This window comes from Solanum verrucosum, unplaced genomic scaffold (assembly GCF_900185275.1).
Source record: "Solanum verrucosum unplaced genomic scaffold, falcon-dt-bn FXZP01000230.1, whole genome shotgun sequence".
In the NCBI taxonomy this organism is placed as follows: Eukaryota; Viridiplantae; Streptophyta; class Magnoliopsida; order Solanales; family Solanaceae; genus Solanum; species Solanum verrucosum.
The window spans coordinates 1,244,052-1,296,158 of NW_026019954.1; the positions used below are offsets into that span (position 1 = coordinate 1,244,052).

Sequence of the window (52,107 nt, forward strand, 5' to 3'; positions counted from 1 at the left end):
TAAAGCCTTAATTTCACATTACAGAATACAAATATCTGATTTTTTTCATCTTTCATTCCATTCATATCTTATGTGCAAAATTGGAATCCAAGGCTCTGTTGTTTTGACTAGTTTGTGAGCATAGCTTCATCTATGAATACACATGGTTTTCTCTTCTACAAAATAATAGAATTCCTCAGCATAATACCTGCATCGATCAAATTCTTGCAAATAGAAGAACCACCTGCAAGTGAAACAAGAGGAAATAAGTGCCAAGATCCGACTTCTAAACAGGAAAAATTCTGCAAGGACACTATTTGCATACTGAACCATAATGATACATATATCCTATCTTCGATCCATTTCAAAATTAAGGAAAACAAGGTTCTACTGTTTTAACACCTACCAACCATATAAGGTACATCAGCTAGAGAATTGTGTTATTGTATTACATCCAAATCAAAACAGCTACTTACAAGAAAAAACAGACCATCCATTCAGTAAACCCCATCCAATTGATACAACGAGAAGTCAGATCCTAGTTTTGAGACATTAGGAAAGAGTCAATGGAATGTAACCAGCAGACGTACTTCCAACAAATTGATGAATCATAATCATGAAAGAAAAAGTGATGCAAATAAGGAACATAAAAATAACCTCCAGATTCATCTCAAAAAGAGCATAAATACTTCTCAGGGTTTGAACTCCTCTGAGAAGGGGTACCTCAAAAATTGTGAGGGGAGGTTCTCTTTTTTATTTTACTTTTTGGGTAAGACGGCTCTCTGCCCTGGTAAGACTGGCTCAGTAAGCCTAGAGTGACAAGTGAGCATCTGCAGGCAACTTTCAGCTTCACACTAGTCTCACCAGCAATGACACTAAAGCTTCTATACATTTATTTTAGAAAGATAACAGTTACTAAAGTTTCTATACACGATAAAAAAAATTAGGTTTATGAAAATCAAAAACTTCCAACATGGAAGCACCTCAAAATTCTTGAAGAGTTCATGAAAACTTATGCATGTTAGAGAAGGCAAGATGAGGGAAAGAGAAAGAGGACAAAGAAGAAAACAAGTAAAACGGGAATGCTAAGCTTAGCAATATGCAGAATTTGGCCTCATATCCCAAACACATTTACTTCCTTGACAGGAGGCTTATATGTTGCAAACTGAGACAATACATGACTTAAAGCAACTTGTAGCTTTAAGATATGATACAAGTAACTGGCAGCTTCACTTTCCAAAAAGCTTTCGAGCTTTTTTGCTTCATTTGACTTAAAAGTCCCTATTCAGCACCGTCTATGAATATATGCACCAGACTGTTGCTTGACAGCTTAGTAAGAAGTAACAGAAAAGCGCCTCATCTGACACAAATTCTAGTAGGTCATGAAGATCAAAAGATTCAACAAGGAAACAAAACAGATTACTGCAGTTCATATAAAGTGAGAAATAGGCTTCAGTATAACAAGGATATTGAGTTTACATGTTTTTGGACCTATAATACTTGATTCAGAAGTAGCTGGCACCTCAGGACAATCAAGATTCACTTTGTAGTAAAACAAAAGTTAAAACAGAAGAAATTCACAAATTTCCTTTGTTACCTCAATAACTTCCCATGTTGTCATCAAATCAATGCAAGGACAGACACTCTACCCAACGAACCAGTAGCAGCAAAGCACGTCCGGTAGCCAATGATACTCTCAAAAATTGGTCATTAGAGCACTTCTTTCTTACATGAACATTGACTATATCCCTGAACACTATTGGACTGAAAAAATAGCAGATGTTGCAGACGCTTCTGCAATTAAAGACACAGGTTGACGAGCCTGCAAACAAGCACCTATCTCGAATGGGCGCAGCTCAGATCCATCAAATAGAAGGTTTACACCAGGATATATCTCCTCTTTATTCTCAGCATCATCCTTTTCAACCTTTGCAGTAGTAACTGTGGGAGATTCCTCAATTGGCCTGGTGGCAGCCTCGTAAACAGGAGTCAGAGCATATGATCTGCAAATTCATATGAAAAGCATGATTACAGAAACTTAGAAAGAGGAAACTAAATGAGCCATTCGGAATTTCCAGCAATGCTTTTCTGCTTTGCTTCAGAAACAAAGTTACACAAGCGTCTAAGATGGTTCACAACAGCACATTATCCTCTATAGATTGGTTTTACTACTGTTCTTGTTAAAGAGCCTTTATTGTCCATCCTCTTCTTTTTTTCAGGTGCAGTGAGTTATCCAGATTCTATAGAGGCCTATCTGGCAGAGTTAGATTTCCATGAAGTATCAATAGAGAAAAGGATCCTAATTGAGAGATGTTAGACTAACTCAATATTCTAAAAATCAAGCAGTCATTTATAAATGTTCAAGCAACACAAGCCAAGTCTCGAGTTTAAAAACAAAATAAACTTTGCATGCAATCAGGTAAAGGACATCTAATTAGCTTCACCAGCTGCTTGGCATCCTTGAAAGTTAAATGCCGGAAGCAGGTTAAAAAGTTTGAATTCTTCTTCGCCGTCAAACTGGAAAGACTATATTGCATACCATTATGTGACATGGTCAGAGACCAAAAATGTCAAAGGCTTCCAGAGACCTACTAAGAAAGAAAAAGAGACTCGGATATGCCATGACATCAACGATTAGCGAACTATGTACATATCATGTCTCAACTCAATGAAAGTGCATATCCCGCAAGTGAACTGTTCCATATTTATTGTGTTTTAAGTGACAAACTTCCAGAGCTGGTCAAGAAACTGCTGCATGCTTCAATTGCAACATCAGAAGCCTTTTACCATAGGTTACTTCGAAATGAGTTATGTCCCAAGTTTCTTGTCCCTCTCTAAGCATGTTGAACACAAAAGGTAGCAGTTAGCATCTTATATATATATATCAGGAAAACATGTTCCCCACAATACACCGGCTCTGCAAGCTTCCCAAGAAACGTGTTCTATACCAAGAAACTTTACATCTCAAGACACCAATTACTCAATAATGATCATCAATGACTGTTTCTCCATCAGTCAGCAAGAGAAATGAATTTAACAAGGAACTCTAAGTAAAATACCCCTCCTTTATTTCATCCTACTGACAAGCAGCAAGAAAACATACTTGTATTTCCACAATGCCTACCTCTAAACCAGGAACATAAATTTATCCCAGCCACCCTTTCCCTAATTAGTTTCTGTCCTGATGAGATGAAATCCACAGGAAAGTGCTTGTAGAACAATAAGAAACCACCAGTAAGTTGACATCTTATGTCTCAGATGGGCAAATCAGTGTAGTTATCAGTTTCATAAGCGAATGATTTTCCAGATATCATGCTAATTACAAAAATTTCCACCTCTAAACTCATGAAATCAAATTACTGAAACATGGAAAGGGACCAGCAATCTGGATCAAAGTAAAATAAGTCCTTGACAATCTCCTGCGGCTTTTGGTCAAGGTATAAGAGGTCCGGTTGGCAACAACTATGTCTTCTGCTCCTAGTTTTAGTCTCACTCATTGCAGCACACAAGCAAACAAAATATTGTTCAGATAATTCATTTCCTATTTCAATAGTCAAATGGTTATTCAGAAAAATCTAATTTCATTCACATTATTATGTTTGTTAAAATGTTTTATTTAATAAATTATGTTTGTTAAAGTATTTCACCAAATAAGAGCCTCTTGTTACTTGTAAGCAATTTTATACAACTGTTTTTGCCTTTCCAGTTGCACTGTGGTTGCAAATAAAACTGTTTTTGCCTTTCCAGTTGCACTTTGGTTGCAATTTATACAGCTGTTTTTGCCTTTCCAGTTGCACTTTGGTTTTGTACAGAAGGTTAGAAAAGAATATGATTCCCTAACAATTTTGTGCTACAACTATCCTTCCACTGAGCTTCAGTGCGACATGCAATGCAAAAGTGATAAACTAGCTTCACAATCCCTTACTTAGACTCAAGACAGATGCATAAACTAGTAACAAGCCCTTTGAGGACAGCACTTAATTAGTCCACTATATATTACACATATCAAAGCTTAAGTGTAATATATCGGAAATTCTAAATATGAGAATATAGAAAGAAATGTATAACCAATCTAAAAAATGTGAGAGATTTATCAAATGCACCTCAGAATATTGCCATCAAAACTCAGAACTTCTGTTCGAGATCGCTGTCGATGAGCAAGTTTTAGTCTGTGGTGTTCGCTAGAGACACCAGAAATAGGAGAAGAGGGATCAACATTGGGGTTCCACCTTCCACTCGCATAGTTCATAAAATGCCGGGGTGATTCCTTTGGCTGTTCTTTCTGGTAAAGGAACTTCGCTGTTGGACCTGTGGCCTGATACTCAGCACAAACATCTCGCAATTTCTTTCTTAACTCTTGCATTGCATCATGGTGCTCTCCAAATAAATCTGTTTGGAGTAGTTGTGAGGAAACTAATCTCTTACATATACGATTGCACAATTTTGGACTAAACAGTGGAATACCGAATTCTACACTTAGTGGAACCCATTCATACGTATCATCATCAGGTGCAATATTTTCTTGGACTCTATCTTTGTAAAGTCTTAACAGGCGAATAAAACCAATAGTCCAAAAATTAAGTTTGTTAGACAGACTAGCTAATAGCGAATTCAGATTGAAAGTTTCTTTGGCAGACAGTCCTAGTTCCTCCCCTACTTGAGCTGTTGAACCATCAGAGTTCTTCAAGGGCAAGGGAATATCCAATGTAACAGTTTTTCCAGCCTCATCAAGATCATATCTGCTGAGGGGAAGCACAAGGACAGCAGACTGCTTGAGTAATGAGTTTATACAATGTAAAAGTATACTTCCTTTAACCAAATTCCCTTCAGGCTTCCCCCCCAAACCTCCAACGGAAGATCCATCCCATGACCATAGAAGTGCTTTATCACAGCCAGCTAATGGGGCAGGAAGCATTCTTAACAAGTGACCTTTCATCAGAACAACTGATAGAGGTCCAAAAGCTGTAGCAGAATATAGCACCAATTTCATCCAGGGTGTCATAGATGAATGGGAGGGAGGTCCAAAATGAACAGGGCCTTTTGGTCCTGGCAAAACTGAAGAAGGGGGGAGGGGAACCATGGATACAACAATGTCATAGTCACGCATAAACAGACGATCTAAAGTAGCCGGTGAGAGAGCAGCCAAGCTTTCACAGCGGAGTATATCCACACGGTATTTTATCTGTTTCCTCACCTCTTTATCAGCATCTAAGTTATCAGCAGATACTTTTTCATCAGTCTCAGAACTGATCTCCTGTTTTAACTCCCAGTCTGATTGATCTGTTTCTTCAGATTTTTTTCCTGATAGAGTTTCTTCATCCTCAGGCAATTTGGGTGTTTCAGAATTTAGCAAACATTCATTATTTAGCTCAGATATATCTTTAGGGGCATCTCCTGATTTTTCAGAAAATGAAATATCCTTTGTCAATGAATTAGCATCCTCACTTCTTGAAGACATAATGCCAGTCTTTTCTATTTCTTCAGCTGGAACCCCACCTGATGTGAGACATTCCAGGATGCACCGAAGACTAAACGCATGATTGGCAAACTCTTGCAGTTCACCTTCAAATTTGGCCCCCTCAAGTGTGCCCAAATCTTTACAAAGATCTGCAATACTAGCATGACCTAGTTTTCCCGCTTCATACAAAGTCACAGCATGAGATTTTAGACCTGCAAAACAGTTACTACAGACTTCAAAATGCATTGCAGAAGATATTGTGGAGTAAAACACTGATACTATGATACTGCAAATACAGAAATGCATCTGATAAAAACCAATGAACTTGAGATCCATCCATGAAACATGTCAACAGCATCAAAAGATGAAAACACAAATGAAAGATTTGGCGTACAATATATTTAGCAAATGGAAACAGTTGCACAACTTCAAGAATTTACAGTAGGGAAAACATCAAACAATAAGGTCCCTACAACCTAATCAGGAGAAAGATATTTGAGCTGCATAAGAAAAGTGCTCTAAACCCAGAACAAACAATCTTGAGCTGCGGCAGAAAGATGCTAATATCTAATTACATACAAACTTTTTTGGGAACATCTGTCATGTTTCCCAAGAATAAACCAAGCTTTCTCCTAGCACTTGCAGAAAAACTGGCTTTTACATATAACTATACTGTTCATTGGCAGTAACTCAGTAGCAATTCATTAGGAACTTCGACAAACATGAGTAGTTTCAGCTCACATAACACCAGCCATAACATCCACAACAGAAACTTCAATAGGTATACCGTAAAATTATCAGAAAACTCCACTTCGCTTACAAACACCAGTAGAAAATTGCCATTTATGATGCATTATGGAATTGAAACACCAATCCAGGACCAATTTAATTTATGGGGCTTGTCAAAGTTGTGTGAGAATACGGAACAGGAAAATACAGCTGAGAGAAGAGAAACCTGGTGATACAGATCCCATCATAAGATAAGACGTTATATTAGCATCAACAAGAAAAGCAACCCGAGCATAACCAGAACTCCTGCTATTATTTTCTGTCCATGGAATTTCTACTTGCTGAAAAGCACTGCCATCAGCAGACACGTTTGCAGAGCCCAAGCTGGCATGAGAACCATCTTCCTCGTCACTCAGAAGGCTCTTAGGTGACCCTGGGACATTAGGTTCTTGCAGAATAGATGCAGGGTCTATTAATTTCACAGCCCATCCCAATCTGCAAGCAAAAGATGCAGCTGCTTGAAGTTGAGAAAGATCAGCCTGTAATGTTGCAGCTAATTCAGCAACAGTTGAATTCTCACTTGAAACCACAAAAACAGCATACAGCAACCTGGATAATGAAGGTGACATATTATATATAGACCACTGTGTAAACCACATGGAAATATGATATGAGATTCCTGAGTTAATGGAAAGTGCCTTACTCCTCAATTGGATCTTCATAGGACTGCTCTCGGTTAGAAACAAATCCTTCAAGCCTTGAAACTGCAATGTTTTGTATATGAGCAACCTAAGATCTCAGGTAACAGAATTCGATAGATAGTACAAAAGTTGGAGAGATATTCAGAAGTTAGACGCAAGCTTTTGTTTGGTTACAATTGGAATGTTTAAGTAGACCCAACCGTAGACTAATTTAGGAATTTTTATGTAAATTTGGGTTCAGGGGTCAGAATTAAGTTAAATGAATATGATATATGCATGACATCATGTTGAAGAGAAAGCAATTGAACTCAAATATAAATGGACCACATAAGATGTTTGCTTGCATGGGATTTGAGGATAGGACCAACCAGATCCAAACAATGTTAAAGAATACCAACTTCTTATTCTGCATTCAGCAGGTGGTTGGAATTCGGAAAGAGGTCAGATGAAAGTAAATTTTAGGTGCAATATTCATTACCCCCATGTAATTTACTAGATGATCGTACAAAAATAAAATGAAGAAAGATTAACCAAGAGTAGTAAATATTGATGGATCTATTTCAAATATTACAAAAAGAAACATAAATGGTGTCTAAATGTTCGAATTACCTTTAAAACGATCATCAGGATAGACAGGAACATCAAAATAGACTAGTCCTCGCAGATGAAGACCCTTTATAATTTCAGGATTGAAAAGAATGAAAGAGTTTGCTTCTTCCTTGCAGATTTTATCTATTGTTGCTGTTTCTTCTTCAGTCAGTTTCTGTGAAAACAAAACTCATATGTCAATTGCAAAGTCAATAAGTCAAATAATTTATCTGTTTTATGATGGTGGAGTTCAGGCCAACTTGCGTACACCTCATTCACCTGGGTACATGCTATCTCCTACCAGCACAGGTACCAGGTAACTCTGCCTACCAAGGCTTAGGCTGATGGAAAGAAATCACCCAGTATTTTTTTTCTCTGGTGAATGTTTTCTCCACACCCTTGGGTGCAAGTCAAATGATTTACTTTTTCACTAATAAAAGTTTAGAAGCTTCAGAAATGTGAATGATTGAATGAGATGACAACTTGCCTTGAATTCTTCTAGCGTAAAGTTGACAAGACAAACTCCCCACCATGGCTCAATAACAAAGTCCACTGGCTGTGTAGGCAATAGTTCTTTCGCTATTGATTTATTAAGCTTCCACATAATTTTCTGCCAAGATCCAAAATAACTGAAATTAATTAGACGAACAAGAAGAAAAACCTTAGACTAGCCACAGAGCTCATAAGGGTGATATTTTAAATAAATCTTCCCTGAATACCAACAATTTGAGCAAAGGGACTAAGGTATCCGAATAGCACTCTTCATTTGTCTTTCTAGACAAAACATGTATTATTTTCTTTCAGTAGTAAATACTTTCCTCTTTTGATTTACCTCATAAAGAGGGGACATTAACAAGCAGGAGGATATACAAAACTTCTGGAAGGGCTGGAATGCTGCCAGGAGAACTATACCATAAACCATTATGTCTTCTTTTTTTGACAGTTTGTAATGAATGAACATTGTTTCATAAAAGTGAAATAGATATAGCTAACTTTAAAAAAAAATTGTTTCATGCTTCTTTTCGATGTAAAGAGAATATTCCCACATGTATAGATGACTGAAACAATTTGTTAGCTAAGAGTAGTTGAGCAAATTTTCATCTCTATACATATTTTTTTATGACCAAAAAATCTGTCGGGCCCAACCCTTAGGACCAACCGCAGCCTTTGAAACTCAGAGATAATGGGTACGTCCCTCTATGCTTCTCCACTTAAATACCAAGCTTAATTTGCATGGCACAAGGCTCAAATCTGTGGCCTAATTCACAAATCCCTAAACCTTTGCCACTTGAAGCCCAGAGGGCATCTTGATACATAGGTTTAACACCATCATGGATTCATGGTGTGGTGTCAATAAGATTCTGATTTATCACAAAGAGATCATGAAAGTGGGCATCCTTGTGTATGGGATTAGCAGAAATGAAACTCAAGAATGATTACTACTGGTAACTTTCTAATGTTGGTGAGTCCACCATGGATGATCACCTTATTCAGTTAAAGGGCAACATTGGAGGGTTTCACTAGCTAGTTAGGCCATTTAAGCCAGTACAAAGGGAAGAAATTCGTGATTCAGAAGCAGTGAAATAAAAATGGGAAAAAAATTTCTTTTCCAACAGCAAGTGAATTGATCTCCTGGCCAAAAAAGCCCGTGCCATGGATAATGTATTCGCTAGTGCAAATTGCAAGCATAGTAGTTGACTTGGTGCAGCAAATAGTGGAGAAAACTAACAGCAAAAGGAAATTGAGAAACGACGATGGATTCTATTTTCCAAATGAGATAAATTAAGCAGCAATGAAAACATCTATAATCTGCAAAATGGCAGTTTTTTTGTAAAGAGAAAAAGAATACATAAAATAATGAGTCAAAACTGTTCCGTAAAGACCCTAATATCATGACCAAGTAAGACATCACAAAATAACCCTAATTCTAAACACAATAAAACAGTTTTAAACCTAATATAAATCTTACAAAACCCTCCCAAAAAAGAACTACTTCCAGAAGTACTCTGACTTTCTAAATCCTACAAAACCGTCCCATAAAACACAACTTCCAGCAGTACTTTGACTTTCTATTCTACTCCTTGAATATTATAAGTTTAAAAAAGCCTGCTTTCATGGAACATCATAACCTTTATGAAAATCTGTCACGGTAAATTAGAACACTGGTAAGTTTTATTTGACAATACCTTAGATCTGCACTTGTTCATGATGTCAATAAATTCATTTCTTCCAATTCCAGTAAGCCGTAAGGCATCTGCAGCACTAAAATTTGGGATGCTATCATAGGGTTGCTCTGCAATCATCATAACAGAGAGTCAGAACCCCATTAGACTGGTAATTGCAAAGAACCTGAATTTCTGTGGAGAATCTAAGTGTCTGGAGCAAGAAGTACTTGTTAACACTTCTAATCCATAGAATTATGACATTGAGGAACAGTCAAATGCAGGAAACTGTGCAGAAATCTTGGTATAAGCATTTGACAGTAAACACCAAATAATTCTTCGACGGCACATGCTAAGTAGTATTTATTAAAGAGACCATATAGGGCAACATAGTGCATAAGACACAAGTAGAAATGTAGAATAGCTTATTAAAGATGAGTAAATGCTCCCTCCATATCAATTTAAATCACATCCTATCTGTTTTGAGATGTCCAAAAATGTTAACTTACTCGACTAACAATATTATCTCAAGAGTCTAGATATTTAACTATCCAGTCGTTTAAACTGATGTATTTCTCCATCTAACTGACTTGTTAACCATCGCTTCAATATTGTTATCCATTACTACTAATATAATACACAAGTCAAACTAATAAGAACTAATATCTTAAACTCCATGCCTAATCTAATGGTGTCAAAATGAGATGTACAACCAGCTCTTACAACGATTGCGCAAAAATGTGTACAAGAGGAACACAGACTTTAATGACGAGCATTCCTGACAAGAATGCTCATACTGCAGTAATCAGAAAAGGGGGAGCAGTTGATCCTGGATCATAAGCACAATAGAACTATTAAGCCCTTTCAAAGAGTTCTTTTCCAGAATACTAGTCTCAAACAAGTAATTAAACGTGCAAGCATTCCAGCTGCATATAAACTTGCACAAATGCCCAGAGGGAAGATATAATTTTTTTTGTTGAAAAGTGCAATCATCTTGAGCAAAGAGAATTTAGGACATAATCCAAGTACGCTATACACCGTCAATAGTCAATTCTGAACTAACATGATAGGAGGCTATACCGTTTTTCATGACTTCAAAAATCATGTCGCAGTAGTATCTGAAAGGAGACACCCTCATGACACGGCAAACATACTCCGCTAGGTGATACGGAAAAAGCTGCAAATAGAACACAATGACATCAAATTATTCTGCATTAGTCCTAAGGTGCATATATAAGGTATAACTTTCACAGGTCTTGAAGGAAACAAAGAATCAACATTTGACTAAAAGCTCTCCTTATCTTTAGCTGGACATCTCTTACTCTAATTCTTTCTCTTCTACTAATAACTTCTCTAACCGATGACATGTCATCTTTAATATCAGGAGATTAATAAGAACTAATTTAGCAGAGAGTGCACCAACTCGGTATAGGATTGTATGCTTCTTAAGCATTAAGGCATTAAGAACAAAATAGAGAACAAATAAAAAAACTAAAAGAACCAAGATCAAAGGATGAACGAGTCTATATAGGTTCGTATGTACTTATGTCCACAAGCAAGAGTCCTACCTAGGCCCAAAAGTTCCAACACACAATTCTTTTTAGTTCTTCCCAACCCCCACACAGAAAAAACGAAAGAAACAAGCAAAGAGACTAAATGAAACAGTTTTTGTAAGTCTTTCTTGTTCAGTAAATGATGTTAAATATTGTTTTTGTTACATCTTTTGATTCCCATCTCTCACAACCAAAACAAGTTTACTTTATGACTTGCAATTTGTATCTGTGAAACCAATACATTGTAAAATTTAAAAGATAATTCACGATTAAAACGACATACATTTTCAATATTTGCTAAGTAAGAACTTATGGAGCTACACACACTCTTGAGTCACAAAAAGCAGATGATTATCTAAGTTGAAGATATATCACATGAATACTGATTCCAAAATGTAAGACATGTCATGTAAGAAATAAACTGATTGAAACACTGAAAAGTGCATAGCTTCTTTAGTTGGAACTCTATCCACTTATTAATCAGAATAGGAAACCAAAAAAAATGTCTTCTTCTTGATTAGAACAAGAACTTTTTAAGGAGAAAAACTATATTAATAGTTAAAAACAACTTTTCTTCTTCTCTTTTGCCACTAAATTCTCAAAGTATGACTTATTTTTGAGTAGTATCTAAATCAACAACTTCATGGTACAAGGGATGAGAAACAATTTCCATGCAATACACACCGCCAAGTTCCTTCGGAGATACCGCAACATTTCTTCATAGTATTCAGCTTCTTTACACACTTTACGAGCAAAGCAAGTATTCCACATGAGTCTCTTTTTTATGCAATGTTCAATTATCCTGCATAAAGCCCATTCAGTAAAAAATAAGCAAAGTAAATTACTAAATGCAAGAATAGCAGGTGATGGTCCCTAAGCAAATAAATATTTATAATGAAACATTTACAAGTATTATGCTTAGCCCTGAATCAGTTTATGTATTCTAAATTCTAATAAATAGAAAAATGATCATTCTTATTGATCTTCGTACACAACAAAAATACTAAACCTGATTCAAAACTTAATGAAGCAAGATATTAGAGTGGTGTCTCTTATCTCGCTTTAACCTAATTCAAAGCCTCATGAACCAAGATATTGTTGTATCATATCTTATCTTGTCACAATGTAAATCCTATTAAGTAATTGATAAGCTAATCCCCAATCCCGAACTAGTTGGGACTGGCCGTATGAATCCTCTATATATCACCCTCTATTTGGACCCATTTAGGGGTTCTCTGTATGAATTCACTTGTGTGAGTGGTGGCATAGCCGGTCCAAGTCAGAATAAAGGAAGAGGATTGCGGAAGATCCAGCGAACAAATAGTCAACTTATAGTGAGTCCGCGATATTAAACAACAATAAAATAAAACAGAAGTGAATTACTATCACAAAATGCACATTATTGGGATCAAACTCTATCCTTAAAGTTCAAATAGAGTGTTCATGAAATGTTATAGCAGGTGGACCTCCTAAAACTCACACCAGACCTCAAAACATTCATGTCAAGAAAATGAACCATCTCACCACTCACAATTGTTTAGCATTTCACTTTCAAATAAACCTAGACGGTCATAGTAAACACAATTATTCCAAACTCATTACACATCATAACAAGTTCGCTCAAGAGTGATAGCCTCATGTACACTTGTTAACTTCAAACTTAATTGCAGACAGCCATACAAAAAGTTTTACCTGAATTCAATATATCCTACAAAAGTTCTAATAGATTGCTAGAAAGTTGACTGCATTGCATCATCCTAAAGTCCCCGACTGAACATATTTTCTTTCATTGAAATTGTTGAACAGCAAAACACCTCATTTTAAAGCTTAATCGGTTAGAGTTGACACACTTTAATTTAATCAATTAGATCTTCAACTCACGCCATCATGTGCCAGCCGGCATTATTCTTTCTCATCGGTCAAGCACGTGATTTATTTTAAATTTTGACGAAGGATGGTGATGAGATTTGAAACCATAAACTCCTATGTTGAAGTGTAAAGGCTTAAACTATTAGATTCCACACTTCTATTTACTTAATTATGTCTTCAACATAAACGTATTTGAAATCTTTCGCCCTTTGCTTTGATACGAGACACAAGAGTGAATCAAAGTGTCATAACTCGCGGAGTAACATAAACATGCTTACTTGAATTAATGTAATTATTAATAATAACTTCCAGCAATATAATTGGACAAAAGCAGTGGCTCCACTATAAACATGTTTTTGGAAAAATGAAAACCAACCTTTTGTGCCAATCTTCTTTGGAATTTAACGTGGACTGAAGCCGCTTCGGAAGATTCTCCCAGGGACATTCTTCTCTAATTGCTTTAAGTACCAACTGTTCCTCAATTGTAGCCGGTATACGCAGCATTTTTAGTTTTCCTCACTCACTCTCCAACTGCCTAGTCCCTGGAATTGATGATCTTCACATTTTCAACAAAGCAATTACAACAAACACAATGCTCGATCAGCCATTTAAACCAATGACTCTTCAATTTCACTTTGAACTAAAAGCAGTGAGCGAAAGTAACTGACCTGAATTCGGATCAAGCAAAGCTAAGGTACGGTCGAGGAAGCTTGACTGCTATCGGATCGGATCCTTCCGGCGAAGAGTGGCTGAGCTGAATTGGAAGAAGAAAAGAAGGAGCATGTAAAGATCTGAGAATGGTGACCGATTAATTGCAGACAGAGAGAAACTTCACAGCTGGAAAGTGGGACCCACTAACTCTTTCATAATTTCTTGTTCGCCGGCAAGCCGTTAGTCGCCGTTCAAATTAACCTGTAATTATATGACCATTCGTTTCATGATCCTGTAATTTTCAAAAAGAAAAAGGGTAAAACTTTTAAAAAGTAATCTTATTTTGGAAATCTATTTGCTTTAGATCAATTCATTCGAAAAGTATTATTTATTTATTTTTAATATTTGATAAATAAATTGCGTTTAAAAAAATGTTCTTTAGAGTGTGAATATATGAGAAGATATAGTATTAAGAATTTAAAATTCATTATGCAATCAGTATTAGTTAAATAGAAAAATAACTTTAAATAGTTTTTATGAAAATTTAAGTTTTTTTTGTTTTTGTTTAGTTAAACTTTAAAATATGCACTTATGTATATATTGATTTTAGTTAATATAAAATAGTTAAATAAAAAAGGAAAGAGGTGAAGTTGTATTTAAATATTTAATTGCCGCGTAGGTTAATTATATAATGAGTAATTAAGTAAGTATAATTTTTTTGATAAAGAAGATTTCCTAAGAAAAAATAATTTTTTTAAGTATAATTTCTTTCCAATAGCTAAAAAATATTTTTCTTGCTATTAAAAATACTTCTTCTTTTTTGTCTTTTGTCAAATTTCGCATTCCTCGTATCTCTACAATGTCTACATATACAAACAAGTTTAAAATTTTGACCAAACAAACTAAAAATGTAATCATAATAAATTATAGGAAGGTTTTCCTCGTAACAAATTTTTAACCAAGTTTCTTAAAAATAAAAGACTTTTTTTTCTAAAAAATATTATTTTTCTTTATAAAGGTGTTTGGCCAACAAGCATTAAACAACAACGGTATATAATAACATTCTCAACGAAATCCCATAAAATTGGGTCTAAGAAGGTTAGAGTATATGCAGACCTTATCATTACTTTATAGAGGTAGAGAGATTGTTTATGAAAGACCATCAACTCAAGTGCATCAAACTCAAGTAAAAAAAGAAAAATAAAACCATGGAGAAAGCAAAACAATGTCTATAAGAAAGAAATAATAACAACAAATAGTGTGATAATTGAAATACAATAAGCAATGTATGACAAGAACTACAAAGGCACAACTAGTCTTACAATATGCACTAAACCTTTGCAAGGGAAAACAACATTATATCCTTACTAACATAGACCCTAATACATGACATTCAATCTTTTTATATCTAAAGTCATGTCTTCAGTAAAATGAAATTGTATCATGGCCTGTTTGATCACCTCTCTCCAATACTTTTTCGATCTACCCATAGTCTTCCGTGTACCCCCACAATAAGCCTTGCGCGCTTCCTTATTGGGTGTCGACGCTCCTTCCCTACACATGCTCAAATCATCTCAATGTCACTTTCCTCAACTTGCCTCTTACAGAGGTTACTCCCAGTACCTTTTCCCGGATAACCTCATTCTTGATTGTGTCACTCATAATATGCTCACACATCCATCTCTTAAATATGCATCTTCTGAATATATGAGCTCTTGACTGACCAACACTCCATCTCTACAACAAAGACAGTCTAACCATCACTCACACAAGAATGTATATCCAAACCTCCAACCTATCAGTAACTATGTCCCGTATCTCATCAATCAATATTATGTCGTTTGCAAATAACATATACCATGGAACCTCATCTTGAAAAGACCGGGTCAGCTCATCCATCATCAAGAAAAATAAGAAAGGGCTCAGAACTGGTCCTGATATGACCCCCACCTCAACTGAAAAATGCTCTGAGTCACCTCCCACCATTCTAACCTGGGTCTTGGCTCCATCATACATGTCCTTTATCACCTAATATAAATCATATGGACATATTTATCCTTCAAACTAAATGACATCTCCCGGTACTTTTTCATAGGCCATTTCAAGATCAATGAACACCATATGTAGGTCATTCTTCTTTTCCTACGTTTCTTCACTAGTTTTCATACAAGATGGATGACTTTAGTAGTTGATTAACCCAACATGAATCTAGATTGATTCTTGAAAATGGACCCATCACCCCCTCATCTTCACCATTGTGTCTTAGCAATTTAATACTCATGTAATTGTTATAGTTTTAAATATCCCTTTGTTCTTGTAAAATGGAATCATTGTACTCCACCTTCATTCGTCGAGCATTTTAACCGTCTTAAAAATAACATTAAACAATTTAGTCAATCACTCCACATTTGCCTTGTTAGTGTTTTTTCAAAGTTCCAGCGAAATCTCATTGTGTCCGGTCATTTTTCTCCTTCTCATCCAACTAATAGCACGTATAACCTCTTCAATCCTAAGAAACATACAATACCCAAAGTCCTTTAGAGTGCGCCAATTTATCGGACATAATAACTTTGTCCCTTTTTTGTTTAAGAGTTTGTGAAAGTATTTTGCCACATTTGCTTAATGAAGGTCTCCTCCACCAATATAACAACGATAAGTCTTAATTTTTTTGTCAAATATTGCAGCCTCGCTTGGGTTTTAAATTGCGCACAGTAGTGCTTGCTTTAGAATGTTGTTTTGGGAAGTGACATTCTTTGAAAAAATATTGGTTTATTTAGGAGTGGCTCAAGTGTGTGGAAAGAAAAGCATTTGTTTTAGGCTCAAATAAATTTTTGAAGATAAATTTTATTATTTTACTTTTAACTTGAAAAAATGTAGAAAAATAAATAAATAAATAAATATATATATATATATTTATATAACTCAAATCATATATTAATAAATAAATATCTACCTTTTATCAAAAATATTTTAGAATTTTAAATTAAATAACTCAAATCGCATATTTATGAATAAATAATTTATAATAATATCCAAGGCGATATATTGCGAAGACATTGCGAATATCTTATTAGCTAAAATTAATTCGTAGTTTTATAAAAATCATGTGAGATTAATTAAAGACTTTAATGTTATTTAAGAATACCACACTAAAAAGACAATAAATACGTCAAGCCTTTGACTTATTTATTTAAGATCTTTTACGAAAAATTATTTTAGGCTACTAATTTTATTGAGACACTTTTTATTTAGTTATATTAAAAAGTAAACGGCCACGTGTTTGCGACATTGTCTAAATAGATGGGTAGATAACATCAAAAATTGATTAATTGAGCTATGAATTAATCAAAGAATGTAATAAAAGATAATTTGGACTTGTTCAATTCCTCCCAATCCTAATACATTAGACACCGTGAAATAGATAATTTTTTAGAAAAATCTGATAGAGGAGAAAAACATGAAGTAAAGTCCCAAAATTAAGTAGTAAGTATTAACACGTTCACTCATATTTTCAGTTGTATATAAGAATGCTCAAAATGTTATAAAGAATGTAATATTTAAATTTTTATTCTTTGGAGGTTACAATAACATTTATAAAAAAATGGTTTGAATCAAGTTGATCTTTTCTTTAAACAATTGCATCGGTCAATATACAATAAATTAAGTAATATATATATATATATATAAAACGTTAAGTCTTTCTTTGAAGTCCTATTTTCAACATAATAAATTATTCATTGTTTTGATATTTCGTATATTAGAAATTGTTAAAAAAATCTTTTTGGGCGCGATGATATCATATCACAATGACAAAATGATGAGTCGAAGAGCCCATTTTAGATGAGATAGGATCACAAATCGTTCGATTAGGCACTGATCTTTTTAGGTGCATTTAGACCCCGAAATAATAAGCATAACACCTGGGTAGAATAAATACTGTACAAGTTACAATGAAAATAGAGAAAATTACTTTACTTTTACAAATTTAAGGATATTTGATAAGACTAGAATGTCAATCCTCGGGCTTTATTTGTAAAGTCTCTATTCCTTGGTAATAAGCCCAAAGATCTATGAATTAGCCCATGCTTGACTAGCCAAGCAGACAAACGACCCTGCATATTTTTTATCTCTCCCGCATTTTTATTTGTATAAGTATTTCACATTTACAATGAAAATTATGAAAATTGACCCACCACTTCTTATTCTGGACAAAGGAATCCTGTAATTCACTAATTCGGCGGTGTTCTATCCTCAATTTTATTTTATTTTAGAGAAAATGGCCAAAAGCCCCCCAACCTATAGCCGGATTCCCAACTACACACTCATACTTCACGGGGTCCTATTACCCCTTGGACATTTTTTTTACATATTATTTCACCCTTATTTGCTGACATGTCGAAGAAGGTGAGAACAACTCCCTTAGGCGCGTAAGAAGAGAAAATAAAACTTCAAAAGTTGAAGAAAAGTACTGGTGTTAGTCCAAATCAGCTATAATTAATCCCCCAATGGTATAATCTCATTCTCTCCCAAAATCAAACTCTCTTTTTCTTCCTATTTTTCTCAATTTTCAATTGTATATTCTTTCATTCTCTCCCAAATCAGCTTAAAACTTGAATTTACTTGTCAAAACATTCAACTGTAGTTTCAATTTCGAAAAAGCTTGAAGCTTTGGGGCTTGTAATTTCTCCGATTTCATAGTTAGGGTTCAAAAATTGTTCTTCAAATTCATCATTTTTTGCTTCGTTAGGATAAATAATAGCAAATGCGGACTTGAATAAGCTTTCATAGTTAGGGTTCAAAAATTGTTCTTCAAATTCAATTGGAACGAAATATCATATCATGAAGAGAATGGGGGTGAATATGGAGTGATTGAAAAATGGTTAGGGTTTAGAGAAAGAAAGAGGAAAATGAAAAGATTAAGGGAAATTTTAGAGTTATGGGGTCCATTCAATACTTGGCAGCGCGTGTAAACAAATATTTTATTATATATGATTTATGTAGACATGTCAGCAAATAAGGGTGAGATAATATGTAAAAAAAAAAATGTTCATGGGGTAATAGGATCCCCGTGAAGTATGAGTGTGTAGTTGGGAATCCGGCTATAGGTTGGGAGGCTTTTGGCCATTTTTTATTATTTTTTATATTGAGTTTGCGGTAAACAAGATATTAACATCATTTATTATATATTTGTTACTAAAAAAAATTAAGTTTTCATTAAGAACGTAAAAGATTCTTAAGAACAACTAAATTTGTTATTTGTGAGAGCATTGCTCAAAGTAGTTTGTTCCTTTTTTTACATGAAGATTGAAATTTTATTATTATAGTTATAGATCACATGATTAGTAAAGTTGAAGGATGAGAGTAATATATATTCTGGATATTAATGAATAACAATATTAGATTTTGATGAAAGTTAAGTTATAACTTAAACTACTCAATTGTAGATTTTGAGAGTTTAAATTCAAGTTTACTTAAAGATAATTTAACTAATCGGTTAGAGGTAAGATAAAATTTATTCTTACTGTTATAATTTTTTTTTTATTAAATCACACTCTTTAGATGTTCGATAAAAAAATTTTAAAATGTTGATACATATTTTATTGCAGTGGTGAGCCTATATTATTCATAACAAAATTTCATTATGATTTTACGATCAAATTGTATTACATAAATACTTTCATTATAAGATTAATATTATTATGATTTTGAATTGATTATTTTCATTTTTAAATTTGTAATTAAGTGATTTAATTATAAGTATGTCTAGATATTTGTCTTTTATCTTGACTTAACATTCAAATATATTAATTAAACACAATTTACTTATTAAATATAAAAAAAAAACTCATAAATTTCTCAAATACAAACTTTTTTTTCTTCAGTTGTTTTTAATAGAATTTGACAAATCCGAAACGCGCAGAAACTTCAGTTTGTGTCGACTTTGGTCAGACAAATTTAAATATTATGCTATTTAAGGAAAATTTGACTTCGGCCGCCCTTTTCACGTACCTCATACTGCTAATTTAGGGCACGCTCGTATTCTGATTCTCTTTGCCGTCGCCGCCGCCGATTAATTCACCGTTTTATGTAAGCTTATCTGAATATTCACCTTTCATATATGCATTATTTATATACTAAATGGTATTGTATTTGACGTTAGGCATAAGCTTATAGAATCATTAATTTTCTAGCAAAATTTGTAAGTTTGGTTCGTTTGTTACTTCTTAATCCTCATCAACTAGAATGCACTTTTGTTTTAGTGACATTGTTAATTAAAAATTTGTGTGTTTGAGTTAAAATTTTACTTTTATGAGTTTAACTATTTTATTTTTTGGCGGTTTCAGTTAGTTGTTGATACTGACCTGGTGGAAGGTAGTGGCGTTAATGGCACTTCGTTTTGAGGTGAGCTTCTTTGACGTTTTTTTAATTTACTACAGAGATTTTGGGTGTTTCATATAAGTAGAAGCTGACACTTATGAAACTAGATTGTTGAATATTCATAAATTGTAATTTGTCTTAAAATAACAAATTATTGAGTATTGAATTGAAAAGGGTTCAAATGGTGAGGATGGATGTTGAGGGTTCATATAGCTGACCTCAATGTAGTTTGGGATTGAGGCATAGTTGTTGTAGTAAGCTGATGTTGCAATAGAACATTATTACGCTTCTAGTGTAATGTAATAGATTTTTTCATATGTGAATTTGGATCGACTGTACTCATCAAAAGAACGTGTCCCATCAACTTAGGATTGAGAATTTTAAGTTGCAATTTTGTGACAAAATAATAAGCTCGGTTAAACTTTGTCTGGGAAGGCCAGTCTTTTTACATCTCCAATTAATTTAGGGAAATCTTGATGGCAATCTACATCAGCTGTTTTTTTATTGCAGCTGATATGACATAGCAATGTAACTAGTCGCCCTAAGTTTTTTGTCTATTACAAAACTTTTGTTTGTTTGTTATTCCACTAAGTTACTGTGCCTAAATATTTCTGATGCCAGATCCTTGGGAGATTTAATCGTGCTCGTGCAGCTCAGCTTATACTCCCTCACTATGAGTGCCAGACACCTCTTTTCATGCCTGTTGGCACTCAAGGTAAGAGTATGTTAGGAGTTGATCGACAGGAAGCTCTCTCTTTCTCTCTCTTAATAATTTGTCATATTGTATCGACTCTATGGTTAAGTTCTTTAGATATTTGACAAACCTTAACAATTAGAGCCAGCAGTCTATTGATTCCTCTTGCTATAAGTAGGTCAAAAGTATAGGGTTTAGGTCTAATTTGTTTGAAAAAACAGTGAAGTTGTCTCATAATGGTCTGGTAACTGTGTCCAGCCAAAATTATTTTGACTTCCTCTATGTTATGCCACGGACATAATCAATCAATACTTTTGATTGAAACAAGACCGATGTGTTTGGTATGATGAGAATATTTTTCGACAAATGACTTATTTTCTGAAAAATGTTTTCCAAAACAGTGCTTCCAGTATTTGGGTTTTGAATTGGATCTATTTGGCATTGGGGGATGAATTTCACATGACACAAAGTACCTTTTACACTTTTTCTTAGTTTAAATTGTACAGTTTTACTTTACTTTTGAAAATATGGTGAAATTGCCCCTCCTTATCCATGGATGTAGGCATATTGGCCGAACCTCGTAAATTTCTGTCTCTTTATCTTCTATTGCCGTTATTATCGTATTTTGTTTTCCTGTTTCAATCAAAAGTATCAGTTAATTCTGTCTGCAGCTTAGAACTCTATACATTGTATTCTGCACTAAATCGGCTTACAGACTGTATGTTTGGAACTTTTTATGAGAGTACTTTTTATTGCTCTTCATACTTGTAATTATAGAAACTATTATTGGATTTGTTGATGATATGCATTTTGTTCTCATTGTCACCCATTTGAACTTTTCATATTCACAGGTACTATAAAGGGTTTGACCACCCACCAGCTTGAGGATATTGGTTGCCAAATAATCCTCGGAAACACATATCATTTGGCACTACGTCCTACCTCTGAGCTCATTGATGAGTTAGGGGGTCTTCATAAGTTCATGAATTGGCCGAGGGCACTACTTACGGACTCTGGGGGCTTTCAAATGGTAGTCTATCACTCTTCTGCTTCCTCAATGTTCACTTGAGATTTTTTAATTCGAAAAGCTATAACCATCTTTATTTAGGATGTACTAAACACATGTTTATCAGGAAGCCTATACTCCTTTGTGCCATATTGTTTCGCTATTATTCTTATGGATTTCATGCATGTCTTCAAAAGTTTGCAAAACTGGTTGTTTAGTGTCTTATGGTACCACATGAAATGCTTTGTTCTATATGATGTATTGTTTGACAATGAAAAAATTGGTTGCTTTGAAGAGCACTAGATGTCAAATGAGCTTAAAACCTTTCTGGTTGTAGGTATCCTTGTTGCATTTGGCTGATATCACTGAAAAGGGTGTCACGTTTCAGGTATTCCTTTTCTACTTTCCCATTTTTGCTTTATATCCTTATCTCTTTTGTTTCATGTGGTTTAATTTGTCACTTCCTTTTTGAAGTCACCTGTGGATGGAAAGCCAATGCTCCTTACACCTGAAGAGTCAATACAGATACAAGTAAGTACATTTTGGGATGTAGATATTCTGTTATTTATAGATCTTGTAGTTAGTAGTATACTATATTTGTATCTCAAAGTCATACTCCAAGCAAGCAGAATGTATAATAATTCCTAACTGGTGCAATCTTCACACACATGGTAGGTTAGTCCTTACAAAATTGTGTCAAGATGTGTTTGCTTCTATTCTCCACAGTCCGGGTTCTGTACAAGCAGATTGAGCTCGAGCCAGGAATACCCTCTTGTTTACAGATGCTTGACTAGACTTTTGATAGTTAGATGCTGAACTTTATGTTGCATCTCAATGTTTCTCAACTGTATCTGCAAGCACTGAGATCTATAAACTGTTGGAATCTTTGGAAACATTGCTGAAATTTGATATGCTCCATAGGTAGTAAATGTAGAAGGTTGATACGTGTAAACATATGACACCTGGGCCTAACTCAACCCCAAAAGCTAGCTCATGAGGGGAGGACTGCCCAAGTCCATATAAGGAGACCACCAGTCCATTCCCCAACCACTGTGAGACTTTTACCCACTCTAACAATAAGTTGAATATTTCATTAATATCACCAAGAAAGTGTTAAGATGTATAAAAGATCAGAGGACTGCTACTCCTTTTTAACAAAATAAGGAGTCAATAAGTCCATACCAAAATCCATATAATCCACAGCGATTCCTTTACACCACTAAGTCCAAATGTTCTAGACACAAAATTTACTCTATGAGCAGAATCAAATTTTCCCTTAATAAATTTACGTTTGTATTCCATCCAAGTGCTCCATAGAATGAATGCAGAGCTGTGCTACACAAAGCTCAAACACCCTTTTCAGCCCATGCCTGTGCTGGCTTTTTAACATCTCTTCACTGTCTTTGGCATAATCAACTGCACGTCAAAAAGATTCAAAAACAAGTTCCATACCTGCCAGCTGATACTGCAACAAAAAAAGGGATGTGATGTCTCACACAAATTGTTACACCAGTAGCTTCTGTTGCGCAAGCTAAATCCCCTTCTCTGTGAATCTTGTTGAGTAAAGCATGCCCCTTACCTGGCATGCAAACAAACCAATCCACTTTCAGGATAGCTTTACTTCTCCAAAATATCTTTCAAGGCCATATTCTAACCCCTGCGATTGTATGGAACATTGTAGCATGATCGAATCAATTACTATTTATACTATAGTTATAGAGAATGACATTCTTTTGGTGACTGCTCTGGTGTGAGTGCCAATGATTGGTAGTCCTGTGTTCCCTGCTTATTCTTTTTTGGTATGATAGGCTTTGTGTACGGTGTACACTTGGGTTCATCATTTGTAATTGGACAAGTTAATTATATCATGTGATGCTGTTTCCACTTGTTGTACTGCATTTACTAGTGTGTACTCTAGCTGCATAACTTCTGTTGAGCTGACAAAAGCTGTATCCGAGCTTTTGCTTCTATATCACCTACTCCCAATAATACTGCTGATTAGTCGAATCATATCTTTTCATCAGCCTGATATTTATCACTTTATGTTTCTTGAGATGCCCTTTACAACTGATTTTGCTTAACTTGCTGACTTGTCCAACACATTACAGAACAGAATTGGTGCAGATATTATTATGGCTCTCGATGATGTCGTGAGAACTACTATCACAGGTCCAAGAATTGAAGAGGCTATGTATCGAACTCTTCGTTGGATAGATAGGTGCATAGCAGGTAATATGATGGAGCAGGCTGGACATTTCAATGTGGTTATTTATCTTACTTAAATTCATCATTAATCACATTCAGTGGGCAAAAGATATATTTCTACAGAATCGGGTTACGACCAGCTGTAATGTAGGAATTTTCTCTACTTCTTATTCTGATGTTTTTTAGTTTTTGCCAGAAAGGTGGGAGGTATTTTGAGAATGGAAAGCCTAGGAAAGAGAGGAATTTGAAAACAACTGAGCCGTTAGCTTTTGGTTAATTTGGCACACTTTGATGATGAAAGGACAGAATTGGGTCATTTTTATGGTAGATGTGATAAGTTAGGCGGTAGAGTTGGATGAGATTATTATTGAATGTAAAATAGTCCTAAAATATTAAGCCCCACTTGTCATGCTATGCAATCAACTAGCAGTGCTTAACAAAGGTTAAGTCCTGTAGGCACTATTGACAGATAGTTGAGTAAGGTTCTCGGTGGAACTTGGATGTTTTGAAGTTTTTTCTTTTCAAGTAACTGTTTCTCAAAGTTTGCTTGAGAATTTCTCTTTCTAGTGTTAAACTTAAGAGTTTCTTAGCTAAAATTGCTGATGTACTACTACCAGATTCTCAATTTTGTGTTTTTCCTGCTTTTGTTTGTCATTGGCAGCTCATAAGAGACCACATGAACAGAATCTATTTGGCATAGTGCAAGGTGGTTTAGATCCTGTATTAAGGTGACTTACATTGTGACATCCTGTTGCTTCCGGGATTGCTTTATTGTTTACATAAATATATCTCATTTGACAAACTTTGTTATTTTTATTTCTTGTTATCAGGGATATATGTGTCAGAGGTTTAGTTGAACGCAATTTGCCTGGGTATGTTTGTTGTTCTGAATATGTACACTTTATCAAAAATGTTCGTCACCTTGTATGTGGAAACCTTAACGTGTATATATTTACACATTCATGTTCCTCTTATAACTTATAAAACTCAAAAGCAGCTTACCTGACAAACCAAACTAGAAGAATTGAGGTTCAACAATCAACAGAGTGAATGACTGAATTTACTTGTGTGACAGCTATGCTATTGGTGGTCTTGCAGGCGGTGAAGATAAAGACTCCTTTTGGCGTGTCGTGGCTCAGTGTACTGCTGCACTACCTGAGCATAAACCACGATATGTAATGGTAAATGTCACTCTTATGATGTTCCTTGGTAGATATAACTTGATGCCTCTATTTTCAAATTCTCTAGTTTTATATGTGATGCCTTCTGGCTTCTGATAACTCGACTGCTGTACTCCAGGGGGTGGGATACCCACTAGACATTGTGGTTTGCAGTGCTTTAGGTGCGGACATGTATGATTGTGTCTATCCTACTCGTACCGCTCGTTTTGGCACAGCTCTAGTACCTGAGGTAATTTTCTCTGCCCACTGCCTCTGTATGTTCATCACTTAGGCTCTGGATATCACACAGTGGCATTCTTTTGAAACCAATCTAATAATAATTCTCAGATTGCATGTAAGAAATCTATAACCGCTAATATTCTAACCCAACACCAATGTTTTGTGTATTCTTGATCTATATAGAAATCTTGTCTGATCTGTAAACACTGAGAGGGAGAGATGATAAGCATGTCGTGGGTCTAGTAATCTAGTAGTAGTTAAATAATGCTGAGCTGCTCAAAATTTCCTTTTTAGTAGAAACTCCATTTAGTTGAAATTGTGCACATGTGCTGCTCCTCCTTCCCTCCTGCCATGCGATAAAATTATTATTGACTACCTTCTTTAAATTGTTCATAAAGACTGGTAGTTCAATGATTTGAAAACTTTACGATGTTTTGAGAAAATCTGGTTTCCTCTAATTTATCATCTGATTTTATCTTTCTATTGTTAATTTAAGGTTTTTTTTTTCCTGAAATCTGTTCACGAATTTTCTTCACAATGTTTCATAAACTTGAGCACTGAAAACCAAACTCAAACAATTTATGATGAAAATATCATCCACCATTCATTATGAAGTGGAATAATGCCTTTTCTCTTATCGTGTCATGATGCAGGGAGTTCTAAAACTCAAACACAAGGCAATGGAAGATGATATGCGTCCTATTGATCCCACATGTGACTGCATGGTAATGTGAAATAGATGATGATCGACTACAGATGGTCTTACTTTCAATTTATACGATGTTTGAAATACTAGTCATCTCTTGACAGGTTTGTAAAACATATACGAGGGCTTACATTCATTGCCTTGTCACTAAAGATGCCATGGGATCTCAACTTCTGTCATATCACAACCTATACTATATGATGAAGGTACCAAACACTGAGGTTTTTAAAGATATTTTCATTTGTTTATTAGCTCAGCCATGACTTTGAGCCATTGAAATTATGCAGCTTAGCAGAGATTTGCACTCGTCAATTGTTGAAGGACGGTTTCCAGAGTATGTTCACTTATAGTTTAAAATAGATTTCTCCTCACTATTACAAGCTTTCTTTACACTTATCACTTGTCTTGCATTTCAAGATGAATCACTATCTCATTCTCATTTTCTGCTCTCTCATCCATTGCTTTTTTTTACCTTATCATTTGACATATTTGTTTAATTTTGCAGATTTGTCTGTCAATTTCTGCAGAAAATGGTAATAATTAATTCCACTCAGACAATGATTTCATTGAGTATTGCATCGTATTACAATTTTACTTGTTGACGACGTCTTTAAGGCGTTAATCACTTGAAAATTCTGCTACCTTTGCCTGTTTGTTTGCTGGTATATCATGCATGCATTTAATTAAATTACTGATACAAATATTTGTTACTGTAAATTGTGGTGACTTCTTAAATTTGACCTGTAGTTCCCCCAAGGTGATGTTCCTGAATGGGTCTGCAAAGCCATGGAGGTTGCTGGGATTGACATTTCTTCCTGCTGTGCTCCATTTTCATGGATCCCCAATAAAGTAGAAGATACACAAAATCAAGAAGTGAAACAGTAATTATAAACATTTTTTAACATAGGAGTTGAAGAACATATTTATACAGAATTGACGATAAGAGCAGCGTGTATTTTGTGCTAACATGCTGCTACAGGAGGACAGTCATTCAAGAAAATTTTGTAAAGGGTGTCGATTTTTTGCTAAGTAGGTGTCATTCTTCCTAGCTGTAAGAAATTATTCTGCACAACATGTATTTACTTTTTGTCCCAGAAAATTTTGTATTGAGCTCTGCTCTGTTCAAGGAAATAATTTCCTAGCCATCATAATATATTTTTCCTATTCCCTCCATTATTACATTAAATCCTTATAGTTTTTTTTCTTCGTCTCAACGAATGGGTGGATCTACAATATATATGTGCTGGGATTGTTCATTAATTTGGGTGGATCTACAATATATATGTGCTGGGATTGTTCATTAATTTGAGATCACGACAAAAAAATCATAAAATTTAAATCCTGAAACTGTCTTTTACCCGAGTCCAAAGGAAATAGTAAAGCTTATTTAAGATCACAAAGTGTTGAAGTGATTGGGCAAAGTCCAAGGAAAATATTCTGTCTCGTGACTTTTCGACCTAGAGCTTTGTACCGCACTCAACAAAACAAAAGAACGAAAGCAAAAAAAAAAAGTTATGGCTGTGATTAGTTGTAAAGAAAGAAAGAAAAAGTGAAGCTCAAAATTTTTGCTAATTGTGTTGTCCAACCATGCAAAAAAATTCTTTAAAATGAACTTTAGACATGATGCCAAGTAATTACTTTAGTGCACTCAAAGTAAGCAAAGAAAAAGAAAAAATAGAAAAGAAGTGCAATTGGCTAACATGTCTCTAACCTTTTTTGGGTATCACAATCTATACGAAGTTTACTTTGTTAACTTGTAATAGGAATTGAAGTGTGGAAAAGTGTTAGTATAAAGTTCTTAAAACAAAAGTTGATCTAGATAAGGAGGTTATAAAATTGAAACTTTTATTTGAATTTTTCAAGCAAGCTATTCATTTGTTTGCGTTAAGATTAAAATATCTGAATTTGAATCTATGTCTGAATAATTAGTAATAATTAAGATATTGTCAAAAAATGAAAATAAAGGAGGATATATGTAACAAAAAAAAAGGATATACCCAAAGATTTTAAATTTGTCCGTTCGTAAATAATACTACTAGTTTAAGTAACATCATGATATCACATCAAATCATTATTATTTTTTGTACATTTAGCTCTTTTGAGAACAAAATGGAGTACTGCATGGATTAAAGAATATTCATTACAAAATTGATAAAATAACAAAGTGGAGCTAGAACTGTGGTAATTTTTTATTTTTTTAAAAAAAATTACCAATAGATTACAAGTAACTTTAATCACTTCACAATGACATTTTTGATAGTTGTGGTCTTGTGGACATGACATTTCTAATCACACATGTTAGGATATGTATGACTAAAGTACCCTCAACTTTAAGCAAAAACCCATAATCGTCTTAGGGTTAGAAAGAAAAAAAATGGTAAATGGTAATTAGCATTATAGCATTAAGGTTTACACCTTGTTTGGATGGTTGTTACCCATGGTATTGTATTGTTAGTTTAGATATCATGTTTGTTTTGATTGTTACTTAAAGTTTATTGTGTCGTATTGTTTAAATTCGTTGTTAGGTAACGACACCCATTTTGTGTAACTGATTTGGTGTGATCGCATCGTTACCTTAATATTTTCTTCTCATTTTGTCTTTACTTATTATTTAATAATTCTATTTTATTTTTACCCTACCTTTTCATAGTAGTTCTATCATGTATCATACTTTTCTTGTAAGTTTATCATTCAAATTATGAATGTATGACATTATGTAATGAAGGATAACGATACAAACTATCCAAACATTATATTCATTATAATAATACAATATGATACAATACAATATAATATAATACATTATAAAACAATACATAATTACCGTCCAAACAAAGTGTAACATAGTTGATATATGGCCAAACACATATGCAGACCTTTAAACTTGTCCCTAAAATTCACTTTGACACTCCAACTCAACATTGTTCCATTTTAACCCTTCAACACAAATTTTTATGTTCCATTTTGGCACTTCTAAGTGATGTGGCAGAGAGTGTGCATCACACATTCTCTAAGAGAGTGAAAGACAAAAAAAAAGTATTTTTAAAAAAAATAATAAAAGATTACCTTTCAACTCTATTTCTTTTATGTACCATTTAACACAAAATACTAATTTTATGATTTCTTTATTTCTATATATGTTATTCAACAACAATTTTGCATTTTAAAAATCGATGATCATCTGTTAATTATTGTAAAAAATTAAAACTGACGGATTATCATTGTTTTTTTAATAAAAAAAGTAACAATTTCTTTTTAAGAGTTTTCCTATATTTTTGCGTGAAAAAAACCGACGAAAGTGCGTTGATTTTCTTTCTTAAAAAAATCAATGACAACCCAAAGAAGTCTATCGAGTTTCAACATTTTTTTGTAGTATTATTAATTAGCAATGAACATGAGTTTTTTTTTACTCATTTAGTTGAATGAAAAATTAGAAAGCTGGTATTTGAGTAGTCCAAGTAGACTAGATATGAAAAAAAAAATATGTGGTGTTATTTAAATTAACTAATTATTTTTTTAAAAAAAAAAAACCAACACACTTTCACCGATTATTTTTTCACACAATAATGTACAGAAACTCTAAAACAATATATATATATTTTTAAAATGATGCTCATCCATTATTTTTTAACACAATAATGGCATGTGAAGTACACACATCCCACTTTGTTGATTCTTTGGAAAGAAGTGTCAAAATGGAACATAAAAATTGGAGTTGAAGGGTTAAAATGGAACAAGATTGAATTGAAGTGCCAAAATAAATTTAGGGACAAGTTTAAGGGTCTGCATATGTGTTTGGCATTGATATATAATACAATCATTGTAGAATAGAAATTAATGCTATTATATGGAGTATATGATTATCCTAAATTAGAAACTGTTGAAATAATTGTGAAGGAAAATATTAATATATATGTATAAAATGAAAAATAACTCTCTCTTTTGGCGAGAATGTATTCTTTAAAAATAATATTTTTGACGATCAAATATGAAAAAATAACTTACTATTGGAATTTGTGACCTCGCGATTATTAACACGTCCGATTTTTTTTTATATGTTATGAAAACGCCAGATTATGTGCTAATTAAAAAAGAGCAATATTAACGACAAACTTCCCTTTCTTCCTACATCATTAGTCAACTTTTTTTTTTATTTTGATATTACGTGCAAGTATGTTTTATTCCTTTAATGTTAAGACTTAATTAATAATAATTGCGACCAATGGCACCAATTTGTTTTTTTTTTACAAAGATTAGTAATAATAATTTGAGACTAAATCTATCTGCCCTACTCCATAGCTACTAGCTAGGAGTCTAGGATTAGCATTAAATACAATTTAAATTAGAAGTTGTATGGAGTACTATCCTTTTTCTTTTCTCTTTGGTGTTCACATTGAAGTTCCGACTAAATTCGGATCACGCATAGGAGCAATTCCTAAAATGATTTTCTCCATATTCAGAGCTTAAATCTGATACTTCGATTAAGGATAGAATAGTCTTATAATCAGTACTACTGCACCACAATTCATATTGGTAAATGGTACACTATCAATAATCAATATTATGGATTTTCAAGATTAATTAAGATTTAAGAGCATAGTACTTTGAACACTCATAATTCAAACTGGACTCATTTTTAGTCAACCAGTTTGTTAATACAGAAAACAAAAGGCATGAATTTTTTGAAAGAAACTTTAATATGATAAGTGATATTTTACCAAACACGAAGTTTAAGTGTGTGTTTTAGTTCAAGCAGCTAAAATTTGGCCAAAAGCTATTTCTATATGGAACATGTCAAACATGTAAATTCGTGTCCTAAGCAACCTAAATGTAAATTTATTTGAGGTTCACTAATTAAGTATTATACCAAATGATTAAAAACAACACGTCACTCCAAGTTTATTGTGCGTATTGTCCATTTTGGTTGGTTAGATCTCACTCATTTGTTGGTTGGGTTCAAATCATATTGAGTCAAAAATATATTTACCGCGTGGATTTATGTTATGTTTTATATGATACTTTATTTTTCTCTTTTAAGATGTCATATATACACCCAAGCACTTATATTAATGTTTTTATTTTGGGGTGACCATGTTTAATTTTTATCCTTCAATATTACTTGTAGTAATAAAAAAAATGTCAAAAGTACTCTTAACATTGAAAAAAATAAATAGCAAGACACAAGTTGTAACTTATAATAAAAATAACAAGACATGACAAGTTAGGTCTTACAAGACATAAGTTCAATTTCAAAATATTATGCCTTGAGAAATTCATAACCGACGAATTAATATGCTTTACAAGACAAAATTTACAATGCACAAGACATAACTATAAGGGTCGTTTGGTAGAGTGTATTGGAGAAAATAATGCTTCTATTAGCTTGATGTATTATTAGTACCTTATTTGGTACACTTTTCTAACATATGCATAACTAATGCTTGTATTAGTAATACACTCTATTGTGTATTGAAGAGTGTATTACTAATACCATCTATTTATATGCATTAGTAATGTAATGGGTTCTAATGCATGCATTAACATTATTAAAGACATAATTGCCCTCAAAAACTTTTTTTTACATCCTTTCCATTATATTTGTTGAGGGTATTTTTGTAAACAAATATTTTTTTCTAAAAAAACTATGTAATGCATAATATTTTTAGTACACCAAACCAAACATTGTATAAAAAAATCTTATCATAACTAATGCAAGCATAACTAATACAAACGTTATTAATGCAAGCATTACTAATATACTATATTTTGCATTATTCTTATACATTTTACCAAACGACCCTAAATGAATGAAGGACCACCACATTATCTTTCTGTTTGTCTGGTTAAATATCACCAAACCTGCTTCTATTATAATATATTAAAAAAAAGTCAACAATGGTAGCTATCATGCATGGTCACAATTATTGAAGATTAATTAATTACGTCCCAATTTAGTTAAGATAATTATATATATGCTTCTAACATAAGGGGAACATTTGGTGAAAATTGTATCTTTTGCTAAAAATGGTTGATGCATTGTATCTATCTTCTCATTAGCCTTTAAATCATCTAACTAAGCCTTTAATTTTTACTATTACTTTGCTAAAAGTTTTGTTAGGCAAAGACTATGATATATGATTATTGTGTTGTCTAAATCCATCCATCTTGGGTACTCAAATTTTATTTCTTACATGTTAATTATGTCCAGTAAGATTAATGATTTGTTCGATTAACAAAAATGACTCCTTAGGTTTGAGGGTTGGTTCGAAATTATCCTTTAAAGATGTTCTTGAACAATTTTAGTCCATTAAGTTTGGTAAAAAATAAACACTTTTGATCTCCCTTATTAAATTTGATGACTAAAACAGTAAAAGAATAAAAAGAGAAAGAACACTTTACTTAAAAAGGGAAATTATTTACCAGCGGCTAATTCTTATTTTCGTACCCCTATTTTTAACTACTAACGTGCGTTTACTGCTGGTATCAAATTGGAAAAAGTGCTTTTGTGAAAACATAACTCAGTTACTACTTGATACCATTACTAGAGTATATATATACTCGGATGGTATCAAAGATGAAGAAGCAGTGATTCAGTGAAAACACTACTCAGTTACTACTACATAATTTTCGGTAAGAAATGATATACCTTGTTAAGTAACGGTTTAGTAATTAAAGTAGATTTTTTTTTAACTTACATTTAAATTTAATCTAGTATTATATAAATATCAGATACCACCAAATGGAAAAATGAGAGGTGAGGAGCAATATTTCTGGCTTCAATTGAGAAAAGACGAGCTTCAACTAATTCATAATCTACAAATTAAAATTATATAATCATTAATCACGTATTTCATATTAAATTTCAGGAGCTTCTTATTAGTGTAAATTAATTTTTTTACACGATCGAATCATCTAAAGGATATTTATAGATAAGTGTTTTTAAAATATGAGATCTTATAAAATCTAAGAAGTAAATTTTTTTACTTGCCATAATATTAAGGGCAATTTGATTGTGTAAAATTCATCTACACTGATAATATTGTATTACTCAAACTCTTCTTTTAGTTCTAATTCACTAAAATAATTAGTTTAGGTAAGTATTTAAGTTATATACATTGTCTGTGTAAAAAAAAAATTACGCCAACAAACCTCCTTTATTATAACAGATAACCTAATTTATTTTTAAAATTATAAATTATAATTTTTAAGGATAACATTTTATATATTCTTTGAATAATCAGATCGATCATAGTATTAAAAATTGAAAAGAAAAAAAAATAGATCAGTAGGAAGCGGGTAGCAATAATTATCTTATGATTTTGGTTTTGGATTTAGAAATATAGTAAGAAAATCATCGAAAGATGTGATGCAATGGATGAAGATGTTTTTTTTAATTAGAGATCTCGAGTTTGAGCCCTGAATATAAAAATATAATAGGAAGCACAAACCTCGAATAGAGCCCTACTAAGCTAGAATCCATATTTATCAGGCTTCAATGCTGATACGAAATACTGAGCGGAAAAACAAAAGAAAGATATATTAGGTAAAATTCTTCTATATATCTCACTGCCGATATAATTCTCAGTTTTACTATAACTTTATAATTTCGCTTATCATAGATAAAAATTAAAAATTATACATTATTTTTCTAAAATATAAAATCTTTAGAAAGAAATTTATAGTTTCAAATCAATGTCTTTTTATTCGATCAGTTTACTTAATTGTCAAAATTTATTTGAATGAGGCGCAAAAGTCATTCTCATTGACTTTTTAAAAAAGCCAAAATTGTTTGTCTCTCAATTTTGTTAATTTGTTTTATCATTCTTTTTTTACTCCCTCAGTCCTAATTTATGTGACACTTTTCATTTTTCGAGAGTCAAACAGTTTAAGTTTGATCGGAAATTGCCCATGAAATCTTCAATATTTTTGAAATAAAATTTATATATTTGTAAACTACGTAAAAAGTACTATAATTCACAATAATTGATAATTCAAAATGTTTAAAAGATCTATGAAAAATTTAAGGTAAAAAATAGACTTGTTTGAATCTTCAAATCCGAAAAGTGTCACATAAAATGGGACGAAGTATTATACAACCATTTAAGTATACATAATATCATGATCAATCAGTAATCAATAATATCAAATGATCAGTAATTTTGAACTACTTGCACGTCCTTATAAGAATGTTACTGACACGGTACGTGCAAGCTTCAAATATAAATAGTATTTCTTTCGTCTTAATTTTTGTGATATCATGAAATCTCACACAAAATTTAAGAAAAAAAAGTTTTTTTTTCAAAAATAATCTACGTAATCTAATTTTTTGAAATTAACCAAACTTATATATGGACGAACGGTTATATTTTCGTGGAGAACTTTTTATTCACGTGTAATGCATAATTGAGTTAATGAACTCGTTTTCCTTTTCCATATGTACATATTATATCTATGCGAGTATTAATGTATAATATATTGTTTATAAATTTAGTTTAAAAAGAAATGGAAGAGACGAAATTAGTAGAGTAAAATATTACTATGAGTTTAATTAGTAACAAATTAAAGTAATACACATTATCGATGTGGATAGTTTTTTACACTATATTAGATTTTTTTCACTTGTTGTAACACATAACGCATCTTATTTTCAAGATTTCAAATTTCATATTTTAAGAAATTTTCTCTGTAAATATCATTCCAATGATCTTACCGTTAAAAAAATATATTTATACTGACGATGTATAAAATTTAAAATACTACTTTGATTTAATTTTTGATTTTTCATCCAATATTCGGTATTCACATTAAAACTCGATTAAATTCGCATTCACGCCAAAAAATCATGATAAATGCGTTCCCTAACAGAGACAACTTTGTACTCAGGCAGACTTGAACCTGAAACCTTTGATTAAGAATAAAAAAGTATTTGTCCGTCTCCCATGCACCGTCCTTTGTTATCCTATTACTATAAGCTAAACGTACATGAATTGAAGGATGAAGAGAAGTCAAGATGTATACAATCACGTCTAATTACGTAGATAGTTGAATAAAGTGAAAGTTCTAGCAGTAGAAGTGATTCCGAAATAGGGTGGGGGGGCACAAAAATATAATGTGCGTTTTAAGCAAGTTAGTGGTCAATTGTTAGGTGCCTCCTCTGTCCTGTTATTGGACCCATACTACTCTTTACGACCATGCCAAAACCTACCTACCCTAAAATTTTCTTACTATCTTAATTCAATACCATATTCAATGCACGTTAAATTTTCTTTTCTTACTACTAGGGGCGTAGCTATGTTATGGCCAGGTGTTCAATTGACACTCTTCGTTGGAAAATAATACCATATATATATAAGTAAAATGATATGTAAAGTGATTAAATAATATATTTTGGACACTCTTGACGGGACAAAGTGTTGTAGCCCAGTAATTTTAAACGCCTTGAAAGAGCTGATGCTTAGGAAGTTCACGTGTTTGAATCTCACTAGCAATCATTTTTATTTTTGATTCCCTTTTTTGAACACCCTCATGAAATTCCTGACTCGGTCAGGCCATCATTGCTTGCTACCCTAATGCACGTTAGTATTCAATGAACGTTAATTTATCTTTCAACGAGAACGAAAACTTTGTTATAAGAAAAACAAGAAAATTGTACGTATATTCTATTGGTGAAGGTGCACAAGCGGATGGTAGGCGTACATGTTGAGTGTCTGGTTAAACTTAACAAATTTTTGGACTTGCACTATATATTACTTTAAGGTCAAGGACTAAAAATCTAAAATGATCACTTTTTTTACATATATAAATGACTATTTCGATTACATGATATATACAAAAGACTAAAATGATTAATTTTTCATACATCAAGTATTGTTTCAATTATGTGGTATAAAAATGAATGACTAATCAAATAGTCCAACTCTCATACATTCAGGACTATTTTGATCATTTTATTTTCTCGGATATTTAGCATGAATTAATTACTATCAAAAGACGAAAATGATTTCAATTTTTCTTATTGTGAATTATGTTCTTCAAAAAACTATATTGAATTCAGAGTTTAGACGACATGGATTTACAACCTGGTACTTGTAGGAAATAAGTCATAGTAATTTTTTTTGAGATTAACTACTATCTACTGACGATGAACAAGAAAATTACACAATCAACTCATTTTTAGAAATACTTATTTTTCTTCCTAGTTTAATTATATATTTTCACATTTAATGATTAATGATTTTTTTTCTTTCTTTTATTAAAACACGTTGAGGTTTATCATCTTTCTCCCTCTCTTCCCTACCTTTCTCATCTATGTCTTTGGATCTTCTTCTATCAATATCAAAATATTATGCAAAATTGCAGAAATGGTGTGTCTATTTTTCCAAGTGTAAGATTACTACATTTAATTTTTGGAATTTGTCCAATTTACTGAAAAGTTCTAAAAAGCATTCTCTAAAAATCATTGTTACCACAAAACATAAAATTCTTCAAACATTGGAACAAGAAAAAAATTTCTTTGAAATAACATTGAAATATTTTTTATACAATCGACTTTGAGTATTTACTAATTTAGATTCTGAAAAGGAAAATAATAATGAGTAAAAAAAATTATCATCTTTTTATCTTAAATTGCTTCAATTTTGTATGTCAATTGCTTTAATGGTGTTGACAGAGAATGAGCGTGAAAATAATAAGGATAAAGAAATCATGAAAGAATCCTTCTTAGTTTTGATAAGTCAAGTAAGAATTCTTAACAAACTCATATAATTAATTTAGAGTCCAAGTTACCATATAACACTCTTTTTATTATTTTTTAGTAATATTAATATTATGTGATTTTAAAAAAAAATTAATATGTACTTCTAAAAATAAGATGATAGTGTAATTTTCTTTTCCACCGTTGGATATAAGTTAATCTCAATTTTTTTGTACCAATTGGTGGCGCAACACACGTAGGACGTGAAACAATAATTTATATATTTACTTATAAATAGGTGGCATAGAACAAAATGAGGATTGAAAATAAAAATAAGGAATGTTGGAAAATAACAAAAAAGAGTGGGAAATAAATAAATTAGGGGGAAATGCATGTGATGAATTGCAGGGTCGGAAACAAAGGTTACACACCACGTGAGAAGGTTTGGTTGATCAGAAAAACAAATTTTGGCAGAAAGGTTGGTTACGTTACTAATTCTGCTCGATAGCCACTCACTCCTCTGCCTTTCCCATGCCTACAGCCTGGACCTTTTGCTTCCTTTCTGCCATCCACCCCCACCTCTCTGACAGTCGAAATTAGACTTTTAATCTTACGACGATTTCATATGTTAATAGGTGAATAGGAAAAATTATATAGAATAATAAATATTTAAATTATATTAAATGTTATAGTTATTGTTTAGGGAAATTTTAATTTGTACACTATAATTTTGTTCAATCTTGCTATTCGTCTGATTTGTATAATTCAATTCCTGATTATATAAATTCAGAACTCTGTATATGCTTACTCTAGCTATTTGTGTACGATTTATGAAAAATTCATAATAAATTATAACATATTTGTATATTGGCAAGCGAAATATACCAACGGAGTTCTAAAAAATTCCTAAATATATAAATACAGAATTTGTATATACTTACCCTATTTGTATATTTGCAAGCGAAATATACAAGCCGACAGAAATATACAACTGCAGCCTCCATAGAAAACGGAACTATAGCTATGAAGTGCAATTATCGAAACTATAGGTATAGTGTCTTTCTTTTTTTGTTTTCCACCCGGTGTTCAAAACCCACATTGGAGCTCCGACTAAATTTGGATCACGCACTGCAGGGTCCATTCGGGGGTGGCGCTCCCAATAGAATTTTCTCCATACCCAAGGCTCGAACCCGAGACCTCTGAATAAAGGTGAAACACTCCCACCAGTGCACCACAATCCATGTTAGTAGGTATAGTCAATAGTGTCTTATTATGTTTGTTATGTTAGCTATTTCTGAAATTTTGTCTTTTAATAAACCTTATTAATATGTATATATATTTGATAAATTTTTAAAACTAATATATTATTTGAACAAGATTACTGAATTTAGTTGAATCTGTCACGACTTGAGTCTACACCCTAGATGTGGTCGACACTCAAGAACCATTGTTGGTCCCTAAGCGAACCCTCATCCTAGCTGACCACAAGCGAAAAACTAACTTAAGTATACAAAGCTTAAAACATAATAAAATTCATGAAAACTTAAATACAAAGCTTTAACTCAAAAGAAAACTCTGAATAATATAATATATTCAACTCGCCATAAAAATAGGCAACTTAAGCCTTTAAAATATTTAATAAAATAAATAATACAGACTTCTCAACTATACTGACTATCTATGAAGCTTCTAACTGATAAAGATGAAAGTCGGGACAAGACCCACGACATCCTGATTAAACTGAAAAGTAAATGAAATCCTCCGGAAACAAGGAGGCTCACCATAGCTAACTCGAACTCTCAGATGTATCAACAAAACTCCTGTTAATGATCCTGAATATTTGTGTTTGCATCATGAAAAGATCAAGGCCAAATGGCTCAGTACGTGTAATGTACGAGCATGTAAGAGGAATTCTAAAGCATGAACATAATCTTGAACTTAATAAATAGGAAACGTACTTACCTCTTCTCGTACTTACTCAACTCAAGAATAAGATACTCAACTCAAAGATTTAATACCCAACTCAAAGATTAGATACTCAACTATGGATACTCAACTCAATAGACTCAACTCATTATACTCAAGGATAAGACAATAGTAAAAGATGCAATATATATGGAAAGCTGTAAAACTGTAGATAGCAACTCAATGTATTGAAAAATACAATAATATTCAATGTGTATATAAAATTACAATATAACTTTGTGGGAGTTTCTCTAACCGACAGCCACCACTATGAGCCTAAGTGATGATACAACGTCTTGCCCAAGCTGTCAGAACTGTCCTATACTTTGCCGTTACATAGGACGCCTTAATTGATGGATCCACTAGTCTATGCTAAAAAGCACTAAGGAATCATCTAAAAAGTATGATCCTTTCTACCCATGATGACTACATGATTTATGGAGACATGAGTTATCTGAACTCAAACTCGTTCCCATATCGGTGCTCAATACTATTCCTAAAATACTCAGCTCATATGTTTAAAAACATAATTTTTTCTTTGATTTGAGATAATTACTCAAAAATCTTTCTCTTAAAAAAGATGGTACTCAAACTGCTCAAAACTCTTTTGGAAATCTCAGTTTCCTCTCATCTTAAATGTGAAAACATTTACTCTTGGGAATACTTAGTTCCCATATATCATTTTAAAGAAAATGAACTTTAGTCTTAATCTTTACTCAACTCAAATCTTAAGCCTTAAAATAAAATTAAAACGTTTGTAAAAGACTTCTTAAAATATGGTTCATGCCGAATTATGAACGTGAACGACTCAATGCAAGGTTTTCAATAACCATAGATAAAACTCAATACTTGGAACTCAAGAACTTCAATGATACTACTCACTTCAAGAATGCTCAACTCATAGGGTTCATGCGAAATTATGAGCATAAACTACTCAACTCAAAGATACTTCTCATCTTAAGACTGCTCGACTAATAGGGTTCATGCAGAATTATGGACATGAATAACCCAACTCAAAGACTTCATTGGTAACATGTAATAGTCCCATGATTAGGAATATAAACTCAATAGTCAAGACTTAGGACATGAAGATACTACTCCTCTCATAGATGATCAATTTATGAAGTTCATGCGAAATTTATGGGTATGAACGACTCGACTTAAGGGTCTACATGACATTATGGAACTCATGTATACGACTCTTCTCATTCTCATACTTACTTTCTCAAAACTGAAATCAAATCGATTATGGATCTCAAAGGATTCACAATTGAACTCAAAAGCTTTCTTGAACTCTACTCTTAACTCTTTCTTGAATGTGAATTATGAATTCAAGAGTTATGGTTCATGATATGAAGGATCTCATGATGACAAAGTAGACTCATGAATACATTCTCCTCACTCTCATGCTCACTTACTTGAGTCTAGAAACAAGTTACTAGGAGTTGTAGAAGACTCCACAAAAGGACTCAAAAGGACTTTCTTAGAATGTTTGAAAAAATTCTCAAAACTTAACCCTCAACTCTACCTTGAATTTGAATTATGAATTCAAGGTTATGATCATGTTAGGTATGATTTAGGCGTTTAGAAGTATTTTAGAGTGTTTAGAATCAAAGGGGAGTAAAGGTATCTTTTGAAAAAACTCAAACGGACAAAACGATGAAGAACGGGTGGGGGCAGGCGACCCTGGCGCTCTGAGTGGCGTGGGGTACCAGCCCCTAAAGTTCAGAGAAGTGGTTGGGGCGCTCTGGTTGGCGTGACACGCCAGGCCCCAACCCAAAAAACTTCGACGACTTTCTTTGCTCGCTTTCTCACCCTAACTCGCCTAGAATCGAACGATTTCTTCCCTAATCACTTGGATTCGATTACTTAACATAATTACACTCTAAACTACTCAAAAACACTTAAATTACTAAATTTCATCTCAAGAAATCATTAAAACCCCAATACAACAAGATTTAGAAAGAACTTCAAGAACACCTATCAAGAACTCTAATCTTTCAACTTCAAGAATGAAATTTGTGCTGAAAATAACATGTTTGGCATGTGGGTGAACAAACCCAACACTATGAAAGCTTACACACCTCTTAGGGATTGAACCCATGGCGAAAATCCGCAACAAAACGCAAGACTCTCGACGAACGCTTTGATCCTCTCATCTTTTCTCCTATTTTCTCTTTTTTTCTCTTCTTGAACTCTCAACTAAAACCCTAGGTGTATATTTGGATTATAAAACTGAAGCTAATAGGATTAGACCCCTAAAGCATTACTAAAAATGAAATAAATTTGATTGGGTAAGGAAAAGACCAAAATACCCCTCTAAAATACGGTTTTGACTTTTCTTATCTAGACAACCCAACTTCTAATGGACATATCTCCCTCATACGAACTTGAAACTGAGCAAACTCGGCGACGTTGGAAAGATAATTCAAAGATATTTCCTACGGTATATGGTATCACACCTAACTCATCCTGAGCTATGAGTTATGGTCGTTTGAAGTCGACCCAAAACTCATACTAAGCTTAACTTGCAAAATTTCAGATTTTGCTATTTCCAATTTAGTTCTTTTTGGAACTCAAGGTGCTACATCTAGTGACCTGACCTTAATACTTAAGAAATTTTTAATTCCTTGATAAAATCTCACTCACTACGAAAAACGATTCGAATCTTAGTTCAATTTTTTTTCTGGGGTGTTATAGAATCTATACTCAACTAAGTAAGATTTACTATATAGATATAAAAAGTAATATTTAACTTGTACATTGAGGTGGATGTAGCATTACGATATCGTGGGTTTATCTAAACCCTAAACATAAGTACTTTTGAGTTGGATCATAAATTTATAGGGTAAGAATTAAATCTACTAAAATTACAAAAATAAGGGGTAATATTTTTAAAAATACAATAAGTTTATTACTAAAAATCATAAGGTTTATATTATTAGTTAGTTCTGAACCGATTTCCATATATGCATATAGGGGTGTTCACGATTTGGATAAAAACCGATCCAAACCGAAAAATTGAATCAAATCGATTAAATAAATTGAATCAAATCGATTAAATAAATCGATTTTTATTTGGGTTAGGTATGGTTTGATTTTAGATTTGTAAAAACCGATAGAATATGGGTTGGTTATGATTTTGTTAGAAAAAAACCAAAAAAATAACCGAACCGAATCGACAAATTATAGACATATATTTTATTATTATACATACATAATAAATTATTTTTATAAATAATTTTAAAGATCTTATATGTGTTTTCATCAAAAAATTATTTATAATTTACTTATGAAAGATAAAATGTCCAAGGTGAGTATATTTATATATCTTATTGGTTTTATGTATATGAATGTGTCTATGACAATTCTTTATAAGATTGAAAATATCAATGTCAGTCATTCTAACTATTTTCGTTTTAAATGAATTGTTGTCACTTTTTTCACGTTTTGAATGAATTGTTCTTTTATTTTTGTCTATGGTTAATAACCAAATAACCAAACCAAACCGTACCGAACCGAAACCGATAACAACCAAACCGATAAATATATATTATATTTGGTTTGATTTGATTTTGATAATTTTAAAACCAATTAAGTTGATTTGATTTTGATTTTAACCAATAGACGATCCAAACCGACCCGTAAACACCCTATATGCATATTATATAATTTTTCAGCAACTGACAACCCATAAACTTATGTACTGGATCCACTACTATGTACAATTCTTGAATTTTATTTTGTATGCTGATACGGTAAAAATATATTTATACTATTAGGTAACTAATTAAAGAACAAATTTAAGTAATTGTCTCTAATAAGTGTGTCTAGTAGAATCTAAATAAATAAAATAATTAGTTATCTACTACCTTAGGTTAAAACACATTAATATTTGGGAAAAAAGTATGAAATATATCCGAATTTTGATCGAAATTGTTGTAACAATACCAAACTTTGAAAATGACATTTTACCCCTGCACTCTTTAATAGTGTATTTTAAAGGTATATATGTGTCCACGTGGACATCATAAATATTGCATCATTATAAATAGTAGCGTGTCCACATGGGCACATATATACCTTTAAAATACACTATTAAAAAGTGCAGGGGTAAAAGGTCCTCCATAAAGTTTGGTATTGTAACATCAATTTCGGTCAAAGTTGAAATATTTTTCAGACCCTTTTCTCTTAATATTATATGAATAATAAACTCTCCGTACTGGCAGAGCAAGTAGGGCCAAGAAATCCATCCGAAGTCCTTTTCAGGCAAATAATTATATTGTCTATAAAATTTTTGATTCCGTCACTGTATACGGCGAATAAACCGTGATTCTATTAGTATAATATTAGTATATGCTTATCTTCCGTGATTCTATTAGTATAATATTAGTATATGCTTATCTAGGTTGGATTATACATGGGTGGTTAGTTGTGGAGACTGTCATACAAAATTGCAGATCACAGAATTTGTGTGCATTTGCCTATATATGATAACGTCATGAATAAATTTTAAACTTCTAGGTTACCTATTCTTGTGCCCAATTGATGAAGTTTATTCCTTCTCTTATATATGACTAACTGAAGTTCACCCGTACTGTAAAGCTTGTTACTGGATAAACTTTCAAATCAAGAAACAATAACTTCTATTACATAAAAAGACAATATGGTGCATCAACTATTTCGTGTTCACTCATGATATAGAATGTGATAGTAACAATTTATCATAATACTAACATTAGTAACTGCTTTCACAGCTCAAGTCATAACCTGTAGGTTATACTCTACCGTTCTCCAATGCACCAATTAAGGTTCTCAAGCAAATGGAAATATTAAAATAGCAAATTTATGTATGTTGCAAAACAATTTGTTGATTGTCTTGTTCTAAAATTAGATCTGAAAAAACTAGCATGCAGTTGGACTTTCTGGAGCCAACTGGACAATTGGATTCAAATTTCACAGTTTGAAAGACATAAAAATCAAAAGAAAGAATATATAAAAAAAATAATTGTGGAAAAAAAAATAGTAGTAGTAGTAGTAATTGTCAAATTATAAAAAGTCATTTCACATCATTAAAAGAAGATATATAGCTGGGCAGCATATATAAAACTACTGTTGGTCCATACCTTTGAAAAGGAAAAAAAAAACCATATAAACTCTTTTATTTTTCTCTCATACAGAGTCTTCTCTTTTCTCTTTCTTAGCTTCTTCTTCTCTTCTTCTTCCTATTTATTTTGTTAGATTGATTGGTTAATGATGAAAAGCAAGTCCCTTTAATTTGTATTTTTTTCTCTATTGCTATTGAGTTTACCCCTTTTTCTTTCTTTTATTCATATCCACGTCTTTTAATTTAGCTTATTATTGTGCTATTCTAAAACATCACTATACAAAGATTTGGTGTTTTTGTATAATTCCTTTCAACAATTTCAAGTTTCACATTACAAATTTTCAAGTCCTGTGTTTTTGTCAAACCAAAGAATTAAGGAGAAAAACTAATCTTATCATCATGAAGAGGTTCAGTTTCTCAGATTCTTCTGGCAAATTGCTTTATCCAACTGAAGGTAATTATTACACTAAGTTAAATCCTTCTCTAGTTTAGGGCCGAGGCTTTCAAAGCCCGCCTTAAACCTACAAATTTCATAAAATTCAGTAACTCTAGTTCAAACTTGGTATTTGTGTGTGTTAATAAGATTTATTCACAATACTACATATGAAAATAGTCGGCGAATGTACACAAAAACTTATCTTTACCTTTGAGGCCAGGAAAGCTGTTTTCGATGGACCCTCGAATCTTACAAGAAAATATGATAACAAATAACAGGATATAAAGTAAATGAAGTAATAGACGTTTAAGTCCACTGAACTTCTAATAGGACTGACTGATCATTGTTTTCTTTATTTTTTTTGTGTGTGTGTGTTACATTGCAGAGAAAAATACAGAGAATTTGGGATATAGCAATGAATTTCAGGCAATGTTAGATGGATTGGAAGATGAAGATGGGATAGAAGAAAGTGGATGTGGAACAGGGAAGAAAAGGAGGTTAAGAGTGGATCAAGTTCAAGCACTGGAGAAAATTTTCGAAGTTGATAACAAACTTGATCCTGATAGAAAAGTAAAAATTGCACAAGAAATAGGCCTGCAACCAAGACAAATTGCAATTTGGTTCCAAAATCGCCGCGCCCGTTGGAAGACTAAGCAATTAGAAAGAGATTATAACATTCTCAAGTCCAATTATGAAGCTCTTCAACATAATTACACCAAAGTTGAACATGAAAAAGAAGGCTTGCGTACTGAGGTAATTATAAATCTTCCACATTTCCTTATCTAATAATCCCTCCCTCCGCCTATTTTTACTTGTCCAGTAGTGTAAAATCGTGAAGGTGAACGCTAATGAGTTCAGTCATTTATGCTTATGCACAATGATGTTTTATGTACCGGATTTTTTAGCTGACACTATGATTGTGGTTATTATCGAAATTGCAGTTAAAAGGACTGAAAGAGAAGCTAGGAGAGGAAACATTATTATCCCCTGTATTTCAAAGGCCACAAGAAATTCTGAATAAGTTGAAGAATTCATCAGATTCAAAAGATGGATCATCAGATAGTGATTCAAGTGGAGTGATGAATGAAGAAAATTACAACATTTCAACACTCAAATATCAACAATTAATGCCTAAAGTGTCATCTTACAATAATGCCCTTGATCATTTGTCATTATCTTCATCAACATACACACAATTAATGGATCCAAGGGCAAGTAATTCTACATCATCATCAATGAGAGCTTATAATAATAATAATAATAATAATAATAATAATAGTAATAATCAGCAGCAGCAACAAGGTGTTGGGAGAATTGAGGAGCAAAATGGTTTTACAACAGAGGATTCTTGCAACATTTACTCTGTTGATCAAGCACCAAATCTTTATTGGTACTTTAGTGACCATAGAAATTAGCTTTTATGTAAGTTAGTAATTTTCATCAATTTTAAATAACATGTAGCCTAAGTATTTGAAGCATCAAGAAGCTATTTGTGTTTTTTTTTTACAACCTTAATCATAGGCATTACAATATAAGTCTATAGATGTTATTTACTTAAAGAGATTAAAAAATGTAAAAATAAAGAAGAAAGGAATTGATCACAAGACTTTCACCTATTACCTATCTAAAGAATTGTTAGTAGACGAATTCAAAATTTAAATTATGAAGTCAATTTTTTAAATAAATTCGTCTATAAAAATTGTGGATTCAAATCTACTATTTCACAAGCATTAGGTTAAAATGAACCTGGTGAAAATTTTAGTTTGTTCAATAATTAAAGTTCTCGCAACTAATTGGTCACTCAACTAAGAACATTGACTGATTTTCTGAAAGAAGAACCATAAGCGTTATAAGTGTTATGAAAAGGGGATGGGATAAGATTAAATTAACAGTGTTATGTGAATAAATATACACATCAATATGTATGGTTGGGGGCCAATATGTCTATAAAATAGAAAAGTTTGTTTTGCATGATCATGTCATGTAGTCACTTTTGGTTGCATAGGCTACGTAGTCATTTGGGCACCCATGTGTGAGATGGTGACTTTTACTTGGAATTATAAGCACTGGTGCTTCTGCTTTAGTCACTATCTTCCAGAAAATGACTTCACTATACGCCAAGTTTTCATTTATACATCCATCTATTGTACAACAAAAATTGACTACATATGATGTGATCACATTTTGATAGAACCATGGAATTTAGGGAATAAGTTTTATTTATATAAAAAAAAAAAAAAACCACTCAAGTGGTGTATAATAATTAGTACGTACTATATATTTCTTTATTCCATGAATGAAATAGAAGCTCAACTGATAATAATATACTTAGTATAATCTCACTCAGCCTCAAAGAAAACCAATAAAGAAAAGAAGTGCTTAACAATTTGATATCTAGTGATTTTGATTAATTTTTAAGGGGTCTATTGCTAAAAAGAATTACTACTATTTTCTCATTGAATTTCCTGTCAGAAAAATGTTCAATGACTATTTTCATTGAATCGGTGAGAAATAAATTTCATATTGAAAAAATAGGAAGTTTTCCACTATTTTCAGTGAAAATCTATTTCGCTCCATGCATTTTCCTAGTTAGTTGATTCAGTGGGAAAATTATATTCTCTAATACAAATTTTTCATTAATTTGCGATGGGAAGAACCTTTGTTTTCTAACCGATTAGAAGCTAAATTATTTATGAGTCAAAATCTACATAAGTAATATCATTTTGGTAACTTGATATCTGCAAGTAAACTCTTTAAAATATGATATTTGTAATTTTATAAATAAGATAATTAACTATTACAACAAATAAAGATGACCCGATACATAAAAGCTTAGTACACTCATAATTTATGAATAACTTAAACTCAGTTTTAATTTATTAGTATATTTAAAATGGGGTTGGTGCATGGCTGTTGGGTGCCTAGCAAACCCCATGTGGTGGGTAAGAAGTAGACCATGACACATACAATCAAGTTGATGAAAAGCTATAAACCTTAGCTTATACATTAGCTTCTTGCCTTTGAAAAGGTAGATGTTTTTTTCTCCCCACACAAAATAATAAATGGAGTTAGGAACACTATAAACTGAACAATATTAATACTCAAAAAGTCTCTTGAATTTTCAGAGGTCACATGTCACATAATAAAAGGGTCATGATTTTAAAGTGAAAAATGATAAAAATTGAAATTGTGAATAAAAATTGGAATTGTATTTAATTTTTAGGAATTCAACTTCAAGGTAAATTTAGGAATTTTCCAAAATTTTAATGTAAACTTTGATTACTTTCCCTTTTCTCTTTTAATTTTTATTCCTTAATATTGAAAATGTTCTTCTGTTTAATTGCTGTTAAATTACAGATGAGTAAGAAAAGTAATGAATTAATATCTCAGGTGATCACTCAACTATGGACTCTTTTCTCAGAAAGTCACTCAACTTTTATTTTTAACTCAAAAATCACTCAACTATGAATTATTTTCTCAGAAAGTCACTCAACTATAGATTTTTTCTCAAAAAGTCATTCACCTTTGAATTTTAACTCAAAAGTCACTCAATTATGAGTGTTTTACTTACAAAATCACTCAACCATAGATATTTTACTTACAAAGTCACTCAATCTATTCAATTAATTTTTTAATTAAAATTTACTTTAATGAAATTTTTATTCCTAAGCAAAAAAAATAAAAATAAAAAAAAGTATCCATTTGTACTGCCAATTATACTATGCTTAAAAATATCCAATATCACCGTCAATATACTATACTTAATTATTTTTTTCAAACTGGAACAATGTTCTTATAAATACGTGTTAAACATAGTGTAGAAAATAATCATAAAACTCATGGAATTTAAACGTTCTTAAAATAATTAATGCTAACTATTATATTTGGGGGAAAAGGTAAAATAAAAGGATCACTATTATAATTTTAGTGGATCGAGTCAAGTAGGTGGGTCATCTTTTTACAATTTTAGTTAGAAATAAAAATTTCATGTAAGTAAATTTTAATTAGAAAAATTAATTAAATAGGTTGAGTGATTTTCTGAAAAAAGAATGCATAGTTGAGTGACATGCTGAGAAAAGAAATCATAGTTGAGTGACTTTTGAGTTAAAAATCAAAGTTGAGTGACTTTCTGAGAAAATATTCAATAGTTGAGTGACTTTCTGAGAAAATAATCAATAGTTAGAGCAGATAATATTTAAACTTTTAGATGAGATGCTCACACACTTTAACCGAGTGCAATATTTAAAACCAAATTCAAAACGAAGGACGAATTTTGTTCTGTTTTCTAAATCTGAGTCAATCCTCTAAGAATAATAATAAAGACAAATTCAAATAGAAAAACAAAGATTTATTCTATGATATGTACATAATTATTTTTGATTATTTCCTTTAATTTAAAAGTAAATTGGTCCATGTAAGGAAGCCAAAAGAGCAATTTGTAAAAGGAGTAGGAAGTGATTTTTTTCTTCTGTTTAAAGTTGGGTGGCCAAAAATCAAAGGGCTCAAAGGCCAAGAAGGAGAGTCATTTTCATGGCATCCAATTTCAGTGGGAAAAAGACACCCTAAAGCGGCGGTCGGTGGTCACTCAAAAATAGGCCCACTATCCATCACGACTTTACCTTCACTTAAACTGTTCACTTACCTTTCTCTTTCACTTCACATTAATTTGGACGGAATCCAAATACCATTCGCCAGTGCTTGACCAAACGAGTTGTTACCTGATTATTTGGGTACGTATCCATGTTATACTTCAATTTCGTTTATCAAATTAATCGATTGTGAAATCTTAATAGCTTAGTTGATTGGTTGTTGAACTCTCGATCCTTTCCTTTTCCCCTTTTCCACCCCAATTTTTTTAAAAAAAAAAGTAACTGAATCACGTACAAGTAAATTCAATTCTATTTTATATTAAAATAATTATAATTCATCTTATAATTATATATATGCAATGTATTTTTTTATTGAGAGGGGTTCAGATAAATTTCCTTGCTTCACCTAGTGAAATTTCTGATTTGTTATTGACATTAACAAGTGTAAATTAACATTCTTCAACTCATTTGCGATATTTAATTGGATACAAGTCACTCTTCAATAATAATTACAAGTATCAGCACTTTTTAGGAGCTGGATTGTCAAGAGTTCATTATTAGTCATTACCGTAACCTAATTATTTGGTTAAATCGAGTTTTAAAATTTTCTATAACAATTGCACGTACTTAAGTCTTAAAGTAGTTGAAATTTGGACTTAATTAGCAACACTTTGTCTAATCTATTATCTATCACATATAAATTCTCGCCTAACGTTACGTAAAGTCATGTATTCATGCAACGTTCATGTAAATTTTTTTAAAAAACTTTTTTTTTGAATTTTTTTGAAGAGAGAGACTCTAATAAACAATTATACTTGCAAAAAGCCTAATTCACGTGATATGAATATCCTAGCTTAACAAATTGAGCTTATAGTAAACAATTATTAGTTGGAGCAAGAATTACTAGGAAAATGAAGGAACCGATTCTGCACATCATTTTATTTTGTGATTAAAAAAATGAGAAAGATAATACTTCCTTTAGTTCATTTTACTTATCATGTTTTGTTTTGCATACTCAATAAAAATATTAACTACAGAATAAATTAACTAATTTAACTTAATTTATTACTTCTCTCAATTTAATACTCAACCAACTGAAGTACAGTAGAAAAGGCGCATATAATATAAAGCCTAAACTTTTTTTAAAAATAAATTGTTTTATTCAAGCTTTGTTAACTAATTACTATAAGAAGTCGTTGAGGTATAAGGTATAATAATATCATAATAAAATACATGATTATTTTATCTTATGTTTGGTTAGAGAAATTAGGTCATTCTTGGATTATTTATTTCACTATTTTTACCTTAGTGATATGATAAGTTGTTCCACGCATATACATAGTGGAATAACTTATCACGAAATAAGTAATCTCGGGATAACTTGTTCATAACCAAACGACCCTAAGAGAAAAAAAAAGCTTTTCGAACTTGCCAAATTATAATTTTCCATCTGGCTCCATCAATAGTAATATACAGTGTAGAAGAAAATAAAGAGCAAAATATCATAATACAATATAACCTTTATTATTCCATTTTTCAAAAAGCACTCTACAGTTCTCTGATCTTTTATTTTTCTCCCTGGTCTGATTCCCAATAGAACTACTGTATAAATTATAATTTAATTTGAAAAGACATACTTTACCAAAATTTCTCTCTTTTTGACTAATGCTCTTGACAGTGTTTCACTTTTTTGCGTATTGCCATAACATATTCAATGTAACAGACATTCAAATTTGTTTTCGACTAACAAGTAAGTATTTTAACTTTTAATGTGCACTACTTCAATTCATCTCCAACTTACAAAATAACCATCTAGACACCTTTTAAATTCATGTGTCACATCAGTGTCAAGTGTCCATGAGACTCAGTAAGAATGAGTTGGAGTGTTTAGTTACTGTTCATATCATATATATCAAGTTAAAGCGTCTATATATACACTCTCAAAGTTGAAATGTTTATTTGAGTGTATATTATGTATTATGTCTTTTGTATTTCTGACAATTTATTCCTGAGAACGGTAAGCAAAGCAACACACGTTGTTTCCAATTTTGTCTAACTTTTTTTTTTTGCGCAACGTACATAATACTAATAAATAATACAAACCGAAATTTATAATGCTTGAGCAGTGATGTGACACTATCCATTAATTTGAAATAGTTTATCATGCAGTCATTAGTATTACAATCCTTTGAAAGTTTATTAAACATCTTTTCTATAATGTCTACGCAAGAAGCATCGATGTCAAACATCGAATAAACTATCAAAATATTGAATTTATCAAAACATGCAGGTTAATAATTCTGGTTTGCTCTCTAAAGTTGTGCTTCACGATTGAATTGTCCAGACTCATTAACAATCTGCATTTAGAGATAATTGGGTTATATATAATTAAATGTCCTATTACTTAATTCAGTGGAGCTAGATATTATTTTGTTTGAGGAATTTATTTATTATTTTATATTAATAATTTTTGCATATCTTGCTTTCAAACCCAACAACCCTTTAGATCATTGTAGATTAAAATTATTAATGAATGATCACTCATATTCTTTTGTTTTTGTGCATTGATATACTAATTATTTTAATTATTTAAAAGATGTATGTTTTATTCATTTCTTAATTTGTTATGTTAGGGTCAAACTGACATTCAATTGATTTGAATGTGAAACATGTGTTTCATGAAGGCAAAAGAACACAAATATAATAAAATCTTTACTTTTAATTATATGAAGTAGATCGAGATCGATGTTGACGTTTTCTTCTAAATTCACATGTACCAAAGTCAATAATAAAATCTCTGCAATGTGAACTGAGTTATTCAAAAGAAAATACTTTAGCTTTTCTTGTTTGTTTTTTTCCCAAAAGTTTTTCAGTGAATTGCATTCCAATTTATTTGTTTACGTCTGGATTTGAGGTGCATTTTGTTGGTGACATGCATTCATGACCAGACATAATTTAAAAATAGGATTCGAATAATGCTGATTTTGAGCTGATAGATTAAGGGGTCGTTTGATAGGTGCTTTAGAGGTGAGTTATATAGGTATTAAATTCTGCATAAGTTATGTATAAAATTAATATGATATTTTATTTGCAATTTGAAAACCCGCATAACCAATTAATGTATGTTTAAGTTATGAGAGAATCTATGTGTAATTTAATACATGATAGATATTTGTATAATTAATACTTACATAAAATGATATATAGATTCCCTCATAACTAATTCCTAAATTATAAA

The 52,107-nt window shown here is 32.2% G+C and overlaps 3 protein-coding genes across 5 annotated transcripts; 2 read left to right on the top strand and 1 right to left on the bottom strand.

Moving 5' to 3' along the window:
• Positions 1-436: 436 nt before the first annotated feature.
• LOC125814261 (uncharacterized) lies at positions 437-13,926 on the bottom strand. 3 transcript variants are annotated; one of them, XR_007442113.1, is made up of 11 exons: positions 13,416-13,687; positions 11,855-11,972; positions 10,698-10,794; positions 9,642-9,748; positions 7,943-8,065; positions 7,477-7,630; positions 6,870-6,930; positions 6,393-6,775; positions 4,083-5,649; positions 1,577-1,982; positions 437-517 (listed from the first exon to the last, which is right to left on the bottom strand). XR_007442113.1 is itself a non-coding variant. In XM_049493726.1 (11 exons), exons 2-11 carry the CDS (start codon positions 13,541-13,543, stop codon positions 1,736-1,738), a joined length of 2,985 nt encoding a protein of 994 aa, XP_049349683.1. In that variant the 5' UTR covers positions 13,544-13,581; positions 13,708-13,926; the 3' UTR covers positions 1,314-1,735. The 3 variants fall into 3 exon arrangements, 2 of the variants coding, with proteins under 2 accessions (XP_049349683.1, XP_049349684.1); XM_049493726.1 differs by lacking the exon at positions 437-517 and adding an exon at positions 13,708-13,926 and having other exon boundaries at positions 1,314-1,982; positions 13,416-13,581; XM_049493727.1 differs by lacking the exons at positions 437-517; positions 10,698-10,794; positions 11,855-11,972; positions 13,416-13,687 and adding an exon at positions 9,848-9,918 and having other exon boundaries at positions 1,314-1,982.
• Positions 13,927-19,696: 5,770 nt separating this feature from the next.
• Positions 19,697-27,222, top strand: LOC125814274 (uncharacterized). Its single transcript, XM_049493741.1, has 16 exons — positions 19,697-19,777; positions 20,035-20,092; positions 20,690-20,783; positions 21,614-21,792; positions 22,106-22,156; positions 22,243-22,299; positions 23,877-23,997; positions 24,635-24,701; positions 24,804-24,845; positions 25,049-25,154; positions 25,273-25,383; positions 26,027-26,098; positions 26,184-26,285; positions 26,367-26,413; positions 26,585-26,612; positions 26,827-27,222. Exons 2-16 carry the CDS (start codon positions 20,075-20,077, stop codon positions 26,962-26,964), a joined length of 1,233 nt encoding a protein of 410 aa, XP_049349698.1. The 5' UTR covers positions 19,697-19,777; positions 20,035-20,074; the 3' UTR covers positions 26,965-27,222.
• A 16,976-nt stretch (positions 27,223-44,198) lies between these two features.
• Positions 44,199-45,789, top strand: LOC125814284 (homeobox-leucine zipper protein ATHB-6-like). Its single transcript, XM_049493752.1, has 3 exons — positions 44,199-44,298; positions 44,666-45,033; positions 45,222-45,789. The coding sequence occupies exons 1-3, from the start codon at positions 44,244-44,246 to the stop codon at positions 45,693-45,695; spliced, it is 897 nt and encodes a 298-aa protein (XP_049349709.1). The 5' UTR covers positions 44,199-44,243; the 3' UTR covers positions 45,696-45,789.
• The last annotated feature ends 6,318 nt before the right edge of the window (positions 45,790-52,107 follow it).

Bases quoted from the DNA above. Each gene is read 5' to 3' on its own strand.
- LOC125814274 (XM_049493741.1), top strand. The intron at 26,286-26,366 runs GTACCAAACACT...GAAATTATGCAG, and splicing joins ACCTATACTATATGATGAAG to CTTAGCAGAGATTTGCACTC. The intron at 26,414-26,584 runs GTATGTTCACTT...TTAATTTTGCAG, and splicing joins GTTGAAGGACGGTTTCCAGA to ATTTGTCTGTCAATTTCTGC.
- LOC125814261 (XM_049493726.1), bottom strand. From the start codon at position 13,543: ATGCTGCGTATACCGGCTACAATTGAGGAACAGTTGGTACTTAAAGCA. The intron at 10,795-11,854 runs GTGTGTATTGCA...TTCTATTTGCAG, and splicing joins ATCTCCGAAGGAACTTGGCG to CTTTTTCCGTATCACCTAGC. The intron at 6,776-6,869 runs GTAAGGCACTTT...TTCATTATCCAG, and splicing joins TATGAAGATCCAATTGAGGA to GTTGCTGTATGCTGTTTTTG.
- LOC125814284 (XM_049493752.1), top strand. From the start codon at position 44,244: ATGAAGAGGTTCAGTTTCTCAGATTCTTCTGGCAAATTGCTTTATCCA. The intron at 44,299-44,665 runs GTAATTATTACA...GTTACATTGCAG, and splicing joins ATTGCTTTATCCAACTGAAG to AGAAAAATACAGAGAATTTG. The intron at 45,034-45,221 runs GTAATTATAAAT...TCGAAATTGCAG, and splicing joins AAGAAGGCTTGCGTACTGAG to TTAAAAGGACTGAAAGAGAA.